Here is a 62,155-nt window from a genome sequence, read left to right on the forward strand (position 1 = left end):
TAAATGCAGACGTTTCTATGCAGCATCATTAAAAGGTCAATGTAATTTCAGAATATGAATCTAATCTTTGTGTGTGTGTGTGTTAGGGTGGTCTTCTTTCTATCCAAGCCTTACTGTCGTACAGCACGGCATTCCCTGCTATGACATGGAGGTTGGAGACTTGTGTCTGCCGCCAGGACACCGCGACGCCATCAACTGTGATGACTCGGTCGTTTTTGACACTTTTAGGAGGTACCTTATTGTTACACTAATAACAAAACTATTTAAATAGTTTTCATTGATTAAAATAAAGCTGAAATAGAATGCAATAAAAATACAGAAATATTTTTTTGTTTTCTTACCCCACACGCAGTTACGACTTCACCCCTCTCGACTCGTCCGCCGTGTACGTTCTGAGCAGTATGGCACGCCAGCGTCGCGCATCCCAGTCCAGCGGGGGCGCTGTGAGTCCCGACTGCGACAAACTCGAGGCCCTCAGCTCCTCCCACCACTCCCCCAGCAGCAAATCACAGCGCAGCCACGCCTCAGGAAGCTCTGGAGCCACACCCACAAAGTGCAAGCGGCCAATGAACGCCTTCATGCTTTTTGCCAAGAAGTACAGGGTGGAATATACACAGATGTACCCCGGCAAAGACAACAGGTGTGTGGATGTGCTGCGAGCAAATGGATGAATGTTTGCGTTAACTATACTCCGAAACCTAGTTTATGTTAATTAAAATAAAGCTGTAATCAAAGCAAATAAAAATGCTAGATGGAAAAACTTAGCAACTAACTGAAATATAAAAATAAATAAAAGCTAAATAGAAACTAGAAGTCGACCGAATATCTGGCCAATTATCGACGCCAATATTATTTTTATGGTTATCGGTCATTTTCAAAACCAATTTGCCGATAAAATAATTTAAAATCATTGAAAGAAAGTTTTTGTCAGAGCCCTTGTTATTCCTATTTTAACAATAATTTTCATTTTTACACCAGACATGTATATCGGTCCACTTGATCTGTAATAATTGGTATCGGCATTGGCCCTGAAAAACACATATTGATCGACCCCTACCCAAAACCTAGTGAGCTGTAAATATCCTACATTAGCATCTAACTAAAATGGGAAAAAATGACCAATTTGAGATTTCCATGTCTAATTTACTCAGAGCCATCAGCGTGATTCTGGGCGATAAATGGAAGAAGATGAAGAACGAGGAGAGGAGGATGTACACCATGGAAGCCAAAGCTCTGGCCGAGGAGCAGAAACGTCTCAACCCTGACTGCTGGAAACGCAAGAGAACAAACTCGGTTAGCATTTTTGAATGAACAAGATTAGTGTTAATATTGTGAATCTGTTTTTGAAAGAAGGTTGTTATGGAAGCTTGATTCTGCCACGGAATAATAAAATGGAAAGGGTAACTGCGACCTTTTTGCCAGAATAAATTTACTTCTCGCAATTTAGTTTTTTTTTTTCTCACAATTCCAAGTTTACATTTTACTTTTTTCCCCCTTGGAATTCTGTTTAGATCTCACAATTTTTACTTATTTCTGTGAATTCTAAGTTTAGATCTCACAATTTTGGATTTTTTCCTTGGAATTCAGAGTTTAAATTTCGCAATTTTGGCTTTTTTCTTGGAATTCTGAGTTTAGATCTTGCAATTTTTACCTTCTTTTTCTTGGAATTTTTAGCTTAGATCTTACAATTTTAGCTTTTTTCCCGGAATTCCTCACCTCACAATTTTTACCTTCATTTTCTTGGAATTCTGAGCTTAAATCTTACAATTTTGGCTTTTTTTTCTTGGAATTCCTTAGTTTACACCTTGCAATTTTTACCCTTTTTTCGTGGAAATCTGAGCTTAGATCTTATAATTTTGGCTTTTTTCCCCTCTGAAAGTTTAGACCTTACTATTTTGGCTTTTTTTCCTCAGAATTCCAAGTTTATATCTTGTGATTTTTGACAAATTTTTTCGAATTCTGAGTTTACATCTCACGATTTGTACCTTTTTTCTCTTGGAATTCTGAGCTTAGATTTTACAATTTTGTCTTTTTTTCCTCGGAATTCCGAGTTTATATCTTGTGATTTTTCTCAGAATTTACAGAGTTTACATCTTATTAATTTGACTTTTCTTCCTTTTTCTTAGAATTCTAAGGTTATATCCTGCAGTTCCGTTTTTTTTTTTTTAATTGTTAATTGTTTATTGAGAGTAGTAATCGTAAGTAATAAGTAATTGAGTAATTGTAGTAGGAAGCAATTGAGACTTTATAATCTCCCAATTAGGAGTTTATATTCCACAATTCTGTCTTTTTTACTCAAAATTGCTAGAAATGAATTCATGTTGTGAGATGCAAACTCAGAACTTTGAAAAGTCAAAATTGTAAGATAAAAATTAGCATTTTTTTCTTATTCCATGGAGGAAACCAGCTTCCATAAATTGGGCTGTTATTTTCATTGGCTCACAGGTCATTTAATTTCATTGGCTCATTTTTCTTCTCCATTTAACTAGGGCTCTCAGCAAAACTAGCCTGAGGACTGTCAGAAAAGCATGAACTGGACAGAAGGAGACAGACACCGACACAAATTCTCTTGAAAGAATGATAAACCGCAACTGTGATGCTACACGCACTTGCTTTAGGAAAAAAAACAAAACAAAAACAAAAAAAAAAAAAAAGTTATTACAACGAAACATCTTCACAAGAAGAATTGCAAAAGAAAAATTGCATTTAAAAAATATATGAACGAAAGGCAAATCAACGATATAATTATATGTGATATAAAATGTAATCTAGTCAACTAACAGTGCTTATGTATTTTTCTTATCCTTTCAAAAACGACAAAAATGCCTTACTCTTCCAAAGCAAGACAACGCTCAGTTCTTCTATCAGGTAATTTTGTATTTCTAGGCTTGAAAGGTGCAACCCTGTGGTGCTATTTTACTGAGGCCGAAGGAGCGATATATACAAATAATGTCTATTTTTAAATGTAAAAAGGGGAAATTTAGATGTTAGCTCGTTTTTTCAGCTGTTCATATTAATTGTATTTGTATAACTCAACTTATTGCACAAACTCAAACGTATTGCAAATCGACGAATGATGTTGAGTCGCTTATTCGTTGACGTGCTGGAAAGGGGTTGAATTTCATATGACGTCAGTCCAGCCTAGGCCATATTCAGTGTGTGTGTTTGCATAACCTGTGTGTGTGTGTGTGTATATGATAGTCTATCCATACAGCCATATTGTATATGGATAGAGTCCCACACACAAGCGCACGAGTACAGCGACATGCATGCTGTCACATACAGCACTTCAGGGCCATGCCTTCACTGTAAGTGTTCTTGTTTTTGCACTTTATATTCATATATATATATATAACCTTATACAACCAATAAATGTATACAAGCTGAAATGTTGTGTAAAAAATATATATATCTTGATAAGATGTATCCTTTGACACAATCATGGCCAAATGGAGCAACTGAGTGTTGTGTTTGAGTGTTTGCCATTGGATTGCATTACGAATACATTTTGTTAATATTGTACAGGTCCATGTTCCCATCCATTTCTTGCACAAACTATTCTTGTATCATATTATAAATAAAAATTTAAACTCGCTACCCTAAATATTTGCACCCTTCCTTTGTTTTCTTGTTCAGTGTTATTATTGTGGATGTCAATCGGATTAAAAATGAATGTGGTTCAAAGGGGGATTATAAACTTTTTTCCTTCCTTTTCACAACCAGCCCGGTGACGTTTTAAATTATCTATGGTAAGGGCGTAGGTTTGATTTTGGCATTGGTGGGGACATAACAGCAGACAACAATTGTTTGATCAAAATTATTGCTAGGAACAATCTAGTAGTTGCTGGATATTGGTAGAGACATGTCATACTGTCCCTACTAAGTTCTAATACCTTGAAAATCATAAGCGAAGTCCGACTTTAGGAATATAGTTTGCTTTTGGATTGTTTGACTACTCAAAAGAGATTATAGGAAAATGGGCCTATAACTTAATTCATTTTATGTTTCCTGCTAGCTAAATTTCACGTACATACACAAATCTGACTCTAAACCTCTCTTTTATTTATTCAAAGTTGATCTAGACAAGTGCATGGAAACTATCCAAAATACTGTTAATCCTAAAGCAGTGAAAACTGCATCTCTGTTCATCCTGTGTCTTCTTAAGGTGAAAAAAAAAACCATGGATACTATAGTTAAACCATAGTAACCACAAATTAACCATTGTTTTGCTACACTAACCATAATTTAACCATGGCATTTTTAGTAAAACTGGTCATGCATACATTTTACTATAATAAAACCATGGATAATTTTCTTAAGATATTTGTATTTGTGTATTATTTCTTTCTTTTTTTTTCATTTTTTTTTTTTTTTTTTTTGTTGTTGTTGTTTTTTGTCTTTCTCTGTTTTGTTTTTATAACTGTACTGCTTTAATAGTTTGATTCGCGAACCCGCTCCGAAGTCCCGATCTGAATCAAATGATTCATGATCCGCGCTCAATCATTCAATCATGCATATATATATATATATATATATATATATATATATATATACACCTATATATATATATATATATATATATCTCAATTAAATGATTCGCGCTCCGAAGTTCCGCTATGAATCAAAAGATTCACAAACCCGTTCCGAAGTCCCGATCTGAATCAAAAGATTCGCGATACGCGATCCATTTTGAGCTCTTCGAAACAGTGAATCATTTTGTGAAGGAGTTTCGAAAAGCTGTTTTTTAAAATCATTACAAGCGATGTTGAAATAGGAAAATGAATGGCTCGTTCAATCTGGTTCAATCTAGTGAATCACTTAACTATCGAAGTCACGATTCAGAACCATTCGGGGCGGTTCCAGCGTAAATGACTCACTCTAATGATTCGGTTTGTCCGTTCATCCGCTTTTCGCGTCTTTAGCCATGGTTATACGCCAACTACTGGCTTAGCTTGCTAGTTTTAATGATATTAACTGAAATCAGCGAAAAGGGTATGGTTTTCACAAATAAAATATTTATATTTCCATTCCAATCATTCAACACAAATGTGACCCTGGATCACAAAACCAGTCATAAGGGTCATTTTTTCAAAATTGAGATTTATACATCATATGGTTTGTTAGGATAGATACAACTATTTAAAAATCAGGAATCTGAGGGTGCAAAAAATCAAAATATTGAGAAACTTGCCTTTAAAGTTCTTCAAATAATGTTCTTAACAATGTATGTTACTAATCAAAAATTAAGTTTTCATACATTTACAGTAGGAATTTTACAAAATATCTTCATGGAACATGATCTTTACTTAATTTCCTAATGATTTTTGCCATAAAAGAAAAATCAATCATTTTGACCCATACAATGTATTTTTGGCTATTGCTACAAATAAACCCCAGCGACTTAAGACTGGTTTTGTGGTCCAGGGTCACAAATATGTTAAGGTGAGGTAACCGGTTTACAGCTAACTAGTGAAACACTCCCTTAAAATGACGAGCTGCACCTCAAAATACGTCAGATGGTAACATTGTGCATAAATGAGTTTATAGCTTAACTATATTTTAAATAATCTGACCAGATGACAGTTTAATAGGAAATCAGTTGAAAGCATCCAGTCATACCAGTGAAGTGAATGTTGAATGTTAAATTTATCAGTATATGTATTGTAATTAAAGTTTGAGAAATGATTGTTGTGACTGATTGCATTAGTCAAACAGGTTTCAAACAGCACTATACCCTAGAGTTGGGGTACTCAGACTCGTACTCGGACTCGAGTCCGGTCTCGAGTACAATTTTTGTGTCTAACAAGATTTTGTTAGACACAAGTGGTTGAACCCGGATACTTTACGGTGGGTCCGGGAGCACTAAACCGGGGGTTAAAGACCTTGTCACACTATTAACAATAGTAAATACTAATCACTGCAAATAGCACACATATCAAAGTATTATAACAAAATTATAACATTACAAAAATATGTTAGACAAATAAAATAATACATTTGAAAATGTATTTATAACTGTAACAAATAAATAGTTGCATACAAAAATGGGGCCCTTTTTATTTTAATTTTTTCAAGTTCTGTTTTCTGTTTTTATTTTTCTGACTTCTTTTTAATGGTTACATTTAATTTTATTAATCATGTGTAATTAATTAAAACCATGAATCTTATAAAATTTACCGTCAATTTATCAAAAGTTAAAAAAAATTACATGTTTGGGACCCTATGAAATGTTTTATTTTTTCTCACTTTACATTTTATTGTTACCAAATATGTTTTAGCATGTCTGTTTATTTAAATGCATAAAAACAGCTTTTATTTATTTTTACAGTAGCCTTATGGAATTCTGTGTTGTGTATTTTTCTGGTTATCAGATGAAGGTATAAAATATTGATTTAATTGATCTTTTAATGAAAATTATATTTTATTTCTGTCAAATAAAGGGGATTGGAAAATGTGAAACATGGAAGAAATATTGTGTGAAAAAAAAATGTATACATTTTTATTAATTAATAGTAGTAGTAGTAGTACTAGGCACACAGTACTGAATGATTAATGAAGTTAATCCGAACTTTTATTTTGACGGGTTGCCGACTTGCCGTGAATACAATTAAATTTCTGTGTATATATTTGACGCATGTTTTACTCAAATCAGTGAAATGCTTATGAAGTGACTTTTATGCCCTCATTTAGTGAAACGGCAGACGCTGAAATCACCGCGCGTGTCAGTATTACATGTGTAGAAAACGAAACCGCGCATCCGCGCCGTTCACTCATAAAAAGACACGCAGAACATGCAGGATTCATATTTAAATAGTCTTTTTCGGCATAATATTTGCAGATACTAGTCCATATCGCGACTTGATTTAAGTTTAATGACCAACTTTTGATTAATTAATTCAAACTTTGACTGAATCACTTATTAACTTTAATAAGAATCGTCTTTAATGTATACAGTGAAGATTTTGCAGTGTTTTATTTTAACATTTATTAAGAAATGTCTGTAGTCTATTTCTGTAATAGCCTTTAGATAGACCTACCTAAAAAAATAATATATATATATTTTTTAAAAATCTATTTTAATAAAGATTCTATTTTTTTTTAAATATTATTTCATTTGTATTTTTGATTAATATATTTATTTATCCTTTTGTTTGCAAGTAATAGGCCTACACAGTAAAAATAGATGGGTTATTTTTTTTAACCCAATAGATGGGTTACACATATTGGGTCACTATGTTGGGTTATTTTCTAAAACGTTGGGTTATTTTTTAAACATCGTTGGGTTGTTTTTAATAATAACCCAGCGTTGGGTTTAATTGGTTCCCGCGGCGACAGTTCAAATTTTAACGGACGACGGTGACTGACGACAGAAGAAGCTGCTGCTGCATCAGTATGAGGTGAGTAACAGGGTTTTGATAACTCTTATAACATTATACTTATAAGAAGAACGTGAAATCCACTTCAAAATTGAACTTTTGTTGTTGTATGTTTGTTTTTTAACGAAGTTGTAGTTTCCTTTAGTCAGTGTATTGTAACGTTACTGCGGAGAATGAGCTCCATTGTAAACGAATAACTTCACATTAACGTTACCTTAGCTGTCCCAGTTAGGCCGCTAGCAGTAATAAAGTAAATTAAAATTAGCAGAAAGTTGTAAAACTGTTTAGAGATGTATTACAGTAACCTAAAGTTAATAATGTATGGTGAAATGTATATAGGACTACTTATGTTACTGAAATCACCGTCTACCATTACTACAGGTTTAGTATTATTTTACAGGTGATGAAGGGTTCTAGACGTACGGTTTCTGACTACAGTTTGTTTGGTCGCACTAATGATTATCACATTTAACGTTATATATAGGAAATGGCTAATGCTAAATGAGACATTGGTGTTGATTTGAACCGCGCCGCACGGATCATTCAACTTCGGTCCAGTATGTAAGATTCGCTCAGCGGCAGCTCAGAGAGATGCGCTCAAATTCGGCGAATTCTCTGTTAGAAAAGTCTAAAAATAATCACATTTTCCCAAAAGAAAGACGTGATGGGAGAAACGAAGCTTTTCAAAGTTTCGAATCAATTAAACGAATCGCTTCGCAAAATGATTCACTGCTTCCAATCGTTCGTGACACAACGGCGACGCCTGCTGGTCAAAACAGGGCAAGCGTCAGTTGTTTGGAAAGCGAGCACTAATTGGAATAACACTAAATGTGTTTTTATGGTTTATTTATGTTGAATATTGTTATGCATATATTAGAATCGCCTCTACTTACAGCCATTTCTCATATAAAGCTATGACAGATTTGCATGTTTTTTTTAAATGTGTACTAAATGTGTTTATACTTATTTTTAGACATTGGGTTCTTCAGTGAAGGGAAAACTACAACACTGGAATCTCATACATTAAACATCCACATGCCAATTAACTGAAATATTTCAAGGTAAGTAAACTATTTATATTAGTGATCCATATACATTACCAGTCAAAAGTTTTTGGACAGCAAGATTTTTAATGTTTTTAAAGAATTCCCTTCTGTCTAAGCCTGCATTTATTTGATCCAAAATACAGCATTTAAAATAACTGCTTTCTATTTGAATATATTTTAAAATGTAATTGTCCAGTCTTTTCAAAGCTTTTAAAATAGAAAGCAGTTATTTAAAATAGTAAAAATATTTCACAATATTACTGCTTTTACTGTATTTTGGATAAAATAAATGCAGGCTTAGTGAGTAGAAAAGAATTCTTTAAAAAACTTTAAAAATCTTACTGTTCAAAAACTTCTGATTAGTAGTGTAGGTTTTCCAACAATTATGAAAAAATGTTTCTAGTTTATCTGTAAAATGTTTCTTCTTCTGCTTCATCTTATCACAGAGGAAGGAGTGAATGAAGGAAGTTTTATGCGACCGGATGACACCAGCATTTCTGAACTCCAAGAACTCCTCCCAAGTTTTAGCATTTTCAACAGTGAAGTAGTGGAACAGAAGACCTTACTACAAGCAGTGGATCTGTGTTTCAGACATTTCTACATGTCCCCCCAAAGCTCCTCTGCACCCATTTGCAGCACACAGTCTTTAATGTTCCAGGAGTTCTTTCAACACATTACCTCTTCCTTAGAAACTTTGTATCTATTGATCTGTAAAACTTTTTATGTTGCTGATTATCAGCAAGTCCAGCAGCCAGCAGATTTACTTTGTTTTATTATTATTATTATTATTATTACTTGTGTTTATGATTTTTTATTTTTGTTTTATTGATAAAGGTTTGTATATTATGTTTGTTTTATTTGTGCACATTTGTGTATGTGTTGATATAAATAAATATGAATTGATACACATTTATGACCCTGGACAACAAAACCGGTCATAAGTATCATGGGTACATTTGTAGAAATAGCCAAAATTGCATTGTATGGGTCAAAATTATCAAATTTTCTTTCATGCCAAAAATCATTAGAATATTAAGTAAAGATCATGTTCCATGAAGATATTTTGTAAATCTCCTACCATAAGTATATCGAAACTGAATTTCTTATTAGTAATGTATTGCTAATAACTTCATTTGGACAACTTTAAAGACAATTTTCTCAATATTTAGATTTTTTTGCACCCTCAGATTCCAGATTTTCAAATAGTTGTTCTATCCTATCAAACCACATATTAATAGAAAGCTTATTTATTGAGCTTTCAGATGATGTTTACATTTAAATACAAAAAACTCGACCCTTATGACGGGTTTTGTGGACCAGAGTCACATTTGTTGGTTTTGAATTCAGTGTACATCTTGAAAATATGTCAGTTGTGTGTGCATATTTGTGTTTTGAATGTATTATATTTTCACATTCTTGTACACTTATTTTGTAAACATTTGCAGTATGACTGTTTTACATTTAAAAATATATTTGTAAAAAAAATATTTGCATATTTAAATAAACAAAATATTTATTTGAAAACAAAGTAGTGTTATAGTGTATTTTTATTAAAATAAATAAATAAATAAATAAATAAAAACTGATATAAATGAATCTAAATAATTAACTCAACTGTTGGGTTACTTTTAACCCAACTGGATTTTAACCCAATTCATTGGGTTAAAATAACCCATAGATGGGAAGGTGCTATACCAACCCATAGTTGGGTTACTAGTTGGGTTATTTTTAACCCAACATTTTTTAGTGAGTACTTGGAGTGCTTACTTGCCTTCAGTAAGCTTGAGAATGTTTTACTTACATTAGTTGATTAGTTTTTGCTATATTAAAATTATTATTTTTTAAACATGGTGGCAGTTTCTAGCTTCAAAGAAAAATAATTTTTCTAACATCTTTGCAGGAATAGTTTTAATGGGTCCAAAAACCACCTTGGGTGTACATGCTCTTCTAATAAATCAATGGCACATCATCAAATTTTCTATATATAATGTAATTTATTGTAATTAATGTAACTGTACATGCATTCAAAAATAAAACAGGTGTGAGTTTGCTGTAATTTATGGAAAGGGCTTTATTGTAAAGACTAGGTTTATCCCTCACAGCCTCATTTTCATCCAAGAAAAAAAAGTCATATAAAACCCAAAACACACACAGCCACAATCAGAAAAAGAGGTGCATTTTCTGCTCTTAAGGTCCCATTCACCAACATACCTACTCCTTTACCCCACCCTTGAATTTATGCATTTACTATATCAATGAATAAAGTCACGTACCACCCTATAATTTATACATTCTAAAACCTGTTTCCCTCTGAAATGTGTCACAAGACATAAGTCAGCCATAACTTCTGTTACATGACTTTGAGTTTGCTAAGCAGAGCATGGACACTAATTATGAGATGTATGAGATGTGAAATCAAAAATCAAAATGGCTAGAGGTTTGCTTTTCTCTGCTTTTTGCTTTTCAATTGACATTGCGTTTTGCTAGTTGTAAAGGTTAAAAACAGGGGTGCCCAAACTCTGTCCTGGTCCTTGGTTTAGCTCCAACTTGCCTCAACACACCTGCCAGTGGGTTTCTAGTATGCCTAGTAAGAGCTTGATTACTTGGTTTATGTGTGTCTAATTGGGGCTGGAGCTAAACTCTATAGGACACCGGCCCTCCAGGACCAAGTTTGGGAACCCTTTGGGTTAAAACAATGTTAAGATACTGACTATCAGCAGTGTTTCCTTGGACTCGGGCTCGGCCCTTTGGGACTCGAACTTGAGTCCGACTCGGCCCATTTTGGACTCGGACTCATCTCGGACTCGACTGGTTAAAGACTCGGACTTGACTTAGGTGGACTCGAACCCAACACTACTATACCCTCGTCAGAAATTAAAAGTTTGCACAAGGTTTTTTTTTAATTGTCCAATCAGTGATTTGCTTTGTAAGAAGTACAGTGGAGCTCATCTCTGTGGTGATGCTGTCCCTGAAGACTCTCCAGACATCAAAACAAATGTTCATTAAAACAGCCTTAATGAAGTCTGTGTTAATACACACCCCAGTGTGTCAGAAGATCTGTGGATCAATCTTCTATTCAGCGGAGCTGCTTTGAAGTTTTTAATTGAATCTTTCCCCTTTCGCCAAACAACAAAACTCAAGTAATTGAGTCGCACGGCCAGAAAATCAGAAGCGACCTTTCGCAGAGTATGTAATAAGTTTTTTCACACTTAAGTCTTTATATATGACTTTTTATATAATGAAATTACAGGCAGTGTTGGGAAGGTTACTTTGGAAATGTAATAGGTTACAGATTACAAGTTACTTAATTTAAAATGTAATAAGTAGTGTAACTTTTCAATTACTTTATTAAAGTAATGTAACTTTTTACTTTTAATTACTTTTTGATTACTTTTCTAAATTTCTATTTTCAACTGTTAATCATTTTAAAACATTTAAACCAGGCAGAGTTTACCTTACAGTAACACTTAACACTGATTAATGTCAGACTTTCAAAATCCTTTATCACTTGAATTAAGATTATAATAAGTAAGGGATAATATACATTTTTATTTTGCAATAACAACTGGCTGGATGTACATTATCTCACTTACACAGCTGCTTGATAGATTATTTTTTATCTTAGTTCTTAGTTTATTTTTATTTTGTGTCAAAATTATTAGACACGAATCTGATCTGAGTTGAAATATTTCAACGCAAAGCTTCCATGAAGAAATCAGTTGCTAGCAAACAGCAAGTTCAAACTAGACATTTTAGGGATACAGTGCAGTCATACCATCTTTTCTTACACAACATTTCACCACATAAATAATCAAGTAGTACTAGTTTGTTAGTTATCTTATAATCCGTTACAGTGTTAAAAAAAAAAGGCAGCAGCTGCATTTGTATGAAACAATAGAGCAAGTCCACGATACCAGGATGACAGAATTAAGAAATTGTCCACATAATGTTGAATTAAGCTTTAATATTTTATTAATTAACCAAATGCAAAGCTTCCACCAAGAAAAATGATCAAGCATATAGCACTGACTTAAGTTGCCCCGAATGAGTCTGAGCTGTGGAATAATTTAATTTAAAGCACAGCCACCACAAATTCAGACTTTTTTTTTTTTTTTTTTACTAATTTTTTGGGGCTTTTTATGCCTTTTATTGTGATAGGACAGTAGAGAGACGACAGGAAAGAGCTGGGAGGAGAGAGGGGAGTGGGATCGGCAAAGGACCTCGAGACGGGAATCGAACTCGGGTCACCGTGAGCGCACATATGTCGTCATAAAACCATAACATAAATAACATCATAACAAGAAATAGTTTAATAGCTATGATACTGGGTTTGGAATCAAATGTTGCATAGTTATGACAGAAAACACTAGCATCTAACAATGCCTTGGAAAAAACAATATTAAAAAATACAGTTTATGCATAAACCCAAATAGGGAATAAAACAGTTATCGAATAAGCATGTGTCCTATTCTGTGTCCTAAACTCCTGAAACATTGGTGTCGCATTTTAGAGCAGTCAATGCAATTTATGAAAGAAGTCAATTAAATCTGTAAGTGGGGGTGGGTGTGTGAAAAAAAATTCAGATGTAACCCCCTTTGTAATCACTGGCATTTTTCAAAAGTAACTGTAATTTAATTACACATTTTTTCTCAGTAACTGTAACTAATTACAATTACATTTATTTTGTAATTAAATTATGTAATTCCGTTACATGTAACTAGTTACTCCCCAACACTGATTACAGGTCTGATATTGTCAGGCGAAAGTGCAGTGTGTATAATGCGGTTTTCGTGTATAACCACCAGGCGGAGCTCAAACACAATACATGCTAAATAGCGAAAATGACACACTATATGTAAAGTCTAGGTTTAAAACACGCTTTGTGAATCTAAAATATGAGGTTAAACATTAACAAATGTGGATTTTGACTGCTGAAAGGAATAAAAAGGGTCAACTATCAATGGCAAATGATGACACTTTAATTATTAAGATACAGCAACACCAATTTGCAATAGTTAATATGGAAAAACAACACATATGAGACATTCACCCAGCTTTCAGATGTGTTTTTCAAAGACTGCACAATTCAAACCTTTCAAAGTCACTCAAATGCCCTCATAAAATTTAAATGATCCAGTCTGAACTGTATGCACCTTTTACATTTCAGAAGCATTTAAGCAGAACAAAAATACATATTCCAACAGAATGAAAAGATACATTTACATATCTAACTAGATTTGAACTGTTTTAAGTGCAAAGAACACTGGCGGCACCAGATTACTGTGCAGAATTCATTGCAAGATAAAACCATCGATCTCTTTCTTGACCTTGACAATCTCTGCATCATTAGAAAGATGTAAGACTCCAGCTTCAATATTTGACTGCTGTTTATGATAAAACATGGTTGCAGTTACAGTAATTTCATAATTTAAGTAAGGAGTACAAAATCAATCTGTGCTTTTTGACATTTTGGATAGAATACACACACGCACTCATATTCGGTCATGTCTACTCTGGTTTATTTATTCACATATCTTCACTGAACAGCATCCATTAGGGCTTTTAGTTTTAGTGCATATCTGATGAAATATTGACTCCATATTCTTTATTTTCAGAGGTGCTGGCCAATTCAAAAATTGATGTTGCAGTGTTTTGTGTGGTTGCATCTATCAAAGGACATTAGAAGCATCTTTTTCAACTTTTTCTTTTATCTCGGAAAAATGTCACATTTGTAATATTTTGGACTTTTAATGATGACAATTTTAACTTTATTAGGGCTATCACAATTTTCTCTATTTTTTATTTTTTTACACTTTGACTTAGTATCCCAATTTCGACTGTTAATCTCATAATTTGGACTTTTTGTCATAAAGTCATGTTCTGGACTTCTAATCTTAGTTATGACTTCGTATGCCAATTGTGACTTCTCTCATATCTCATAATTTCGACTTTATATGACATAACTTCATCTTTTTATCTCATTTAGTATCCCATTTTTGATTTATCTCATAATTGTCTTCGTATGCCATAATTTTGCAATTTTCTATCATAATGATAACTTTAGTATGTCATAAATTCAACATTGTATCTCATAATGTAGACGTTTATAACATACTTTTTTTAAGCCTAGTTATGACTTATTATGAGACTTTGTTAATTTTGTTAATTTCATCTTTGTATCTATAATCATGATTTAGTATCTCATAATTTGGACTTTTATCTCATAATTATGACAGTATACCATAAATATGTCTTTCTATATCATAATTATCACTTCAGTATGTCATAAATTTAACCTTTCACCTCATAATTTCGCCTTTTTGCCATGATTTAGACTTTATATCATGCTTTGGAGTTTTTATCCAAGTTATGACTTTTAGCCAATTTTGACTTATAATTATGGCTTTGTTTCTTCTAACATTAGCTTTATATGTCAATTTCATCTTTTTGTCTTATAATTATGATTTAGTATCTCACAATTTGGGCTTTTCTCTCATAATTATGACTTAGTATCCTATGATTTTATGTTTTAATAGATTACAATATTCACTTATGTCATAAAATCAACTTTTTATCTCAGTTTTTGACCTTTTATGTCATTGTTTTCAGTTATGACATAATTTGTCAATTTTGACTTATAATTAAGGCTTTTTATCTCATAATTTAAACTTTTTATGACATTTCATCTTTCATCTTATTATGATTCTTTATCCCATGTTTGATTTATCTCACAATTGACTTAGTATCCCGTAATTTTCTTTTTATATCATAATAATCACTTTAAGATGTCATAAATTCAACCTTTCATCCCATAATTTTGACATTTTGCCATTATTTAGACTTTTTAAAACATACTTTGGACTTTTTATAATCGCAGTTAAGAAATAGTATGTCAGTTTTGACATAATTATGGCTTTGTATGACTTTTTATGTCAATTTAATCTTTTTATCTCGTAATTTTGATTAAGTATCTCACAATCTGGGCTTTTGTCTCATAATTATGACTCGGTATCCTAACTTTTTTTTATTTTTTAATATATTATACTCATCACTTAGTATGTCATAAATTCTACTTTTTATCTCAATGTTTGACCTTTTATGTCATATTTGGACTTTTTTTTCCAGTTATGACATAATCTCATAATTTCAAATCTGTCAATTTTTATCTCATAATTATGATTTAGTATCTCAGAATTTGAGCTTTTATCTCAATTATTACAGTATCCATTTTTTTAAATATATTACAATCATCACTTAGTGTGTCATAAATTCAACTTTTAATCTCATAATTTTTACTTTTTTTGTCATATTTTGGACTTTTTAAAATCTCAGTTATGACTTTTTTTTGTCATTTTTGACTTATAACTATAGCTTTGTATCTCATTTCATCTTTTATGTCATAACTTCATCTTTTTATCTCATTTAGTATCCCATTTGTGATTTATCTTGACTTAGTATCTCACAATTTTGTCCTTTTATATCATAATCATTTTTCAACCTTTTATCACATAATTTTGACTAATTATGATTTAGTATCTCATAATTTGGGCTTTTATCTGATAATTATGACTTAGTATCCTATAAGTTTGTTATATTTAATATATTATAATATTCACTTCTTCAACTTTTTCATCTCATAATTTTTTACCTTTTATGTCGTATTTGGACGTTTTTTCAGTTATGACAGTATGTCAGTTTTTACTTATAATTATGGCTTTGTATCTCATAATTTCAACATTTTATGTCAATTTCATCTTTTATGTCATAATTATGATTTAGTATCTCATAATTTGGGCTTTTATCTCATAATTATGACTTAGTATGTCAGTTTTGACTTATAATTATGGCTTCGTATCTTATAATTTTAACTTTTTATGTCAATTTCACTTTTTTTTCTCAATTATGATTTAGTATCACATAATTTGGGCTTTTATACAACTTAATTTAATTTAATTATGACACTTTTAATATATTAAATTTTTTATTTAATTTTAATTTTAATATTTAATATATCTCACTTAGCATATCATAAATTCAACTTTTTTATCTCACAATTTCAACTCGTCATATTTTGGACTTTTTTTTTTTTTTAGTTATGACTTAGTATGTAATTTTTTGATTTGTAACTATAGCTTTGCATCTCATTTAGTCTCTTTATGTCATAATTTCATCTTTTTAAATCACATAACTGTGATTTAGTATCTCATAATGTGGATTTTTATCTTATTAATAAATTCAACGCTTTTTGACCATTTCATCATCTACCAGCCTAAGCAAGATCATATTTTAGGTATGGACGTCAGGACGGTGTGGGATATGCATGGGAGTATCTTCATCTATTTGCAGTGTGCCTCTATTTGCTTTCAGAGCTCGGTGTGTTGACCCACTGCGACTGTGAGCCGAAACACACCGCAGCAGCATCCACGGCCTTGTGCTCCAAATTCCTGAAACTCCTCCAAATCACACACACACACTGCAGCATGTGTCCGCAGTCCCGCTTTCGGCTGGCAGCTCTAGCTCTTTGGGGCCTCGCTGTGATAGTGACAGCTCATGTTTATGCATGATGTGGAGCTTCCCAGCGCTGAAGCGGAGCGCTGATGAAGCCATGCAAGCCCGGTGACGCGCGGCGCCTGGTACTGCGACCGAGCGTGTCCTCTCGTCAAGGACTGCGAGCAGACGGGAATAAAGCCCAGAATGAAGAGCCACATTAAAGAAGACAGTTCAAATCAGCAGCTGTCAGCGCAACGTCACCGCACGGCCAATAACAAACTCGTTTGAGAGCTGATGCGGTTAGCATTTAAACCGAAACAGGCAGTACTGATCAAAATATTAATAGAACAGAACAGTCACGTGCAATATGGCTAGCGCATATTTTATATGGGTTATTTTCATTTTCTGAAGGAAATCTGAGGGGGGAATTCATTAAAATGGTCCTAAAATGTCTCTGTTTGAATAAAATTCAGCTTTTTCTAGCAGGTGAAAATCCTCCTCAAGTAAAAATGGAATCATTTATGTTTGGAACACAATTGATGTCCATTTCTGACACATAAAGAAAAAAATTATGATTCAGTAAATTATGAGATATACATCTCATAATTATAAGTCAAATAATTACGAGATATAGGTCGTAATTATGAGATATGTCATAATTATGACAAAAATGTATTCATTGACAAAAAACGTGAAAGAGAATTTTAAGTCATAATCATGATCTTTTAATAATATTTTTGTCTTTTATGTCAATTATGTCTCAGTCTGTCATTTCTGACCTTTTATCTGGTTGTTATGACTTATGTCATAATTTAACACTTTTTATCTCAGTTTATCTTGGTTTTGTATCACATTTGCTTCTCTTTTTTTTATCCCAATCTATTTATCTTAGTGTCCCAATTTTTTACTTTTTGCTTTACAATTATCACTTAGTATCCCATAATTTTGTCTCTTTATATCATAATCATTACTTAGTTTGTTATAAATTCAACTTTTTCCATCTCATAATTTTGACTTTTTATGGCATAATTGAGACTGTGTGTCATATTTTGGACTTTTTTAGACAGTATGTCAATCTTGGTTTCATATCATAATTTCAACTTTTAATGTCATAATTTCACCTTTTTATCTCATAATTATGATTCAATACTCAAATGTTGACATTTTATCTCATAATTATCATTTAGTATGTCATAAATTCAACTTTTCTATCTCAAAACTGTCTTTTCATGTTAGAATTATATATTTGTAAATTATAATTTTGACTTTTTATGCCATAACTGAGACTTTTGGTGTCATATTTTAGTTCTCAGTTAAGAGTTACTATGTCAATCCTGGCACCATATCTCATAATTTCAACTTTTAATGTCATAATTCCAACTTTTTATCTCATAATTATGCATAATAACATTGAATGTCCCATTTTGTCTTTTTTATATCATAATCATCACTAAGCTTGTCAAAAATTCAACTTTTTGCATCTCATAATTTTGATTTTTATGCCATAATTAAAACTTTTTGTGCCATATTTTGTGCTTCGTATCTCATAATTTCAACTTTAATGTCATTATTTCAACTTTTTATATCCTGTTTATCCCATTTTATGTCATATTTTGGGCATATTATATCAGACTTTTTGTGTCATATTTTGGGTTTATCATAATCATCACATAGTTTGTCACAAATGCAACTTTTGCCATCTCATAATTTTGGTTTTTATGCCATAACTGAGACTTTTTATATCATATTTTTGGGCTTTTTAATCTCAGTTAAGTGTTATTATGTTGATCTTGGGTTTATATCTCATAATTTCAACTGTAATGTTATAATTTCAGCTTTTTGTCTCGTAATTGTGATTTAATATACAAATTTTTACATTTTATCTCACAATTATCATTTAGCATGAAATAAATTCAACTTTTCTGTCTTAAAATGGTCTTTTTTATGTCATAATTATAAATTTGTAAATTATAATTTTGACATTTTATGCCATAATTGAGACCATTGTATCTTTTTTGGGGCTTTTTAATCTTAGTTAAGACTTTGTATATCAACACTTGGCTTCATATCTCATCATTTCAACTTTTAATGTCATAATTTCAACTTTTTTTTTATCTCATAATTATGATTTAATGTCCCATGTTGTCTTTTTATATCATAATCATCACTAAGTTTGTCAAAAATTCAACTTTTTCCATCTCATAATTTTGCCATAATTGAGACTTTTTGTGCCATATTTTGTGCTTCATATCTCATAATTTCAACTTTAATGTCATAATTTCAACTTTTCATATTCCATTTATCCCATTTTATGTCATATTTTGGGCATATTATGTCAGATTTTTTATGTCATATTTTGGGCTTTTTAATCTCACTTAAGACTTAGTATGTCAATCTTGGCTTTATATCTCATAATTTCAACTTTAATGTCATAATTTCAGTTTTTTATCTCATATTTGTGATTTAATACCCCATTTTGACTTTTTATATCATAATCATCATAAATCATAAATTCAACTTTTTTCCATCTCATAATTTTGATTTTTATGCCATAATTGAGACTTATGATGTCAGATTTTTGGGGCTTTTTAATCTCAGTTAAATGTTGTTATGTCAATTTTGGGTTCATATCTCATAATTTCCCATTTTTATCTCATAATTATGATTTAATATCCAAAATTTGACATTTTCTCTCACAATTATCATTAAGTATGTCACAAATTCAACTTTTATATCTTAAAATTGTCTTTTCATGTCATAATTATAAATGTGTAAATTATAATTCTGACTTTTTATGCCATAATTGAGACTATTGTATCATATTTTGGGCTTTTTAATCTTAGTTAAGACTTTGTATATCAATCTTGGCCATGATATCTCATAATTTCAACTTTTTCTCTCATAATTATGATTTAGCATCCCAATTTTGGCTTTATCTCATAATTTGGAAGCGGAAATGAGCTCCCAAAGGATGACGCACATGCTGAAGTTTAGTGTTAGAGGTTTGTTCAGATCACTAACCGTAAGTATGAGCAATAGTATTCATTAAACCAGCAGTCATTTGCATGTCTAAGGCCTTCCAGTTCACACTGACTTCAGGCAGTCACTGTTTCACAGGCAGCCCTCATTACGAATCTGCTCTTCTGAGAGGAGCAATTTGCGGAACAAATGACTAGCAAAATGAACATTTAAAGATGAAGTGTGAATGCACGTGTGTGCGAGAGAGATGTCAGTGGGTGCGGCCAGCTAATCAGAGCCTGCATCTGCACACAGACTTCTTCATTAGAAGTAATTACACCAGTATAATGGGAAGCGAGCGAGAGAAAGATCAGACGAAGTCTATGTGCTCCGCTTAACAATGACAAAAACTACCGGAGTCGCTGTTTGTGTTTACTGTATGAATTATTTTCTCCCAAGGACCGTTTCAGTTACGAAAATGCCGAACAAAACTGAATATGTTCTAGATAGAAGACATATGAGTCACTAACCTGGCAAATCCAGCGATTAGTTCTTCTTCAAAAGCGCTCGCTGTATCAAGTGACAGTTGGCACATTAAATGGTGTACTTCAGCACACTTGACCTGTGGTGCAGAATCTGCAGATCAAATCCTCTGCAGGGACGTTCGCACATCTCTGTCACTGTCAGCCTCTTCAGAGTCAAAGCGCAAGAGCCAATCCAGCCCACTGATATTTAAGTGCTCGAACAGGGTTAGAGGCCACTGTCAGAGATAACAGACAGAGAGAGAAGGGTTAGACAGAACAGAATGGATAAAGAGCCAAAAAAGTAGAAAAGGATTTACTCCCAATGGGCTGACAAGAGGAGATAAATAATTTCAGTGCACAGTTTTCATTACAATGTGCCACATTGTCTCTTTCTCTCTCTTTTTTTTTCCCTTTCTTTCGTCCAGGCCTAATTGGTGAACTGAGACACATAAAAAGGAACTATAGCTCTAAATTTATACATATACACAGCGCCAGTCAAAAGTTTCTGAAAAGTAAGATTTTTTATGTTTTTTAAATAAGTCTCTTCTGCTCACCAAGCCTGCATTTATTTTATTCAAAGTACAGCAAAAACAGAAAAAAAAATTAAATATTTTTATTTTTTTTACAAGAACTGTTTTCTACTTGAATATATTTAAAAATTTAATTAATTCTTGTGATTTCAAAGCTTAATTTTTAGCATCATTACTCCAGTCACGTGATCCTTCAGAAATCATTCTAATATTCTGATTTGCTGATTTTAATAATGTTTTATTATTATATTATTATGTTGAAAACAGCTGAGTAGAATTTTTTCAGGTTTCTTTGATGAATAGTAAGTTCAGAAAAACAGCATTTATCTGTAATACAAATCTTTTGTAACATTATAAAGTCTTTATCATCACTTTTGATCAATTTAAAGCATCCTTGCTAAATAAATGTATTAATTTCTATAATTTCTATAATAGAAATATAATATAATTATAACTATTTCTATAATAAAAGACTCGAAGCTTTTGAATTTCAGATAAATGCTGATCTTTGGATCTTTCTATTCATGAAAGAATCCTGAAAAAATGTACTCAACTGTTTAAAATATTGATAATGATAATAATAAAAAAAAATCTTGAACAGCAAATCAGCATATTAGAATGATTTCTGAAGGATCATGTGACACTGAAGACTGGAGTAATGATGCTGAAAATTTAGCTTTGATCACAGGAATAAATTACATTTTAAAATATATTCAAATAGAAAACAGTTATTTTAAATAGTAAAAATATTTCACATTTTAACTGTTTTTGCTGTACTTTGGATCAAATAGATGAAGGCTTGGTGAGCAGAAAAGACTTCTTTAAAAAAAAAAAAAAAAAAAAAAAACATTAAAAGTCTTACTGTTCAAAAACTTTTGACTGGTAGTGTATTCCCAAGTTTGGGATCTGTTTAATGTTTCTGAATTAAATAAAGCCTCCATTTATTTGGTTAAAATGCAGTAAAAACTGTGAAATTGTGGAATATTATTACAATTTAAAATAACTGTTTTCTATTTGAATATTTTTTAAAGTGTTATTTATTCCTGTGATCAAAGCTGAATTTTCAGCATCACATGATCTTAATAACAGAACGTTCAAACTGCATTTACTTGAAAAATAAATTTCTTTACTATCACTTTTGATCAAATATTGCTGAACGAAACTATTAAAAGTAAATAAATGCAATTAAATAAAAAACAATAATAATAAAATAGCATATAAAACATCACAGGCCTACAAACATCAAATCTTTTCTTGAGGATCAACCATTCAAACAGCCCCCCGTGGCAAAGAACTCACATTATATTAATTTAAATATAAATTAAATAATTACTCATTTAAATGTAATTTACTAGACCACATAAACCCACTGGATGATAGCAGTGCTTTTCACCTTCTGAAAATTCATAAACTAGCTTGCTAATTAAGACCGTGACCTACATTGGCAAACAAGATCAGTCACAAACACTCATTTCCTGGTGGAAATGACCAAGATGATGCTCACAGATACCACAGCGATGTGATTACATTATCAATGACACTAAAGAGGATACACGTGAGTGATCTGTGACCTGTTGCATGACATATTTAGCTTCATAGCAAATTTATTGAAACGATTACGAACAAACGCAGAAGACACATTCATTAGTGATCACCCGCAAATGAACTGCTGGCGAATCTTAATGAGGATGTTGAGATATCAGGCTCCTTCAGTTACATCATTTTTAATCTTCTCCTGCGCATTTACTCGCATCGATTCCGTGCAAACAACGAGACGAGATACGTTCGCAAACAAGAACCTATGAACAGATGATGATGGATGTGAAAATAACCAGCAGAGGCGCGACAGGGATTCAACACAATGTGCTTTCGCAGAGACTGAGCCAAACATAATAAAACCTAGTTTACTTAGTTGGCTCTTATTTTAAAGTCATATATTCCAGTTATATGTAAACGCTGATGCTGGACAGGATGCGTCACCTGCGTGTTTAATACCCAGATGATGAAGCACAGACCCATGATGGAAGTGTTTTCGTAGTGCGCACTCATTCACTTAAATCATCCGGAGTCTTGTTCAGTCCTGTTTCTGCTAACAATCACGTAGCGAGCGTTTGTTAATATGTGCAGACAATCCTACAGATGGTGAAGGAATGGCTATTAAGACTTGTATAATACATAAATGATGTCTCTTACTGAAATATGTAGTAGAAAATCCATGAAAGATTTATGTTATTTAAAAAATCCAGATCGTTTTATACAGATTTGGGCTATGAGGGGCGCCATTATTTTGATGATGTGAAATGGTCTGCTACTGCTGCCACCTGTTGCTATTTTTACCATAACATAACTTGGAAAATAATATACTGATACAATGACCACAGCTACTGAAAGAGCTTACAGGTGACGATGGAATGAGAGTCCAAACAGCTGATAAAAACATCATAATAATACACAAGTAATCCACATCATTCCAGTGCATCAGTTAACATCTTGTTAAGTGAAAAGCTGCATGGTTGTAAGAAACAAATCCATCATTAAAAAAAAAATAATTTTAACTTGTCGCCAAAATATGAATGCATAATCCATAATATCACTTTCTCCAATTAAAAAATCATTTTGTTTGAATATACTCACCCTTAGGCCATCCAAGATGTAGATGAGTTTGTTTCTTCATCAGATTTGGAGAAATGTAGCATTACATCATTTGCTCACCAATGGATGTGAATGGGTGCCGTCAGAATGATAATAATCCACAAGTAATCCACACCACTCCAGTCCATCAATTAACATCTTGTGAGATGAAAAGCTTGCTTTTTTGTAAGAAACAAATCCATTAAGACGTTTTAACTTTAAATTGTCAGTTTTGGCCAAAATATGACTCTGTAATGCATAACATCGTTCTCTCCAGTGAAAAAATTGTCTTGTTAGAACGTACTCACCCTCAAACCATCCATGATGTAGATGAGTTTGTTTCTTCATCAGATTTGGAGAAATGTAGCATTACATCACTTGCTCACCAATGGATATGAATGGGTGCCGTCAGAATGAGAGTCCAAACAGCTGAGAAAAACATCACAATAATCCACAAGTAATTCACAACACTCAAGTCCATCAGTTAACATCTTGTGAGATGAAAAGCTACGTGTTTGTAAGAAACAAATCAATTAAGATGTTTTAACTTTAAATTGTCAGTTCTGGCCAAAATATGACTCTGTAATCCATAATATCGTTCTCTCCAGTGAAAAAGTCGTCTTGTTAGAATGTACTCACCCTATTTTATAAATCTTTCAGTGACCAAATTTCACCATTGCTTTTGGAGGTTTTTAATGAATCATTTGAAAAAGGCTGTCTACCACTAACATTTTATCAGGCTAATATTTCGTTAATACACAAGGCAGATAAGGACCCCTTAGACCCTAGTTCATAAAGACCTATCAGTCTTCTTGATGTTGATGATAAAATTTTGGCAAAGGTTTTAGCCACCCGTCTTGAGAAAGTTCTTCCTTCTGTGATCTCCACAGATCAAACAGGATTCATCAAGAATCGCCTCCTATTTTTTAACATCAGAAGACTATTAAACATTATTTACACATCAAGTCTGAATCCCACTCAACCCGAGGTACTTATTTCTATGGATGCAGAAAAGGCTTTCGATCAGGTTGAGTGGGATTATCTTTTCGCCACTCTGGAAAAATGTGGATTTGGTTCTAATTTTATTTCATTTATTAAATTACTGTATGCCCACCCTCAAGCTTCTGTACAAACAAATAATAACAACTCAGGTTATTTTCCATTAAGTCGATCTACAAGACAGGGTTGTCCCCTGTCACCCCTGCTATTTGCTTTAGCTATAGAACCCTTGGCAATTTCTCTATGTACATCTACAGCCTATAGTGGGATAATGAGAGGGGTAAAAGAACACAAGTATTGTTATATGCTGATGATCTTTTAGTTTACATTTTTAACCCCTTACAATCGGTACCAATCATTATGTCAATTTTAGATAAATTTGGAAAGATCTCAGGATACAAGATTAATTGCTCTAAAAGTGTCATATTTCCGATCAACCCTAAAGCCCAATTAGAAACACTTTCATCTCTTCCTTTTAAAGTAGTAAACTCATTTAAATACCTAGGAATCACAATACCTAGATGTTTTTCTACACTTTTTAAAGACTGAGGCTATACAAAAATACTCAACAAATTTTTAAGAAGTGGTCCACTCTCCCTCTTTCTTTAGCAGGTCGTATTAGCACGGTGAAAATGAGTATTTTGCCCAAATACCTATTTCTTTTCCAATGTATTCCAGTCTACATCAATCAAAATCAAGTCATTTTTTAAAAATTTGGATAGATTAATTACCTAATATATTTGGAACAAAAAGAATCCTAGAATCAAGAAGACATATTTACAGAGGATTAAACCGAAAGGAGGGATGGGTCTACCTCATTTTCAGCTATATTATTGGGCATGTAATATAAGAGCACTTTCATTTGGAATGCAAGAGGGGTCAACAGAATGGTGTGATATAGAAAATAAATCATGCTTTCCTTCCTCTTGGCCAGCTCTAATTTATTCAGCTTTGTCTGCCCCCTCTCCAACTAGATTGAACAATCCAGTGGTTTCAAATGGATGTAAATGGGTGCCGTCAGAATGAGAGTCCAAACAGCTAACAAAAACGTCACAATAATTCACAAGTAATCCACACCACTCCAGTCCATCAATTAACATCTTGTGAGATGAAAAGCTACATGTTTGTAAGAAACAAATCCATCATTAAAAAAATGTAACTTTAAATTGGCGGTTCTGGCCAAAATATGACTCCATAATCCATAATATCGCTCCAGTGAAAAAATCATCTTGTTTGAATGTACTCACCCTCAGGCCATCCAAGATGTAGATGAGTTTGTTTCTTCATCAGATTTGGAGAAATGTAGCATTACATCACTTGCTCACCAATGGATGTGAATGGGTGCCGTCAAAATGAGAATCCAACACAGCTGATAAGTAATCCACACCACTCCAGTCTATCAGTTAACATCGTTTGCGTTTGTAAAAAATAACATCTTTAACTTTAAACTATCGTTTTGTGTGAATAAGGAGAGAAATATGCACAAACCAAGCAGCGTTTACAAGCAGAAACTGTCCAAAACAAACATGTAGGTGGATTTTGATGTTAGAGGACAACAGGAGATGGATGTCTTTACTGGAGGAAGCATTATTATGATATACAGACTCATATATTGGCCAGAAGCGATGGTTTTAAGTTAAAATGTCTTAATGATGGATTTGTTTCTTACAAACACGCAGCTTTTACTTCACAAGATGTTAATTGATGGACTGGAGTGGTGTGGATTACTTGTGAATTATTGTGTTTTAATCAGCTCTCATTCTGACAGCACCCATTCACATCCATTGGTGAGCAAGTGATGTAATGCTAGATTTCTCCAAATCTTCTTGATCTGTAAGACAGTTTTGCACAAACCAACAACCATTCCTTTAATTTCTGATGTGAGAAGTTTCTGCAAAAGTATTTACTCACTGCGAAGTCTGCTGTTTGTTGCTTTCATGGTTTGGTCAGGCCTTTAGTAAAGGGTGCTTGTGTATTTTCCAGCCATATACAGTCATGAAATGGTGTGAAGCCAGGCGAGGGTCATTAGTTGTGGGCCAGTGATGATCAAATGGTTTGTGTGTGGAGGTTATTAATGTGGCTCCGTGAACACATAGGCAGCTGCGACAGACATCTGTGAGTTAATGAAAACTTCACAACGCCACTAAGGCGACCGCTGAAGGGGGAAAGAACTGAAGAAAAGGCAAGAAATGAAAGAATGGATCATGCTGGAAGGGAATAGGATGGAAACAAATCATGATACAGCTGGAATGGAATGAAATAGATCTGGATGGAACGAATCGGAATGGAATGGAATGGAAATGGGCTTGGAATAGAGAATACAAAGAAATCAGTAACACTTTACAATAATGTTCTATGCTGTAGGATTAGTTAATGCATTAGGTATCATGAACTAACAATGAATCACTATTACAGCATTTAATCTAGGTTAATGCTAATTTAGAATTGTGCTATTATTAATTCATTCATTTAGGTATCTTATCTTAGCGGCTTAAATATAATGTCATAAATAATATTATTAAAATATGTTACATATTTATAATTACAATTATCTAATGATTATTCATTCTGGGTTCAAAAGGAGAAATAAAAATACTTAATTTGTTCTGCATACTGGATATTCAATTAAATAAATAAATAAATAAAAATAAATTCATTCTGTTACATTTTCATAGTTGTAATCATCTAATGATTAATTACTATTTCTTTTAGTTTCAAAAAGCATAAAAATACTTACATTTTCAGCATACTGGATATCAGACAAATTATATATATTTTTTATATTTGAAAAATATATATATATATATATATACACACACATACTATTAATATTATAATCAATTTTAAGTGTAATTTAATGTAATGTCGTAAATAATATGATTCAAATATATGACATTTACAGTTCGTAACCATTTAATCATTAATTTTTTGGGTTCAAAAGCAGAAATAAAAATACGTAATTTCAATATAATGTCATAAATAATATTATTAAAATATGTTACATATTTATAGTTATAATCATCTAATGATTATTCATTTTGGGTTGACAAAAGGAGAAATAAAAATACTTAATTTGTTCTGCATACTGGATATTCAATTAATTAAATTAATTAATTAATTAAAAATACATTTATTATGTTACATTTTCATAGTTGTAATCACCTAATGATTAATTACTCTTTCTTTTAGTTTCAAAAAGCATAAAAAATACTTTAATTTTTCAGCATATTGGATATCAGACAATTAAATTATATATATTTTTTATATTTGAAATATGTAAATAAATATATGTAACATATATATATATACACACACACACACTATTAATATTATACTCATTTTTAAGTGTAATTTAATATACTGTCGTAAATAATATGATTCAAATATATGACATTTACAGTTCATAACCATTTAATCATAATTCTTTTGGGTTCAAAAGCAGAAATAAAAATACGTAATTTAAATATAATGTCCTAAATAATATTATTAAAATATGTTACATATTTATAGTTATAATTATCTAATGATTATTTATTTTCGGGTTCAAAATGAGAAATAAAAATACTTAATTTGTTCTACATACTGGATATCCACTTTTTTATATATATATATATATATATATATACACATACACAATTTTTTTAATTATTATTTATTTTAGTTTTTAAAAGCATAAAAAATGTCTGCATATTTGATATCAGACAAGTCATTTTTTATATTTTAAATATAATTTAAGTGTCTGACCTCAGTGCTTTAAATACAATGTCATAAATAATATTATTAAAATGTTACATATTTATAGCTATAATCCTATAATGATTATATATTTTAGGTTGAAAAGGAGAAAAAAAATAATTTGTTCTGCATACTGGATATTCAAATAAATAAATCATTTATTTGTTTATTTATACATACACATACACAAAAACACAGCATATAGATTGTTAATTAATGTTTGTTTCTTATACATGAATTATTGTATCTACACAACCTGAAATATTAAAAATGTATAAGCATTTGCAGAAACGAACATTTCATTTTTATCTTGGCTATTGCATTACTGTTAACATAATCGCATTCAGAAACGTTAACATAATCGTATTAGTTGATGTAATTGCATTAAGTAACATTAACATATAAAACCTTATTATAAAGTGTCATCATATGACAAGACAACCTTTAAACAGCCTGGACTCTTTTTTCACGCTAAACTCACGGATGCACATAACGGCGTTCAAAAGTACATTTTTCTCTGGCAGACACGGCGCACGCTTACACGCGCACTCAGATTGATTACGTTCTCAGCAGCGTTTATGGGCTCTGTCCAAGACTGCTGGGAGAATGAATCAGGGGCCGTGAACAACCATTTTACACTGACTCACCGCCTCTGCGTGGAGGAAGACTCGCAGTTAAAGGACACCGCTGGTGGGACCGTCTCACTCCTGCAAAGATCTGCTGAAATGAAAAGAGCAAAGGCATGTTAACCGGACCCTGTTGATGCTGCGGCCACCAATGCCAGGTTTCTTAACAAACCTAACCAGGAAGACTTCCTTCAACAAGACAGTCAGCTTCACAAGAAAGATGCTGGTTGAAATGTCCTGTATCTTGTATAGCGACTAGCAAGAAATGCAAGTGTTGAGCAACTAAAAATAGTCATTGCACTGTGGTGTAATGACTCCTCTCAAAATAAATACATTTTGTTTTTTATATTTTATTTTATACATTATATATATACAAACATATATTTTATTTTATACATTTTACATACATACATAAATACAATACAAATTTTCCAAACATTTGAACAGTGGTGTACATGTAATGACATAAATAATATTATTATTATAAATTATTATAAATATTTATAATGCGTGTTATGTCTTTCTAGTTATATTTATTTAATGAAATTTGACATAAATGTTCACATAAAAAAACACTAAGCAAAACTAAAAATACTTCTAAGCAGAAATAAAAATAAACAGTAAATATATTTATATAATTATTTATATTTAATTTAATATTTAAGATATTTACTTTTATATGTAATATTATATTTAATGTCATTTATATAAATATTATATCCATAATATAGAATCACAATTTGTCTTTTTTCACTTTGTCTAGTTGAAATATCTATATTTTCTTATATATGATAACTCTTCTGCAAATAGGGCATTTTTATACATTTATAACAAATATTTATATAAATATATGCATCATTTGCAAATAAAAATAAAAATAAAAATAAACACCTTTTATGAGATTTTCACATTTAAAAAAAGTCCCAAAAAATTCACATAAAAAAAAAAAAAAAAAATCAAATTTTACACAATTTTCACATTTAAAAAAAGTTTAATACTTATAGTATAATACTTATAAGCAGAAATAAAAAATAAATATCATTATTACATTTTAATTGAAGGCTTTATATATATATATATATATATATATATATAAAATATTCAATTTATATAAATATATATAAATATTATATACATAACATAGCATCACAGTTTTCACTTTTTGTCTCGTTGAAATATCTAAAAATCCTTAAAACAAGATAATTTTCCTGATGCAGCTTTACATTAGATATTATGACTTCTTCTTAGACAATGTTTCTTCATTACGGGTGCATTTTGTCTGTCATAAACAAGCTAAAAACATCAGTGAAATAAATCTGCCAGTGCAGTAAAACACTTACATATTCAGAAAATCAATGCAGTGTTGCAAAAAATTATTTTGTTATTTTGTTGATGTTTGCATCAATGAAGAGATGCCACCGGACACAACAAGGACGCTCAGGACATTTAATTTGCAATGATGCCACAGAAACCGTATTGATTAAGTACTTAAAGGATTGCTTTCAGTATTGACTCCCAGGAGGAGAACAGGTTCGTTATTGCCTTTTAAAGAAACGGCAAATTAAATTTAGCCACAAACAGCTTATCTGTGTATAAAGTAAACTAGGACGGCTAGCATGTCCTGTTTAAGTGTCTGTAAAATAACTGACAGACCGTAGATGCTCTCAGAGAGAGAAAAATGAATGCAAATGGAGCATGCCGGCAAACAAGCACTGCAGAACCGCAGTGAGCGCATGTGTGTGTGTGAACAGGTTGAGTAAATGTGTGTTCTGCTGTTTTGCTGCTACACCAGACACACACTGGCTGCTCTTCATGTTTAGAATGCTAATGCCGCCCTGCCGCTCTGAAACAGTAAAGGGCACCGCGGCATTAATCACGGCTTCTCTCCACCCTCAGCGCTAACACCTGCTCTGCGGCGCAATCGGTACCTGCTGCAGTCGCCTCCACCTGCTGAGAGCCGAGGACAGGAGAAACCAGACTGCTCACACCTGGCCTGCCAAAAAGAAGAAAAATCTCACAGAGAATATCCAATATAAAGTGAGAGTAGCACTGCTAGAGCTAGCTTAAGGCACCAACACCACTGCAAAGGCGGAATAGAAAAACGAAATAAAATACATTTGGTGAATTGTTATGCGCAAAACATAAATCTGCTGTTAAAACCAAACAAAGTTGACTTATTTCCAAGATGTAGTCACAAATCTGCATGCAGTTTGGGTGTTCAGGTAAATTTATCATGTTTTCAGGAAGTACAGATCTTTTATTGGCAAACAAGACATTGGCCTTTCTCATTTTCATAATAAATATAATATTTACGCATTTTATGTCTGTATAGTTGTCATCTGATGATTATTCATTTTGTTTCAAAATGCAGAAATAAAAATACTTATAACTTTATAAAATATATTAGAAAATTACACACACACACATATATATATATATAAAAAATACATATATATATATATATATATATATATATATATATATACACACACATACATACATATAAAATAAATAAATGTCATTACAACATTTCACACTATACACTTTAACAAATCTTAATGAAAGGAATTTTTAATGATTTTTACATTTCTTTTATATTAATTCTTTTCTATTAATATTTACGTGTATATGTATAATTTTAGAGTGTTACAAACTTACTTTATATAATTTAACATACTTTATATAATTTTTATAAATATTATAAAATAGGATATTGTAAACTGTGTGTATGTGTATACACTGTGTGCAGAATTATTAGGCATGTTTTCGTTTACAGCTAAAATGAGCCAAAAAAGAGATTTAACCCAGACTGAAAAGTCCAAATTATTAAATGCCCATGAGAAGAATGCAATACTAATGCATTACAAGAATTTGCAAAGTTAAGGCTTGACCATTGGACAGTGAAATGCTTGTTGAGTCTGCATGGTCAGAAAAAACAGGTGGAGAAGAAAAGATGCATGTTAACTGCAAAAGAATTAGGAATTAAGGTGAAGAATTAGGTGTGACACCATCAGGAACCGTTTCCAGTTCTCCAGCGCCACCATTTTCCAGAACTGCAACCTACCTGGAGTCTTCAGAAGTACAATGTGTCAGGTTCTCAGAGACTTTGCTTGGTAAAAAATCCTAAAAAATGCCCCTGACTTAATAAGAATAACAAGCTGACGTCTTGTGAAATACATGAAGACAGTTTTTATATGCTTTAGAGACAGATAAGTTGAGAGTGACTCTTGAAGGACAAGCATCACATTCTCTTGTGCCTCTGATTCAAGAATTTATCTTCCAAAATCTGGCAGTAAGTTTTGGGAGTTCATGTTTAGTCTCTTATCCTGAAAAGTCTGACTTGCAGAGATGGACTAAAATGAACTCCCAAAACTTACTGCCAGATTTTAGAAGATAAATTCTTGAATCAGAGGTACAAGAGGATGTGATGCTTGTCCTTCAAGAGTCACTCTCAACTTATCTGTCTCTAAAGCATATAAAAAAACTGTCTTCATGTATTTCACAAGACGTCAGCTTGTTATTCTTATTAAGTCAGGGGCATTTTTTAGATTTTTTACCAAGCAAAGTCTCTGAGAACCTGACACATTGCACTTCTGAAGACTCCAGGTAGGTTGCAGTTCTGGAAAATGGTGGCGCTGGAGAACTGGAAACGGTTCCTGATGGTGTCACACCTAATTCTTCATCTTAATTCCTAATTCTTTGGCAGTTAACATGCATCTTTTCTTCTCCACCTGTTTTTTCTGACCATGCAGACTCAACAAGCATTTCACTGTCCAATGGTCAAGCCTTAACTTTGCAAATTCTTGTAATGCATTAGTATTGCATTCTTCTCATGGGCATTTAATAATTTGGACTTTTCAGTCTGGGTTAAATCTCTTTTTTTGGCTCATTTTAGCTGTAAATGAAAACATGCCTAATAATTCTGCACACCTGAATATAAGGAGTTTTTCACTTCCAGCCTTCACGGACAATTATATATCACATATAAATGATTAAACACAAAATTAACAGTAGTTATTAAGACTGATGTGGTTTGGAATTGGTAAAATGTGTTTGGAAAAAAAATATGACCAGAATATCAACATGCCTAATAATTCTGCACACAGTGTACATGCACACACACACACACATATATACATACATACATACATATATATATAAATATATATATAAAAGATTTATAACCAAGTAAAACATATCATAAATTGTAAATTGTAGTACATAATTTTATATTTTCTTTCAAGACACAGAAAAAAAATTGTTCTGAATTATAATACATTTCTTACTAGATGTTTATATCAATTTTTATATTTACAATGTCATATTTTGCTTCAAAACCAGAAAAGTGTATATATTTTTAATATATATTATAAAATAGAATATTGTAAATTGTGTGTGCATGTGTGTGTTTCCTTGTATACACACACACAAGGCAGATTTTTTTTTAATGAAAAAAGTTAATTTTTATACATTTTATATTTTGTTTCAAAAAGCAGAAAAAACTGTTTACAGTATTTTTATATATATATTTATTTGTTTATTTATTTCTACATATATATATATATATATATATATATATATATATATATACACACACACACACACACACACACATAAAAAGTAGGATAGTACTAACATAAAAATATTTTATATATATATATATATATATATATGTTGATCTTTCACACTTTAATCTTGATCTTACAAAAACAAACTTTATTTACTTAGTGAAATACTTTAAACTGATATTTAAATTTCTAAAATACTCCTAAAATGTTGATCCTAAACAAGGAAATCTTAGACACGTATTTACTGCAAGACTGGATTTGATAAAGTTGACATTGTATAGCAATTATTTTAATTACAGTCTTTTTCTTACCTGGATAGGTATTAAAATGATAATTCAGATTGATGACTCATCTTGCGTTAACAGCTGTAAGATGCTCTTTGTCCAATCAAATTCTCTCTAAAATAATAATGTTAGTCCCACCCTTCTTTCTAAAAAAATATGTGGACAATTACAGAAAATGGCATCACAGGCCATTTCAATGTGGTCTTTAAGGCCGTAAATCATTTCACAGTAAGACAAATGCTAAAGAAGTGTTCACAAGTTTGGTTGAGCACTGCCAAAAACTACAACAGACAGAACACGGTGCTATCGTGACCGTACAGACCTATATCTGTGAGCGTTATGCTGAGTGAGGGATATTTTTGTGTGCTGACTAACAGTTGGTTTAGCAGGGAAATCGATAGTGTTTTTATTGTTTTGCATGAAGGTGGGTGGCACTGCAGCACAACAGGGAATTCACCAGGACGAGATGATCAGACAGTGGCAATGAAGTATAACCGCTGACTAAACGCAAGAGGTAAAATTACCACTTTAACTTTTATGAGATGACAAAACTAATTTATGCGCTCTGCGTCCGTCTGGGTATCTTGTCCTGAAGGCGAATGAACACGGGCTGAAAAATTACAGAAAGCAACTGAGAGCAGCCAGACACTTTGAGAACGGTGAGATGATCCAGTAAAATCATTAGCTACATTCACAAAGTGCACAATTTCTGATTTCCTGATCAAATGACCTTTAAAATGCGGCCCGTATTAGACACTGGTGTAAACTCTAAACAGATGCTCCTAAACATAAAAAACAACATGAATGAACGACCTTGGTGTCCATCCAGTACTTATCTGGTTTATTTATATATATGAAAATGGCCTGCAAAGTCAGGCATGATACTCAGGGGGGTTAAAACTTTTGGATGCCAGTGATAGCTATAAATATTCCATGCATAAAAACCCATATTGTGGTATTACAAAGGCTTTAAAATCAAACAAAAATTCAAATGTAAAATTAAATGAGTGGCTCTAATAAAAAAGTGAGCAAAAAATTAAACTACAACAATATTATAAATAGTACATTAAACATATAATAACAAATAATTTAAAAATAAATTATTGTCTTTTATATTGTCATTGTACTGGAGTCAAATAATTATTATCTGGAAAAAAAAAGAATAAAAAAAGAAAGTAGTAATATTAAATTAATAAAGAATATTAACATAGCATTTCCTTCAGTCAAATTCAATGCATTTAACATTTTAATAGATTCATTAATTAATAAATGTTATTTCATTAAATTATTATTTATTTAATTTTCATTGAATTAATTTTTACAGCCATAAAAGCAAAAGAAAAAAACTATTCAAAGACTATTCAAGGGCAAGGGTTACTATATTGAAACAACCCCAAATAATGGATCTGAGAGCTAATAAATTAGTAAACATGTTGACTGGCTAACTGACTGCTTCAAATACCATTGTACATACTGTGGCAGTAACACAAAAACGGTTAAATTCAGTGTCTGCGTCATTAAGCTGGTTGTTGACGGTTTAACTAACCTGCTTAGTAAGATTCTCTTCAAACTGTTTGTGCGCTATATCAGTAGTTCACCTGAAAGAAAAAAAATTGACCGTGAAAGATACAAAACCACATTGAATCCCTACCACAACTAAATTACTAGTGTGCCTCAGTAAAATGATACTGCTAAATACTTGTCTGACCATGGAGATAATTGTATAATTAAATTTGATAATTAATGGCTCTTTTGAGTTTTTTGCTAGTGAATCGCTTGAACTGAATGATCGAAGTCCCGAGTTTGAATCAATCGGAGCGGTTCCAGCGTAAATGACTCACTCAATTGATTCGGTTTGCCTGTTCCTCCGCTTTTCGTGTCTTCTGCAATGTTTACACGACATAGTCAGTACTACTACTGGCTTAGCTCGCTAGTTTCATGAAATTAACTGAAATAAGCGAAAAAGGTTTGATATTTACAAGTAAAATATCCATATTTCCATTCAAACACAAATCTACGAACACAATCAGCTGAGGTAACGGTTTACACTGCTAAATAGTGAAGCACTCCATTAACATGACCTCAAAATACATTTAAGATGGAAACATTGTGCATTATGATCCATATATTTTAAATAGTTTGACCACTGCAGTTCAGTTGGTGACACTTCAACAGGAAATCAGTTGAAGCATCCAGTCTCATACCATTGAAGTGAATGTTAAATTTATCAGTATATACTGTAATAAATATTTGAGAAATTATTGTTGTATCTGATTGTATTAGTCTATACAGAATGATAGTCATCATGTATTTAATTGTTTGACAATTTAGTAGTCGCTGGATAGGTACATAGCATCCATACTAAATTCTACATCACTGTTGTCAGCAATGAGCAGCTCTTTTGTGCACAGATTGAGAACAACTCTTTACTGCAGGGGAAAACTATTTATGTTTACATATGCATAATAGATGGGCCCTTAAACTTTCAACACTTTGAAGATACCTCAGGGGAGCACGATGAAGTCAAAACTGCAAAGTGTTTGGCATTTCTTTCCTGACCTTCCATTAGCATTGTGCTTTTGCAAAAAGAACGCAACCTGTGGAGATTCCATTATAAAGCAATTTACTTTACCTGCCAAGTGCTGCTGGCAAATTACTACCCAGAAACTCCGTCATGCGAGAGGACGTGTTTTAATTACACTGCCAAAACACAGAACACACTTATGACGTCTAATTGAATGACAAAAGTTTTAAAAGTTACATTTTAGGATGGTCTGAGGTAAGATGTAACATGTAAGCACCTTAACATTTAATACTTGATAACTGGTAACACAATGTAAATTTTCAATAAAATAAAAATATTAAAATATTAAAATCCTTTATTTAATTCCTTCAAAATATTATAACACACACAACCTCAAATTCTGCAGCTGAATGAATGCGAGACCCTCTGCTTACGTAATAAGGCTTCCTCTAGCTGTTTTACGGTTCATTTTAGGACTGAACATACAGTTATTTAAGTCTGTTCCAGAAGAGCAGTAACCGTGAGATTTTAACACGAGAAGAAAGCAGCAGCAGATCAAATGTCGTCCACCGTAAAGTCAGTTGTGGCCCCGCTCTGACGTCAGCGCTTCCTGACGCCTCGGCTAAAAATCTAGGTCATATTTAAATCTTTGAAATCTACGTCCTCCAGAGCAAATATGGATTACTTTTAATTTCGCTTCCCGTCTCTCTCCACCAGTTTTCGGCCTCCTCCCCAGCTCCCCTATGTGTGCCATGCCTAAAAATATCCCCTGCACTTCAAAGAGATGTTAAGTGTCTTCCAGCTACATACAGAAACATTAGAGACAGACACAGAGAGGAAACTGATAGCTGCCGGCTGTTTAATGGTTTGACAAAAGCACATAATGGTAAAATGAGCCCTGATTAAACAAAGTGATCAGCAGTTAGGCTTAGATTTTAATGCAGAGCGAATGGAGCGCCTAACACCCTCTTAACTGTGGTAAAACTGGAGATATAACAAAAAGTGCCTGCAAAGATTTACCACTGTGATTTATATTTGTTACTGCATCCATTTAGCTGATATCTGGGTGCAAAGAATATTTTTATCCACTGACAGCCATTAAGCATTATCTGATAAAAACATTTTTGCAAGCAACACTGAAATTGAAAATATTTCGAAATGTCTTACCAAACATTTCCAAATGTTTTACCAGTGCCCGATTCTTTCTTAAAAGACTAACTGCACAGTTCCTTCAGATTGCTTGTGAATGGGACATGTAAACAACTTTGATTGAGACTATCAAATCAGATTTGCGATACGCTTCGATCTAAATCAAATGATTTGTGATACAAAGTCCCAATATGAATTAAATGTTTTGCGAACCTGCACCAAAGTCCTGATTTGAATCAAATGATTTGCATTTTGTCCTCCGAAGTTCTGATCTGAATCAAAAGATTTGTGAACCCGCTCCGTAGTTCGATCTAAATCAAATTGTTTGAAACACGTGCTCCAAAGTCCTGATCTGAATTAAATGATTCACAAGCTACAGTCCGAAGTTCTGATCTGAATCAAAAGATTTGCAAACCCGCTCCGAAGTTTCGATCTAAATCAAATGATTCGCGATACGAGCTCTGAAGTCCCGATCTGAATTAAATGATTTGCTAACCCATACCAAAGTCCTGATTTGAATCAAATGATTCGCGATCCACACTCCGAAGTTCTGAACTGATTCAAAAGATTTGTGAACCCGCTCCTAAATTTTGATCCAAATCAAATGATTCATGACCTGTGCTCCGAAGTCCTGATCTGAATCAAATGATTCAGGAACCCACACCAAAGTCTTGATTTGAATCAAATGATTCGCAATCTGAGCTCTGAGGTTTTGATCTGAATCAAAAGATTTGTGATACTCATTCTGAAGTCCCGATCTGAATTAAATGATTCGCAATCCGCGCTTCAAGTCCTGATCTGAAATGATGGTAATGATGAAAAGAAATTATGATAATGATAGTAATATAACTACTAATAATAAGAGTAATGGGTTTATTTTATTTATTAATATTGTTATTAATAATAATTGTAAAAAATTGGTTTTATTTTGTATTTACTTATTCATTTATTAGTTGTTATTAGTTATTATTATTATTTGGTTTATATTATTAATATTATTAATAACAATAATTTGGTTCTTTTTAATATTAATTTATTCATTAATTTATTAATTCTGTGCTTCGTCCGAACTGATTTCATTATGTATAATCATTTTCTGTTTTTAACTGTCTTAAATTTATTTTAAATCATTTTTAAATCATTAAATCAATCAGTTCTTACATTTTACATTTTTTGTTTTATGGTTGTGATCATTGTTTTTATGATTGTTTTTATGATTATTCTACTTCCTTTTATGTAAAGCACTTTGAATTACCTTTGTGTATGAAATGTGCTATATAACTAAACTTGCCTTGCCTATTGTTATTAATAATAAAAATACAAAAAAAATATATGTTTAATTGAATAATAATAAATTAATATTAATAATACGGTAATAATAATAATAATGATGATGATGATAATTCTATTCTATTCATACTACCTATTAATATAGTTTATTAGCCTACATGTAGGATGTTGACACTTAAATACAGAATTCAACTTCAAACTCATCTCATCCATTCAGAATTGAGTTTGATACTGGATGAATCCCACATATAGACATGTCTAGCTCATATTTAACCCCCAAATAAATTAATAAATAAAAAGTTACGTCTAATCTTTACAAGGACATTCTCTGCCATTTTCATAAGATTCACCCAACTACCCATTCTATTGATTTGTGAGTGTGTTCCTATCTATTTTAAGCTGTTCTCTTCACCTTCACAGTGCCCTGTTCTCTCTCCTCATCCTCTTGTTTATGTAACGGGCTGATTTAATGTTTTTACGCAGTGTGAGGTCTTGCATATAATTTACACCATGGTTTGTATTTGTCATCAACGGAACAAAACAAATGGCAGGAGTGACTGATAAGTGCATGCTAATGAGCGGAAAAAGCTCTCAGGAACGAAACAGGATGTGCCACGGTGATGACATCAGAGCATCCGGTCCGCTGGCATCAAACACACATTAGCAGCAAATCGCTGAGTTTAGTAAATGTGTTCATGACTCATCTGAGACGCCTGAATGTATTTACTTGTCTGTCTGACACAGAGACAACATATGCATTCATAAAAACCAGAAGCTAAACTTTGATTGGTCCTAGTCTTGCGCAGCCAGACTTTTTGCAGGTCATTCAGATTTTTAAATGGAATACAATTGCCCATAGGGTTAATGTTTGGAAAACCTGTTTTGAAACAGTTATTATATTAGCAATTCTGTGATGCCATTTGGTGGTACAAAAATCACCTTTTAATAGATGAAATGTTGTTGGATTAGTTGTTGCACCCCCTTGTGAGCATCCCGGGCTTGAGGCAGAGAATGTTGGCAGCCTCTCTAGAGCACTTCAAACTAATCAAAGCAATAGATTTTGTGAGCCATCCAAGTAATATCAGGTTTTACAATGCATTTTTGAAGCATGCTGTAAGGCTGTGTCTTCAACGATGATTATAGACTGGCAAACTCACCGCGTCCCTCTCGAACACGTGAGTGACGTACCGTGCCGATGAGGTCATGTTGTAAAGGGCAGATGGGGGCCGTGGAGTTTGGCAGGTGTAGAATCAGATGGCAGACAAGAGGGCGAGCTGAAGCCCTGCCAAGCGCTGGCACTGCCAGGACCGCAGATCACAGCCTACGGTTCATCTGTGGACCCGAGGGCCCGAGATCTGCCGTGAAACCGCACATGAAAGGCTGCATTTATACTGTCCATATCTGGCACTGATTTGATCTGTAAAGAAAGGGAAATAGGCATCATATCTGAACTGGGCCGACGTCACACCATAGGTTGCAATGCATGTGAAATTACACCAACCCATATAGTGTGTTTTATTTGAACCCATATAGTGTGCAAAATAAATAAACAGTGTAGCGCGGATCATTTTTGCCTTATCCAAATGTCAGTGCACTGCAGAGCATTGAATCAAATAAAATAAAAATCTCATTACCGAATTACATTGCACTGAATTGATAAATTCAAATAAAATTCTCATTACTGCATTACATACTATTGCATCATTACTGCATTACGTTGCATTAATAAAATAAAGTAACACTGCATTGTATTGATAAATACTGACAATAAAATAAAACAAATTAATATAATTTAATTTGGGCAGATCAATTCTGGTGTTTGATCTAATTTTAGATTCTCCCTAAAATAAATGTAAAAATATAAATATAAATTTGTGTTATAAAAATTCTGCACCTTGCACTGCACTGAAAATTAAATATTAAAAAAAATAAATAAATAAAGTCTCATCACCATATTACATTGCATTGAATTGATAAAATAAAATAAACTTCTTACTGCAATACATACCATTGCATCATTGTTGCATTACACTGCATTAATAAAATAAAATAACATTGAATTGTTTTGATAAAAAATAAATTAAAATAAAATACAGTAAAAGACCTGACAATAAAATAAAAAACCTAACAATAAAATAAAACACATTAATATGAATTAAATTGGGCAGATTAATTTTGGTGTTTTGTCTAATTTCAGGTTGTCCCTATAATAAATGTATAAATATAAATATACATTTAAATGCACTGAAAATAAAATAGAAATAAAATAAAATTCTCATTACTGCATTACATACCATTGCATCGTTACTGCATTACATTGCATTAATAAAATAAAATAATGAAATGTAATTATAAATAATACAAATAAATGACAATAAAACAAAACAAATTAATATAAAATAATTTAGGCAAATCAATGTTGGTGTTTTTTTTTTTTTCCGGCTGTCCTTATAATAAATTTATAAATATAAATTCATAAATATATATATTTATAAATATAAATTTATAATTATTTATAAAAAAAAAAATATATATAGAAATATAAACTTATATTATAAAAATTTTGCACTTATTACCATATTACATTGCACTGAATTGGTAAAATAAAATAAAATTCTCATTACTGCAGTACATACCATTGCATCATTACTGCATTACATTGCATTAATAAAATAAAATAACACTGAATTGTTTTGATTAAAAAATAATAATAAAATAAATAAAAACCTGACAATAAAATAAAACAAATTCATATAAATTCATTTGGGCAGATCAATTAAGCAAGTCAATTTGGGGGGTGGGGTATACCTTTTTTTTTTATGAATGTCACTCAATAAATTGATTTGCTTGGTTGCATTGAAGGCACTGCTTTGCTTATAAATTAAACAATAATTTATCTTGGGCATCAATTTTGGGCTTAATTATATCTTTTAGATTGACCTGTCCCAAAATGTCACATAAAAATGAATTTGGTTGGTTGCATTGCAATAAATAAAATAAATCAGTTTGGCCTTTTTTGTGGTTTTGTCTATGTAAACAAATGGGAAATAGCAGAAATCTCTGCTTTAGGCCCAGAGAGTCACAGCTTACAGCAGTCTGTGTCGCACCTAAAATAAACGTTTTTCAATGAGCTATTAAACCACTAAAAGAGCAACGCAGCATTCTGAATGCGTGCAAGCTCTTGCATTCAATCATAACGAGGCTCATCTTAAAACGCACGTGGATTAGAAACGGCAGGCGTGAGGTACTCAAGGTTTATTTTGGTGTTGGAACAACTCCAAGTCTGAGCGTTATCAGCTCATAAACAAAAGCCTTGCATATGCAGCGGAAGCGAAAAACAGGTGATTATATCATCGTCTCTAACAATGAGCACAGCAGTCCGTTACAAATAACGTCATGCTAGAAACCAAATCTGCAGTCAATTAGTTTTGTTCATGCTCTGAATGGACTAGTCGTGGAAATAAAGATAATTAAACGTTTATGCCCCGTCTCCGCTATTAACACTTACTGTCTCATGTCATTTTCTTCAACAAAAAAGTGCAGAATTTGACAAGGATTTACTCACAGAAACTTTCCTCCTCTCCGCAGATCACAAAACTTCATTTCACGGTTATTAAGTTCATTACGGCTGTCGTGCTTGAACGGTCTGAACAGACTTCTGGAGAGGTGAGTGCTGAGACATTAAAAGAGCTAATAAAGACCAAACAAACGCAAATATCAGGTAAGACGTTTTATGAAAAGCACGGCAAAAGCCGTAGGACATTATTTAGCGTACGTGGATCATTATTTGCCCACTAAACTCAATAGCGTGTGGCTCAAAATGGCAATACTTACCGTTAGAGATTTGAACGAACGCCTTACCTTAAAAGAATAGTTCACACAAAATGAAAACGTGCTTAAAACAAAGTGAAAACAGTTCTAAACAGATATATTTTGATGTGAGAGGACAACAGCGATGCGTTGCACTTACGTCACGGTTTGGTCAGTTACCCGGATGCACGGCCATATTGGCGACACTCGGATGTAAACAACAGCATGGGCTAATGTACTACTGAATACTTGTTCTGCTAATTTATGCTGTCTAAACCACGAAAAACGTGTGGAAGCTGCTAAATCATATAGAGAAGGACTTAGTAAGCAGGAAAGGGTGCAATATTTTATTAGAATATTGCAATGGGTGCAATATTCTGAATATTTTGACAAACTAAAGTTAATAGGCGGTAAAGATCTATACAAGCAGAATTAATTAAGATATTAGCGGAATATTTAACCTACCTGACCGGAACTAAGAAAAAACATGAATGTTGTCAAGAGTCTTGCCCTGGAAATCCTGGTTCAGTTTGGCCAACCTTTTTTGCACTCTTCTCCTTGATTTGTTGTAACTGTTGGCAGTCTATAGTACTCCAAATGTTTTTCCCGGTCTGACCGATTAGTACAGCCCAAAACTTAACAATAATTGACCATTTTCAGTAGCAATAATCAGCAAACTATGCGAGTTTCGTCGGTTCAATGGCATTGTTTACATTCAGTGCCGCCAATATGGCCATTTGATGATGCGTCATGAAAACACTCTGTAAAGGCCAAACAAACGCAAACATCAAGTAAGACGTTTTCTGAAATCACAGCAATAGCTTTAGGACATTATTTTACATACGTGGATCATTAATTGCCCACTGAACTCAATAGCTTGTGGCTTAAAATGGCAATACTTACCGTTAGCGATTTGAACAAAGGCCTCACCTTAAAGGAATAGTTCACACAAAAATGAAAACGTGCTTAAAACAAAGTGAAAACAGTTCTAAACAAATATATTTTGATGTGAGAGGACAACAGGGGATGCGTTATAGAGGGTTTGCACTAATATTTCACCTACTTGACTGGAAATGATAAGAACAAACACAAATGTTGTCAAGAGTCTTGCCCTGGAAATCCTGGTTCAGTTTGGCCAACCACAAATGCCTTTTGTTCCTTAGTTTTTTTGCACTCTTCTCCTTGATTTGTTGTGACTTTTTGCGGTCTATATTACTCCTAATGTTATTTCCCAGTCTGACTGATTAGTACAGCCCAAAACATGACAAAAATTGACCATTTTCAGCTGCAATAATCAGCAAAATATGCAAGTTTTGTTCAGTTCAGTTGCATTGTTTACGTTCAGTGCCGCCAATATGGCCGATTGATGGCGTGTCATTAAAACACTCTATAAAGGCCAAACAAACGCAAACATCAAGACGTTTTCTGAAAAGCACAGCGAAAGCTTTAGGACATTATTTAACATACGTGGATCATTAATTGCCCACTAAACTCAATAGCGTGTGGCTTAAAATAGCGCATAGGCTACTTATGGTTAGTGATTTGAACAAACGCCTAAACTTAAAGGAATAGCTCACACAAAAATGTGAAAAAATGAAAAAATAGTGAAAAAATAAAGTTTACAAGCAAAAACAGTTCTAAACAAATATGTTTTGATGTAAGAGGACAACAGGGGGTTGCACTTTTTGGTCAGTGCATGGATGCGCGGCCATATTGGCGACACTTGGATATAAACAACAGCATGGATTGTACAGCTAATGTACTACTGAATACTAAAAAAAAACGTGTGGAAGCTGCTATATCATCTAAAGAAGGACTTAGCAAGCATGATAGGGTGCAATATTTTGACAAACTAAAGTTAATAGGTGGTAAAGATACGTACGAGCAGTATTAATTAAGATATTAGCCTAATATTTCACCTTCCTGATGGGAAATGATAAGAACAAACATAAATGTTGTTAAGAGTCTTGCTCTGGAAATCCTGGTTCAGTTTGGCCAACCACAAACGGCTTTTTTACACTATTCTCCTTGACTTTTGGCTATAGTACACCAAATGTGTTTTCCCAGTCTGACAGATTAGCACAGCCCAAAACATGACAATAATTGACCATTTTCAACAGCAGTAAATCAGCAAAATATGCGAGTTTCTTTCGGTTCAGTAGCATTATTTACATTCAGTACCACCAATATGGCAGACTGATGAAAATACACTGTAGCGCGTCGCTCAAAACAACTCTTATGGTTAGTGGTTTGAGCAAATGCCTGACATTAAAGGAATAGTGCACACAAACATGAACATTTGCTTAAAATGTACTCGATTTAAGATACAGATTTGAAGAAATGTAACATTACATCACTTTCTCACCAATGCATCCAAGGTAGTGAATGGGTGCCATCAGAATGAGAGTCCAAACAGTCCATCAGTTTACTTTTTGTGAAGCAAAAACTGTGTGTTTGTAAGAAACAAAACTGTTAGTAATAAGTTTTTAACTTCAAACCGTTGTTCCGACATTATCCATAATATTGCTTTCTCTAGTGAAAAAGCCTGAATCAGGAGAGAAATAGGCACAGATCAAGCACCATTTACAAGCGAAAACACTCTAAAACATTTCTAAACAAATATGTTTTGATCAAGAGGACAACAGGAAGTGTTTTTATGAATTATAGACTCACATTCAGAAGTGACAGTTTACAGTTAAAAATGTCTTAAATATGGATTTGTTTTTTGTAAACATGCAACTCTTTGCTTCACAAGATGGTAATTGTTGGACTGGAGTGGTTTGGGTTACTTACGGATTATTTTAATGTTTTTATCAGCTGTTTGGACTCTCATTCTGACAGCACCCACTCACATCCATTGGTGCACAAGTGATGTAATGCTGCATTTCTCCAAATCTGCTCAGATGAAATAAACTCAAAACTCTTATTTCTTCAAGTATTAAACTTTAGAGTTTAGTCTGATCTCAAAAGCAGCTGTTATTGTCACAAAACTGAAAAATAAGTTTACTTACTGTACCCACTACCTTGAAACAGTCATCAAAGAACAGTTCATAAAGTTGCCACTGAAAGACACACAATAGGTTGTTTAGCTCAATGAACCTTTGAGAAGGAGCAAAGAGGGTTACTCTATTGATGTAAAGGTTATTCAATTACGATCACTCTGAGAGTACAGATACAAGCGAGAGAAAGGAAAAGGACAAGAGAAAACGCAAAGGATGAAATAAATCACAGCAGATTTGAAATTAAGATAAAGGCAGGACAGGGCATTCGAGGTGACCTTTAAATGGCACTAATAAGTGTGTGTGTGGCTCTATAATGCCAGAGTCACTCTCAGATATGCTCATGAATCACCTAAAGACTGACGGACTGATGGGTACTGGTGCACACAAAAAAGGCTTGCAAAATCTGTCTGGTTTTATGCAGTTTCTGGGAATGAGGATGCACATGTTTTTATCAGTCTGTCAGGAAACTAAAGGCATGTTTACGAGTTCCTGGGCTGCTAGTGTTTCTGAGGAGGAACTGGTTGCTGGATTGACCAATTTTATATATGTCTGCTTATTCTGGCTTACATGTAACATCTTTTATAGATGAAGCCAGAAAGAGCGGGAAAAAAACTTTATGGGTGCTTAATGGGTTCTCACTATAATAAATGTCCTGGTCATATTTTAATTAAGGTATATTTTCAACCCAAATTCTCATGGATTACACTCAAATTTAATATTTTTAAAAAAAATTTAAATTATTGGATTACATAGAAGTGCACTGATAAATAAAATAATTATCATTACTGCATTACAGTGCATTAATAAAATAAAATAACACTGAATTGCATAAATAAAATAAAATATATTTTAAATTTTAGATTAACCGGTCCCTATATGTCATTTTAAAAATGAAATTGAACACTACTTTGAATATAAATTGAAAAATAAAATAAAATAGAATAGAATAATGTAGTTGTTTGCATTGTATTACATTAAATATAAATAAAAAAAATCATTATTTTACATTATTATATATATATTATATTTTAGATTAGCCAGTCCCTATATTTTAAAAATGAATTTAAAATAAAAAAACAAATTGAAATTGCAATGCATTGCACTACTTTGAATATAAATTGAAAAATAAAATAAAATAGAAGAATTTGTTTGCATTGCATTACATTGCAAAAAAATCTCATTATTGCATTACATAGCATTGCACTGATAAAATAATTATCATTACTGCATTAGATTACATAAATAAAATAAAATAACAATGAATTGTATAAAATAAAATAAAATAAAATAAATATATTTTTAATTGTGGATTAACCGGTCCCTATATGTCATTATAAAAATTAAATTAAAATTACAATGCATTGCACAACTTTGAATATAAATTGAAAAATAATAAAATAAAATAAAATAAAATAAATAATAATAATTTAGTTTGCATTGGACATTAAATATACATTTTAAAAAAATCTCATTACTGCATTACATAGCATTGCAAAAAAAAACAAAAAAAAAAACAAATGATATCAATTAACAATTGATAAATAAAACAATTATCATTTGCATTGCATTAATAAAATAAAATAACACTGCATTGCACTGATAAATTATTAAATTAAATTAAATTAAATTAAATTAAATTAAATTAAATTAAATTAAATTAAATTAAATTAAATTAAATTAAATTAAATTAAATTAGATGTCACATAAAAAAATGAATTTGTTTGGTTGGTTAGCATTACATTAAATATAAATGTAAAATAAAATAAAATAAATTCTCATTACTGTATTACAATGCATTACATTGATTACATAAAATACAATTCTCATTACTGCATTGCAAAGAATTGGATTTCTAAAGAAAATAATTATCATTACTGCATTACATTGCATTGATTAAAAAATAAAATAAAATAAAATAAAGCAAAATAAAATAGGTGTCTCTTTTTAAATTTTAGATTAACCAGTCCCTAAATGTCACTTCATCACTTTAAAAATGAAGTTGCAACTCATTGCACTACTTTAATCATAATTTGAAAAATAAAAAAATAATAAAATACAATAAAATACAATAAAATAAAATAAAATAAGGAATAAATTTGGCCAGATTAAATCCGATTACAGATTAACCTGTCCTTAAATGTCACATAAAAAATGAATTTGGTTGGTTTAATTGCATTACATTAAATATAAATGTAAAATAAAAGAAAATAAATTCTCATTACTGTATTACAATGCATTGCATTGATAACATAAAATAACATTTTCACTATGCATTGCAAAGAATTGGATTACTAAAGAAAATAATTATCATTACTGCATTACATTGCATTGATAAATAAAATAAAATAATAATAAAATAAAATAATAAAATAAAATAAAATAAATCAGTTTGGCCAGATCAAATCCGATTACAGACAGATTAACCTGTCCCTAAATGTCACATAAAAATGAATTTACTTATGCTTTGGATTTTATTACATTAAATATAAATGTAAAACAAAATTAAATTAATTTTATTACTGTATTACAATGCATTGCTAAAGAAAATAATTATCATTACTGCATTACATGGTATTAAAATAAGCTAAACTAAAATAAAATAATATAAAATAAAAACATCTGGACATAATTTTAAGTAAATGTAGTTTACTACATCAAATATTCATATAATTTATACTTTGCAGCTGTACTTTACAGCAAATAAGATGACAATTAATGGGGTGGGAGTTAAATTCACCCTGGCAGACAGTCTGGGTACAAGAGGACACACCAGTACTAACACTTTTTACCCAGCATTCACAGTCCAGCTGGAAGACAGAACGTTCTCTTCACGTTTTTCATGAAGCTCATCTTCAGTACAAAGCAGCAGACCCCGCATCTCTTTGCTTTCACCTGCGCAGATGCTCTAATTTAACCGCTATTTACAAGGCAAGCTTTCAGCCCAAGGTTTGGACAGACAGGATCCATCTGTACTGAATACTAAAAGCCTGATGCCGCCGCGTCTGTCAGGCAGCAGCAGTCATCAGATATTCAGGCCGTGTTAGTATATGCTGGTACCGGTGCGGGAGCAAGACAGACTGAAGTGTCTGCCCACCTTTGATGTCCAGGAGGAATCGCAATCCTCCTTTTCCTTTTTTATCCCGACCCCCTTTTTTGAACAAGGCTGTTTCAAGGTGAACAGAAGTATTTCTACCTGATGTCCAGAATGAAATAGCAACAGCATACGATGCGCTGAATTCTGCCTACTGCTGTGTAAGAAAAGTAGTATGTGAAATAGCCATTATTTGACAGTAGAGTCCATCCTTGTTCTTTTATCCTTCTTTCTGCTTCCTAATCACATACTTTAATTTCCGGGTTTGGGAGAAGGATGTTGACCTCCGTTAACCTCGCGCTTCGTAATGGCTGACAGATCAAGTGGCTGATGCATCAGCCAAATCTCTGGGAAATAGAAAGAAATCTAATATCACCTTTGCTCTTCTGTGCATTTGGAGAACCGAAATGCTCCCAACTGGGAAGATGATTCGCCCTCATTGTATGTTAATGCATGATTTCCTCCATCAGGCGGGAAGTGGTTTGTTGACTATTAACTAGACGCCTTTGATGGGCATCCAAGCAGGCTCAGAAGAAGCCAGACTATAACGTTTCATGGACTATATGCCAAATAAAAATGTGATAGATTTGGCAAAACATCTATTATAATATACTGGAATATTTACAATTCAAATGTTGCTTGCAATATTTTTTTTTTCATTAGAAAGCTATATGCCCATCAATGGAGAAATACTATTGTTGCATGCAAAATGAATGATTTTGGCTGTTGCATTGCATCTGATTTTTTCAGCAATAAATGTAATGCATGATATGATTTTTAAGACACCAAGTAAAATGTAAAAGTTGAAAACACTCAATTGAGATACTTTTTGTTGTTGTTGTTGTTATAGTATAATTTAATACTATTATAGGTTTTGTGAATATTTTGAATTAGTTTTTTTTTTTTTTGTATTTTCTGATTTTATTTTAAAGTTTTAGTTATTTAAATAAATACAGTTTTGTCATTTTATTTTTTTTATGTCTATATTGTTTATTATTTTTTTTAGATCGTTACATATTTATTACATATAATAATATTAATAACATAATATTTATATCTATAATGTTATATTTATATTAATATAAATATATATTTTATTTATGTTTAAAAAGGGAAACACTTATGCGTGAAAAGTCAAACTTTAAAATATTATTTTTTATTAATATTTAAAATAAAATGAGATGTTTTAGAATTTTTACATAAAATAAAAAAGAAAACTGGTATATATATATATATATATATACCAGTTTTCTTTTATGCATATATATTAGGGATGCACCGATACCACTTTGTTCAGTACTCGCCCAATACCGATACTTTTATTTTTGGTACTTGCCGATTCCGAGTACCGATACCGATATTTTAAAATTTACAGGTAGATTTGTAAAATATAGGGTACAGAAACTAAAAGAATATGTATAATGTTAGTTGGTGAACTTTATTTATCAAATAGATACAATCAAACCAAAATGTATTTAGATCACATTATCATAAACTGTGTCCTGCACCCACTAGTAAAAAAAAAAATATATATATATATATATATATATATATCAAAAATTGTCAAAAGATGGTGTATATCTGCTGTCTGAATAATTTTTGGGTTGACTATATATCCCTTAATTATTTTTATTTTTACACTTAATTATGCCCATTAAAATGTGTTTAGTTAATTTGACTGTTTTTTTTTTTTTTTTCTCTTGCTCTATGGTACATCATCTTCAAATTAATAGCATTAAACTGCTCAATTGCAGCGGCTCAGTACTGTAATCACGCGTAAACTACTCATTATGAATCTCCTAACTCTGATATTTTCAGAATTATAAGTCACGTTTTTTTATCTGAAATATGCTGCTATTTGGGCTACAATCCAAAGCGACTCAAATAATGGAGAATCAGTCGTAAAGCAAGCAAAACATCGCATCGCATTTCACACAGGCTGCTATAGTTTCACTTTCGCCGGATATTCGTGTATGTTTAAGGTTGAAAAAAAGAACGATGTTTATAGCGAATGCCCCTATATATATATATATATATTTTATATATCTACAAATTTGTTTTAATGCAAAAGATGCGTGTGCTAAATATGCGAACATCAATGCAGATCACGCAGCAGCGCGCGCTCTCTCTCTTTCTCTGTCTCGCGCTTTCTCTCTCGCTCCCTTTCTCTCTATACCTTTAAATAACTTGTGCATTGATTTACTTAAATTGTTTCTGACATATCTCACCGAACTACAAACTTTCCAGTGATGTCAACGCGGGATATTAACTCGACACCCCGCACATCTTGGCCGCCGCGCGCTCAATCCAATCTGCGTGCTTTGCCTATTAGCTGACGCGCACCAGTTATACAAGCTTAATACTGAATGTTTAACATTATATTACGTACATACACATACTTCGTAGACATCCTTATACTCTAATGAACCCATTCTGCTGTCTGTCGTTTTGTTGTCGGTGTTTCTTTGCCTGCATACGCACTTGTCACATGATGTGGTATCGGCGTTTGGTATCGGGGCATTTTAAGGAGTACGAGTACGAGCACAGGAGCTCAGTATCGGGCTAATACATACATACACACACATATATATATATATATATATATATATATATATATATATATATATATATATATATATATATATATATATATATATAATACAATACATGAAAACAATTATGAAATATACAAAATAATATTAATAATATAATATGTATTTATTTATATCAATATTTCTAGTATAAATAAATAAATACATATTTTATATTATTATTTTATTACAGTTTTTATTCATATTTGAAATAAAATTAGACATTTTAGATATTTTTAACTTTTACATAAATTGTGAGCAAAAAAAGAAACCTGGTTGATGCATATAATAATAAAATTATTATAAAAATGATTACAAATTATTACATATTACATGAAAACAAGTATGAAATATATGAAATTATATAAAAATAATATGTATTTATATAATATAGTTATATCAATATTATATTATATTTATACTTCAAATTTTAAACTTTTCAAATGGTAAAATATTAATTTTACAAATTTTTTATTAATATTTTAAGTTATTATTACTAGTAAATTATTTTTAATATATTACAAAAGTGAAAATTGAAAAGAAGTATGAAAATATAAAATAATATTAAAAATATAACGTATATATTTATATCAGTATTATATATTATATTTATGCTTTATTATATTATATTAATGCTAAAACTGAAACATGTTTCAGACTGTAAAATATACATGACATGAAAACAAGCATGAAATATATAAAATATTAATAATATAATGTTTATATATTTATATTAATATTATATTATATTTATGCTTAAAAAGTGAAAGTTTATTAATATTCTAAATTAAATTAGATATTTTGAATTTTTACATAAATTCTGAGCAAAAAAACTTGGTTGCTGCATATAATAATAATTTTATTAATTTTATTGATCATTTAAATCAAATAAGATATTTTAGATAGTTGTCATTTTTAATAGCCTTTTAATTTTTTTTTACATTTTCTTTTTAATTTTTCAGTTTTAATTTTAATTAAAGTTTTGTGAGTGTATGTGTTCGTAATTGTTATTCGTTTTTTTTATATATCTATGTAGTTTTTAATAATTTTTGGTAACACTTTACAATAAGGTGCCATTTGTTAACATGTAACTAGTATGAATGAACAATGAACAATACATTTATTACACTATTTATTAATCTTTGTTAATGTTAACGTTAGTTAATTAGTCTTTAGTTTATTTTAACTAATGTAGTATGTTAACTAATGAACCTTATTTTAAAATGTTACCACACTTTTTATTGCAGTATTAGTTTTAGTTATTTTAGTATATGCTGAAATGAGAAATCTGAAATAAAAAACTTTTATTTTGTTTCAAGTAACAAAAGTTTTAGTTTACTATAATAACCCTGTAGTGAACTCCCTCTAATGATGTGATTTAATAAAGGTAGTTGTACGTATGCTAATCTAAATCTTGAGGGCTGAATAACAAGATTAAAAAAGCTTTCAATTATTGTTACTATTCACAAAAATAAACCGCATTTTCAAACACTGGAGTGGGCTAAAAACAACATCTCGGCTCATTCATTCTGAGACGGCAGCGGCAACGCTAACATCAGTCATCAGTACCGGAACGGGAAAGAGATCAGTCAGCCTGTCAGTGCTAAATGCTAATGCCCGTCATTTCAAGAGCAGAATTATGGAGGTGCTCATTCTGCGTTGAGAAGCCCTGACGAATACAGATGCGTTTCAGCGTGAGAAAGTGGGAGACCTTTTTCTCTGCATTCAGTGTTCACACGTCCAATGTTTACACGGAAGTTCCTCTGGTTCTCCGAGCGACTTCCGACCGAAGAGCTCTCTTGATGTGGGAAAACAAACAGGACGTCGCGTCTTCAGAACCTCACAGCGGGAGGTGGCGGGTTTCGAGCTGCACGTGGGCCCGTGAACAACGAGTCCTCGTCCCAAACGTTCAAGTGACCGTCGACACGTGATAATCATCGAATGATCCCGCAGTGCGCAGTGTGTTGTTTAGGGTCCCTGGGAGAAAAATAAATATGCCACTTATTTTATACGGCCAGGACAAACAACTGTGATTCACGTACAAACATTTACTCTGCATTCAACGAGTCTCACCAATGGATGCTCTGCAGTGAATGGGTGCCGTCAGAATACATTCTTTCTCACAAACATGTAGTTTGGACTGGAGTGGTGTGGATTACTTGTAGATTATTGTGATGTTTTTAATCAGCTGTTTGGACTCTCATTCTGACGGCACCCATTCACATCCATTGGTGAGCAAGTGATGTAATGCTACATTTTACATTCACCCACAATTTACAAAATCTAGTGCATTACACAAGTTTTGCATTGCACGTCTGCGTTTTCCCATTTTTCCAGTGTAGAGCATTTCAGATGGTTTCATTAGCATGCTGCCTTACTGTCAGTGTAGGCAGTGGGCAGCAACACGGCTCACTAGGTTTTATAACAGAGCTCTTGTAATACTAAACAGAGTGTGGAGAACCCCAGGTTTTTTTAATGCATGACATAGCAGTTTCTCTTGTGAATCTCTGACCGAGGGGTGAACAATGTGTCCTCTGGACCATGTCTGCTGCATTCTGAAACAGCGGACCTGTCCTTTCTCACGCTAACGAGCTAATGTAAACATGCAGCTCAAACAGGAAGTCAAGGAGTCTGCAGTGACTGTGTAAGGCTGATGTGGCTCTGTTAGTGTGCTGTATGCTGGAATATAAATAAATGAACGCATGTAAATATCAATGCATTGACCAAAATCACAACATTTTTATTGCAACTAGTTTTACCAGCCTTGTTTGTTCCCAAGATTTACTTAACGTAACTGGAAAAATCTGCACCTCTGGTGACTCCAAGGTTGAGGACTTGTGAACTAGCCTCAGGTGGTTTGCTGGTCTCTTTTGGACACCAAAATGGTTTCTATTGGTCAAACAGGTCTGGTTTGAAAAAACCTGAGGGGTTTTTGTCAGTCAGTTGGTCAGGGTGGTAGACCTGGCTGTGAGACCAGCTAAGACCAGGATGGTTTTTATTGGTCAAAATGGCCTGGTTTAAAATATTTTAAGGTGTTTTAGCCATTTGTTAGCGGCTAAAGATGGTAGCCCAGTTCGCCATTTAGCTAAACCAGCTTGACCAGGCTCTGACACCAGGATGAGACCAGGATGGTTTCTATTGATCTATTTCTATTGGTCTGGTTTAAAACATCTTAAGGTGTTTCAAACCACCTTAAGATGATCAGTTAGCCATTTGTTTTTGTGTGAATTTCCAGCTGGTCAGGATGGTAGACCAGCTTACTGTCCATCTAAACCAGCCTGGCCAAGCTGTGAGACCAACCAAGATCAGGATGGTTTCCATTGGTCAAACTTAAACCAGCTTGGCCAAGCTATAAGACCAGCTAAGATCAGGATGGTTTCCACTGGTCAAACTTAAACCAGCTTGGCCAGGCTATAAGACCAGCTAAGACCTGGATGGTTTCCATTGGTCAAACCGGTCTGATTTTAAAACATTTGAGGTATTTAGGTATTTATTACATTTTAGGTATTTATTAACTGGCCAGAATGGTAGACAAGTTGGCCCTCCAGCTAAACCAGCTTGTCCAGGCTACGAGACCAGCTAAGACCTGGATGTTTCCATTGGTCAAACTGGTTTGGTTTGAAAGATTTTAGAGGGGTTTATTGATTTGTCAACTGGTCAGGATGTTAGACCTGGTTGTCCAGCTAAACTAGCTTGGCCTAGTTGTGAGACCAGCTAAGACCAGAATGGTTTTCATTGGTCAATCTTCTCTGGTTTGAAAAATGTTAAGGTTTTTTAGTCATTTGTTAACTGGTCAGGATATTAGACTAGTTGTCTGTCCAACTAAACTGGCATGGACAGGTTGTGAGATCAGCTAAGACCAGAGTGGTTTCCATTGGTCAAACTGGTCTGGGTTGAAATATTTTAAGCTGTTTCAGCAATTTGTTAACTAGTCAGGATGTTAGACCAATTGGCTATCCAGCTAAATGAGCTTGGCCAGGTTGTGAGACCAGCTAAGACCAGGACAGTTTCCACTGGTTAAACAGGTCTGGATTAAAAAGATTTTGAAGGGTTTTTGTGATGTGCCAACTAGTCAGGATGGTAGACCACCTTGTCCCAGTTTCCATTGGTCAAACTAGTCTGGTTTGAAACATTTTAAGAAGATTTAGTCATTTGTTAACTGGTCAGAATGGTAGACCAATTGTCTGTCCAGCTAAACCAGCTTGGCAAGGCTGTGAGACCAACTAAGACCAGGATGGTTTCCATTGGTCAAACTGGTCTTGTTTCAAACGTTTAGAGGGGTTTAGTCATTTGTCAAATGGTCAGGAGGGTAAACCAGTTTACTGTCCAGCTAAACCAGCTTTGCCAGGCAGCGAGACCAGCTAAGATTAAGATGGCTTACATTGGTCAAACTATTCTGGTTTAAAAGATTTAGAGGTGTTACTCATTTGTCAACTGGTCAGGAGGGTATACCAGTTTATTGTTCAGCTAACCAAGCTCTGCCAGGCAGTGAGACCAGCTAAGACCAGGATGGTTTCCATTGATCAAACTGGTTTGATTTATTAGATTTTAAGGGGTTTTAGCCATTAGTTAACTGGTCAGAATGGTAGACCAGCTAAGACCTGGATGGTTTCCATTGGTCAAACTGGTCTGGTTTAAAAAATTTAGAGGGGTTTAGTCATTTGTAAACTGGTCAGGATGGTAGACCAGTTCGCCATCCAGCAAAACCCGCTTGGCCAGGCTGTGAGACCATCTAAGACCAGGATGGTTTTCGTTGATCAAATTGGTCTGGTCTGAAAGATTTTGAGGGTTTTTTGCCATTTGTAAACTGGTCAGGATGGTAGACCAATTGTCTGTCCAGCTAAACCAGCTTGGCAAGGCTGTGAGACCAGCTAAGACCAGGATGGCTTCCACTGGTCAAACTGGTCAGGTTTAAAAGATTTTAAGGTGTTTTAGTCATTTGTTAACTGGTCAGAATGTTAGACCAGTTGACTGTCCAACTAAACCAGCCCTCAGAAGAAGAAAATTTCCTTTTTCTACTGAACTGAAATTGCACCTCAATTTGTTTAAAATGCAATCATTTGCAACATAATGACCATATGATTTCAGGTAAGATTGATTCTCCATTTTCACTAGATTATTGCTGCATTCAAGTCCTCATCTGGAAGATCACATTATGAACTCGGAAGTTGTAAATCAAGTAATTTTCTTTGGGCAATTTCATATTTCTTTCTCTCTTTCTGACAAAATTACTGACAAATACATGAAGCCCTTTTAACATTAATCAAAAAAATAAAGAAGAAAGAATGCAAATTAGGTGTGGAAGCTGAATATTATCCATCTAGCGAGTGCCAGACCTCATAAACCGGCTACTATTTTCTAACAGGCTTCATCAACAGTACATAAAATGCACTAAATGTACTAAATGTTCAGTCAACATGCAACCAATAATAATTAACTCCCACTGTCACTCTATAATTGACACTCCCAAAGTCTGTTTTTTTGTAACGACATGTAAAGCCATCCATCTCATAAATACGATCATTACGACGCAGCATGTGACCTCACCAGCACTAATTAATGTAACCAATTAGTCTGACATCACAGAGGACTAGAGATGACACAGAACACATACAGTAAACAAATCTCATAACGTGCTAATAAGAACAGATGATGCAATGAGACATCAAGGAAGAAAAAGAGAGCGAGAGAGGCCACAATTACACACAGACAAAACAGTCTTGCCTCACTGGCCATATTATCAAATTTACAAGCTTCAACAATAAAGATTAATCACTTCAGGCTACAGGGTATCACACACAAATCAGATTTAGAGTGTCATAAATGCAAACAAAGATGAGTGATTTGTTTGCTTAAACATCAAAGGGCTTATAAATGCAATTGTTGGCTTGAGTATAAGCACATTAGCGGAGCCCCACGACCAATTATTATTTATCGATTGCACAGAGATAAACATTTAGCATTGAAGCAAGAAAACTGAACATTTTTGCAGACTAGCTAAATGATTTAAATAAAATATTTGAATATAGCTTTCTTAAAACTGATACAATAACTTTAAACGACACAAGTTGTTAACAAAAGAGTAGCTAACTACAGTGGATCAATGAAGGGAGTCTAATTTCTATATGCAGTCAAGACACTATTTATCTGCCACCAAACAAAGGATCTTGATTCAGATGACAGCAAATTAAACCCATAAATTCAGATTTAATACAACTAATATATACGGTGCCGACGAACAGAAGCATCAAAACAGATGACGTAAAATGAGTATGTTAATCAGCACTGGTTGATTTACATGTACCCGCAACTAATGTTTAACTTTAATTTATGCCTTTTAGAAGGGTCTTACTTTCACCTAAAAATATAAAACATTTCCTACTCCAGTTCTGCCTCATTTTCGCTGCTCTAGCCGAGAAACTGTTCAGATTTACAGTGCGTATTAAGCGGCGAGTGATTAAAACACCGCCGCCACTTCAGCAACACAAAGGCAGGCGGCTCTATTAGCGTTCTGCTAATCTACTGGGAGACTGAACACTCAGGCTACAAAGAACATGAGTGGCACTGCAGGACTGAGATAAAAGAGCCGCTGCTGAGGTCTCTGCCTTCCTCAAACTGATTTCTGGCACTGCGAAACGACCCTCTAGCACGGACAGGCCGAGAAAAATCAGAAGTCCAAAAGGGTTTCTGCAGTTCTGCTCCCAGAGCGATAGCGGACGAATCGAAGCTGAGCTTGAGTGCTGGAAATCCCACATGTCTGTCTGTCACTCCAGAAAAGTGTGCAGCTTAAATCCAGCCGAGGCTGTCTCTTTGACCAGACGAGATTTTTTGAGGTAAACTCTACTTAAAAACGACAGAAATTTTAGAGAGCAACTGACGCAGCAACTCCATTACACCACAGTGCGTTCAACGTATTTAACATATTCTTTACGTAATTAATTTAAATGAATATGACTTAAATATATATGTAATAGAAAACAAGTTTACTTAAAAGTATCATAATATTTTATAGGGCACCTTAGGGAAACATAAAAATACTATGGTATGAATTTAGTAAGTCAAAAGTTTACATACACCTCGTAGAATCAACCGAATGTTAATTATTTTACCAAAATAAGAGGGATCATACAAAATGCATGGTATTTTTTTATTTAGTGCTGACCTGAATAAGGTATTTCACATGCTTACATATAGTCGACAGGAGAAAATAATAGCTGAATTTATAAAAATGACCCTGTTCAAAAGTTTACATACGCTTTATTCTTAATACTGTGTTGTTACCTGAATGATCCACAGCTGTGCTTTTTTGTTTAGTGATAGTTGTTCATGAGTCCCTTGTTTGTCCTGAACAGTTAAACTGCTCTTCTTCAGAAAAACCCTTCAGGTCCAACAAATTCTTTGTTTTTTCAGCATTTTTGTGTATTTGAACCACTTCCAACAATGACTGTATGATTTAGAGATCCATCTTTTCACACTGAGGACAGCTGAGGGACTAAAATGCAACTATTACAAAAGGTTCAAACGCTCACTGATGCTTCAGAAGGAAAACGATGCATTAAGAGCCGGGGGGGTGAAAACATTTGAACAGAATGAAGATGGGTACATTTTTTTTTTATTTTGCCTAAATATCATATTTTTTTCATTTAGTACTGCCCTTCAGAAGCTACAGAAGATACTTGCATGTTTCCCAGAAGATAAAATAAGTTAAATTTACCCTGATCTTCAAATTCCAAAATTTTTCACCCCCCGGCTCTTAATGCATTGTGTTTCCCTCTGGAGCATCACTGAGTGTTTGAACCTTCTGTAATAGTTGCATATGAGTCCCTCAGTTGTCCTCAGTGTGAAAAGATGGATCTCAAAATCATACAGTTATTGTTGGAAAGGGATCAAATACACAAAAATGCTGAAAAACCAAAGAATTTGTGGGACCTAAAGAGATTTTTCTGCATAACAGCAGGCAGTTTAACTGTTAAGGACAAACAAGGGACTCAAGAACAACAATCACTAAAAAAAAAACAAAACAAAAAAAAAAACAGCTGTGGATCATTCAGTAACTATTACTTTCTATTGTGCACTACATGTAAACTTCTTTTATGTGAAATATCTTATTCAGGTCAGTACTAAATAAAAAATAACATGCATTTTGTATGATCCCTCTTATTTTGGTAAAATAATTAACATTTGGCAAATTCCGCAAGGTGTATGTAAACTTTTGACTTCAACTGTACTATGGTATTTTAGATGTGGCACCATGGTTATATAATGTTTTTTCATGTCCCATTAACATACTATGGTTTCAATATGGTATTACACTACTTTGGCCTTTTGGACATTTACCATGGTAAAAACACATTTTTTAAAGTACTTTGGATCACTTATTTGACATTAAAATATTAGAAAATATACTTACTGCATGTCTTGTTTCTTTTCACAGCCTTCATCTGTCTGTTTTTCATATGGACCCACATATAATGAAACACACGACTAGGGAGAGAGGAACGATATATGTGGCAATGAAAGGAGTTATTTATAATATTCATCATACATTTTTATTCACAGCACACACAACACTGTATAGCGTCTTTTCCCTCTAAAAATCATCACAGAAAAATGGTTAGGAATAACAGAATATTACTCTGCAGTGTTGGAAGGCTGCTGGGAAAGCATACTAAAATATTAATGGCAACTGAAATATCGAGCCTGTCTTTAGTGAAAAGTTTTCAGCGCTGCTGCCGCCGTGTCTATAGAAGGCTGTTTGCCACTTAATAATACAACATGTACATTTCAGAATCAGAACGTGTGGAGAGCTGCACGCCAACAAGTGCTTCAGATGTGAACACACTCACACACACATACGTTCTAGTAGCGACTGTCACTTTAGACGCCCCCCTTACCTGCCAAATGAGCCAAACAAAATGAATTGAGAAAGACTGCTCCTTCTGCCAGCTGACAGGCCGGCTTAATTGAAACGATCAATCACAATTCCTCTACATATTACACACACACACACACACTAATGGTTCCCATCATCTAAATCAAACACACATGCTCGTTCCTAAAGCTAGTGAGCTGCCTATACTGCCTACACAGTTGGCTACAAATAGAATCTCGTAAGTGAACAATTTGCTCTGCATAGGCAGCAACGCTTACGTCATACAATAGCATACAAGTCAACGTGAGACTTGAGGTACAACTGATTTCAATAATTTGCAATTATCATGCTGCTAATGACATCATAATCTAAAAATACACTATATCACACACAAATATTGGGTAAAGTCGTGTGTGTTTAACTAGCCTGAACTATTTTTGTTTCATTTCAGATTCACAATATATTACATATACATTATCGGCTGACATTCTTTCATTTATTTCAGTATTAGATATGTAATTGTGTATTACCTCTCATTGTACATGTGTGTATATAAAAAAATCTCTTCTGCTCACAAAGCCTGCATGTAGAATATTTAGTAAAATAAAATATTTTACTATTTAAAATAACTGTTTTCTATTTGAATATATTTTAAAATGTAATTTATTCCTGTGTTTTCACAGCTGAATTTTTAGCATCATTACTCCAGTCACATGATCCTTCAGAAATCATTCTAATATTCAGATTTGCTGCTCAAAAAACAATTATTATTATGTTGAGTAGATTTTTTCAGGTTTCTTTGATGAATAGAAAGTTCAGAAGAACAGCATTTATCTAAAATATAAATCTTTTGTAACATTTATCATCACTTTGGATCCATTTAAAGCATCCTTGCTAAATAAAAGTGTTAATTTCTATAACTTCTAAAATTTATACTCAGTGTTGGGCATGTTACTTTAAAAAAAGTAATTAGTTACTAGTTACTTCTCACAAATAGTAACTAAGTTACATCATTATAGTAATTAAATTAAATTAATTAATTACCAGGGAAAGTAACTATTGTGTTACTTTAAAAAAATAAATAAATAAATATGTCAAATAACTTGGATTCCCCCAATATTAAATATGTTGAATGAAATTTAAATTAAATATTGGCACTTTTTTTTTTAAATATCTGAATGCACACTTAGCATCAGTCAGTCAAGCATTATAATATAACATTCTGATAATTTAGCATTAAACTTTAGTATTTAGATCTTTAGAATAACCATGTATGAATGGATATTTGTCATATTGACTGAACTTAGGAATTCCAAAGGAAAATACGAGAGGAAAAATACGGCAAAGAATATCGTTTACATGAAGCGCGTCAGTTCTGCATGGTATAAGACTCTCTCTCTATCTTTCTTTGCCTGTGCCTTCACACTAGAGTTTACAGTTCGTCAAATACAGGTACGCTGTGCATCCATTCAGATGAACTGAAAAATAAAATTAATAAATAAATTACAGTATAAATTACAAACAAATAAATTACAGTAACGCCGCATTTTATTGTCAACAACGGTGATGGCGTTGTAAAGGGGGTTAACAGTTTTCATTAAAAAAAAATAAAAATAAAATACTGCTAGTAACGCAGTTTATTTATAACGTCATTATTCCTATCACTGATTATACTGACTCCAAGCTTTTGAATAGTATAGTGTATAAAGTTACAAACACTTTTTTTTTAGATAAATGCTGATCTTTGGATCTTTCTGTTCATCAAAGAATCCTGAGAAAAATGTACTCAACTGTTTTAAATATTGATGATAATAACAATAATAATACTAAAATGTTTCTTGAACAGCAAATTTTCATATTAGAATGATTTCTGAAGGATCATGTGACACTGAAGACTGGAGTAATGATGCTGAAAATGTAGCTTTGATTACAGGAATAAATTACAATTTAAAATATATTCAAATAGTAAGCAGTTATTTTAAATAATAAAAATATTTCACAATATTACTATTTTTGCTGTATTTTGGATCAAATAAATGCAGGCTTGGTGAGCCGAAGA

At 32.6% G+C, this 62,155-nt stretch overlaps 1 protein-coding gene and 1 long non-coding RNA gene across 2 annotated transcripts in view; one reads left to right on the plus strand and one right to left on the minus strand.

Moving 5' to 3' along the window:
- The window catches only part of hbp1 (HMG-box transcription factor 1), an 8,124-nt gene extending 4,529 nt beyond the window's left edge, over positions 1-3,595 (plus strand). Inside the window, exons 8-11 of the mRNA XM_051099976.1 lie at positions 87-231; positions 353-640; positions 1,152-1,293; positions 2,490-3,595. Of these exons, the coding sequence (XP_050955933.1) occupies positions 87-231; positions 353-640; positions 1,152-1,293; positions 2,490-2,507 (593 nt within the window). The 3' untranslated portion in view covers positions 2,508-3,595. The remainder of the gene's footprint in view (positions 1-86; positions 232-352; positions 641-1,151; positions 1,294-2,489) is intronic.
- Positions 3,596-28,604: 25,009 nt separating this feature from the next.
- LOC127157044 (uncharacterized) lies at positions 28,605-42,701 on the minus strand. The gene is made up of 7 exons (XR_007825821.1): positions 42,565-42,701; positions 42,296-42,420; positions 39,919-40,147; positions 39,670-39,771; positions 35,314-35,365; positions 30,844-30,908; positions 28,605-29,009 (listed from the first exon to the last, which is right to left on the minus strand). It is a non-coding gene; the product is annotated as an uncharacterized LOC127157044 (long non-coding RNA).
- Between the last annotated feature and the right edge of the window lie 19,454 nt (positions 42,702-62,155).

Source organism: Labeo rohita, chromosome 25 (genome assembly GCF_022985175.1).
Source record: "Labeo rohita strain BAU-BD-2019 chromosome 25, IGBB_LRoh.1.0, whole genome shotgun sequence".
Classification (NCBI taxonomy): Eukaryota; Metazoa; Chordata; class Actinopteri; order Cypriniformes; family Cyprinidae; genus Labeo; species Labeo rohita.